Genomic DNA, 58,158 nt, shown 5'->3' with positions numbered 1-58,158 from the left:
ATATATTTAAACTTTACTTATAATTATCCCTTGAAGCTGCTTCTCTTTCACAAATACACTTGTGAGAACAGTAGAACCTGGACCTGGCTGAAGCATCGCTCACAGCTTAGTCCTCCCCAAAGACCCAGTTACCCCTCTTGTGTGAGGGATTTGCATGGTCTCTGACAGACTGGATTTTCTTATTCTCTACCTCAAGCAGTTTTTAGCACAATTCTTCTCATACAGTCCAGAGAAAACACAAAAGCTTCTCCAGCCACTCTGCAGTGCTGGAAACGCACCCGTGGACTTTGCGGTGCTGAATGTGCAGCAGAATAATTAAATAAATTTGGGCCAGCAACTGATGGCCTCTCTAATTATGCACCTGGTTTACACCAGAGAGTATCTTTTCTCTTCAGAGCACCTGGTTTACACCAGAGTTTATGCACCTGGTTTACACCAGAGAGTATCTTTTCTCTTCAGAGCTGCACCATGAAAATTCACCTTCCCAGAGAAGTTGAAGACATCCCTACTTACTGTAGGGGGGTGGACCAGATGACTTTTAAAGGTGTCTCCCAACCCAGACTATTCTATGGTTCTGTAAATTAAGGTCTATTATGGAAATAAATGACACTGAAAAACATATTTTTGTGGCATAAAATGTATTGATGGATTGCAGAGAGGATTGATTTGGTCAATAGGCTTTACAGGGCAAATACGGACCTTGTACACAAATTTCCCTTTAGTCTGAGTGGGATATATGGGGTTAAAGTCCAGAGTCAGCTTTGAAAGATCACAGAGACACAAAAAAACAGCCCAAAAAGAAGATATTAAGAGGTCATATGGTTCCTAACCATGTGTCTGGGCAGGATCAGTTGGGCAATGAGTCCTAAAAAAGGGGTTGTCTAATCTATTCTCTGAGTTTCTCAGTTGATAACAAATCAACATCCTTCCAGGGAAATCTGTATTTGACTTTCCTACTGGTAGGAACCTCGCCTTACTATACACCTTACTGCAAAAGAACTGCAAAATGTCTTGTAATCTTACTTTGCAGGCTCTGCTGTGACATTTCACAGCCTTTTATGATGCTAGAGTGGCACGTAGGAGCCAGAAGTACACCGTGCTAGGTGCTGCTCAGATGCCAGACAGAAGTGGGATGTATTTCCCAGAGAGTTACCAAACTAACAGGAAAAGAAAGAAAGAAAAAAAAAAAAAAAGGGAAATGGGAATAAGCACAAAGCAAAGGTCATGAGTTCTGGAGATTTATACCTTGACAGCACCGGCGTTTGCTGACGTACCCACTGACCACCTACACACACCTCAGCTGCACCTTTTTCTCAGGAGCAAGCCACGGATCACTGGTGTCCTTGCCAGCAGTTAAAAATACACGGGCACAATGACTGTACCCTATATTTCCAGGGAAATGTTTGGGAAAGGGCACGGTCGTGACGCAAGTCAGTGAGGTAAGTTTGACTGCACTGGTTAAAAACCCAGCACACAAGAACATTTTCCCCTCACCTCAGCACTGAACTTCAGTGCCAGAAATTAGCTTTTTATCGCTTGCAGCATCAGGATATGCAGCCTGTGCCCTTTAGATCATCTCGAAGAACAAGAACAGGTTATGTTCTTTCTAATAAGAGGCCCTGCTGCTATAGCAAGCTTCCCTCTACTTTTCCCACTCAGGGTATTGATTACATGCCAGAGCCACTGCCTCCTCCAGGTGAATCAGCTGAGAAATGGCAGCGCTGACAAGGAGTGCTTGGTGCACAGCTCATCATCCCCAAGTGCCATAGTTTTTTAGTGTGTTCTGATCCATAACCCAATTATAGGCTGCTTCCTTTTCCAGGAGTACGAGCTCACATGTGCCCACACACAGCCACGGTTCTTTTGTGAATGCAAACACCCTCAGGAGCTGCAGTGCTTTCCCAAAACACTGCCTCCTGTCCCTGTTGGCAAATAAACTGTGTCCCATCCTAGAAGTTGTTGGATTTCTGGGAAGGGTGAGATGGCCAGTTTCTCATAGAATCATGACAAGGAAAGGTTTTGAAGGGAGAAGCTGAGTCTTTTAAATTTTGACCCCTGAAGTAGAATTGACAAACCTGGAGTTCTTTGTTCAGCATGACGACTCCTTACAGATTTCCAAGGAGATGGTTCTGAAATACACTTTTATTTGAAAACCGGGGCAACTTGGAGTCGCTAGTCATAGTAAAAATAAATGGATTTACAGCTGTGAGTCACAAAGGCACAGACAATATAAGGGAAAAATAAAAATCTTTTAGAAACAAGCAAACAAACAAACAAACCAACCCCAAAATAACCAACAAAAACCAAAGCCCCAAACTATTATGGGAATCCAATTTCAGATTGGGCTCATTTCACCTGATATGAAAGGTTGAGGTCAACTGTCTCTTGCTACACGTTGTAACTAAACTCCTGACTTTTAGGAGGTGGCACTGAGGCATCTGAAAGTACAGCAATAAAACCATTTAATTTAAGATGATGCTGTAAAGATCCTGCTTTTGTTCTTGAACTGTTGGTCACCTGTCCACACAAGAATGCAGTTCAGATTTTGATTTGCTCAGTTCAGCTCCCTGCTGCCTTCCAGGCAGCTTCAAACAAGCCCCAGTCTCTACAAGGATTCCGGTGGGACTCAGAATAGAGCCAGGTTTGGGAGAAAAACTGGCACTCCAGCAACACCAAGTCAGAGTCGCTCAGATTTTGCAAAATGGTCAAAAAAGAGAAGAAAAACTGAAGCTGTTTTCCTATAGCATGTTAACATCTTTGTCCATGCCTCCCATTCTCCCGCTCTTCTCCCCAGCCACAAAGGAAGAGGCTGAGCTGGTTGCCCCTGTTTCTTTTGTGTTATCTTGTCTCATTCCAGTGGCAGGAAAAGCAGGGTTTATCTTCAGTGCCAGACACATTTTAGTTTTCCTGTCAGGAGGAGAACTGTCCTGAAGAGATACATCACACTGCCAATCCCAAAAGCAGGGAGTTAATTTTCACAGGCTCAGCTGAATGTTTTGATCCCAGCCCTGTGGTCTGTGCATAGCAGGAAGATCTAAAGTCACTCCAAAAGGGAATAGGAGAGTAGGTTTACCTTTTCCGAGCCTCTGCATGTTAAATGTCTCCTGGATAAAATGCACAACCCCTTTCTAAGGCTAAGGGTTAAGCATTGTCAAGAAATTTCTCTGATCTGTCAGAGTGCAGGGAAAAGAGCAGGGGAAATAAACTTCACAGTCAAGTAGATGCAAGTAGAATCCCTTCTACTGGCTAGGATTCATCAGGGCATGGCCTTTTAAAAAGGATGGAGCTCTAACAGCAGCTCCCAGCCAGCACAGGAGCTGCTTGAGACCAAAACCTGAACTTGCCCCTGGTTTCTTGCCTCTACACCAGCACAAGCTGCAGCTGATGGCAATTCTGTATATTCAGTGAGCAATTCTGTGAGGCATGAGCAGGGAACAGAGTGATATCCCCAAAAGCTGGATGGCAATTACACCTTCACTTAGTAATGTGCTTTGGAGCAGTGTCCACGGACACACAATGCCAGGGAGTGCCTGTGAGCACATTCCACCTTGGACTCCACATCCATGAGCCAGTGTTTGTCACACTCATGGCCCAACCTGGATTTTTGTCACACCATGGGCTGAGCCTGTTCATGAGGCTGCTGCAGTAAACTTTCCATTGGTCAGTCTTCTAACCAGCAAATTTCTGCCTCTCTGTTTGCTTTGCTTCTCCTGCTTCCACCAGGAGGAGAGATGAAAACCTTGGCTACAGAGCAAGCAAGGCCAGGCATTAAGCGTGATTAACTATTTGCCTGAGGACCAAACCCAGTCTCCATGACTGCAATGAGCCCAACGATCACCCAGAAGTAGCTCATGGAAATGATTTCCGTGATCCCTGCCTTCTTCCTGTTCACTGCTCCATTGTTTGACCTATTCAAGCCCATGATCTGGGCTTTTACTCCAGCCAATCCGTGAGACACAGAAATGTTTATGACTATTATGAGTTCAGGGTTTATAGGGTATTTTTGGTCTTTTTTTGTTGTTGTCGAGCTTTGAACTTTAACTTGTGTGTAAGAAAACTAGATGCAAAAGATCTTTAGAGAATCAAACCACAGACTACATCCTCTGAATGTACGCAAGGAATAACCTCAGCCTAGTGACACTGGGTAAGTCACTTTTTTCTTGATGCTGGCGAGTAATTTACCAGCTTTTCCAGCTCCCACATTGGATACTAATCTGATATATTGTAGATTATCCTGAGTAAACTCTCGCCATCCATATCAATACCCGCTCTGGCTGTGATTATTGATCATCCAGCAGGAAGGTGATGCGTTGCAAACACACACGGGGCTGATGCTGATGTATTCAGGAGGTGTTCACCTGGTTAATGGGGTGCATCTCCAAGTGCATCCATCTTTCAATCATTTCAATCAGGACTTCCTGCAAGGCTGCAGGTTTCCCTCAGGAGTCATCAGACCTCCTGCTTCTCCGTCTACAGGGCTGACAAGAGATCCCTTCAGCCTCCTCCACCCCGCCACGGAAGGGGAGGGCACCTCCACTCCGAAGATTTAAAAAGGGACCCCTGGACACGTAGGAAGGAGATCTTGTGACACGTCATCCCAAGGAAAGAAGACTGAAGGTTTGTCACTGAGATAAGTATGAAGGTAAGTGAGAATTCTTTTGTGAGTAGCAAACATTTGCCGTGCAATCAATGCTTTTTTTCCATGTGAGTGCAATATTTAGGGGGGCTTAAGAAATTTTCCTTAAAAATAACCTGAAAGAAATATATAGGTATATTATGTGTATTTTAAACAACTGCATTAAAAAAAACCAATAGCAAAACCTCTCAAACCCAGGATGGAATGGACCACTGTGAAACATAAAGTTAGATGCTCTGGTGCCCATCAGTGTTATCAATACATTGATAACAACGTGGTCTGTGTGAACAAGCAGAGGCACAACTTGTGCACAGAGGATTCACGCTCAGTGCTTCCATTTGCATGTGCTGCATCAGCGTACAGACTCCAAGAATCGAAAAAAAACCCCCTGTCTTGTGACTTGTGTTAATCACGATAGGATGCTAAATTTAAAACAATTTTTTTTCCTTTTTTTTGTAACCTGAGGAAGTAGCGATTTTGTCTCTTAGTCGGTTTGTTTGTCTGGAATGACAAGACCCCTACATTTGCTTGTTGTCTATGGTTATGTCAAATCAAGGTTGATTTTATACCATCTTTTATTAGTTTGTATGTGATTCTTATTTCTGGAGGATCTGATGTCCTTGTAAATAAGAGCACAAAAAGGTGCTCGCCTTGATGGCACTGTGATGGAATGGATTTGAGTAAAAACAATTAAGTTCTAGTTGACATTAATCTCAGATCAGCACTGAAACACCCCCGAGCAAGGGGAGGTTTGGCAGAAAGACAGGGACAAGGCAGCAGCTGGGAGCACCCTCACATTTAGATGTGAAGTTGGGAGGATGTGCAGATGTGAAAGACTTTTCCTGCACCTTGTGGTTCTCTGTTGTGCACAGGGGCTGCATAAACTCACAGCATCTGTCCTGGCCCTGTTCCTGGCAGCATCCTTCATCGCCTTCTCCTGGAGTGCCCCTCAGGTGAGCTCAGGCTGGAGCTCCTGAAGCTCAGAGCTCGGTGCCATTAGGTATTTGCACTAATTAGCAATCGCATGGAATCTTGATGCGTCTCTTTTCCTTTTCTTTTTTTTTTTTTTTTTTGGCACAAAGGCTCATTTCCAAAGGAGAAACTGGACTCCTCAGGCCATGCTCTATTTGAAGGGTGCACGTAAGTCCCGAGCTCTTTCCATTTTGAGGAGGTTACTTTCTCCACCCCTGGATTATTCCTCTGTTCCACACAAGTGGGAGATCTTGAGGATGCTGTGGGGGTAGAAGTTTTGAGGCTTGCAGGGAGGATGTGCTAATTGCATGTGCTAATTATGTCATGGTCACACCTTTGGTCCCAGTACAGGCCATTCACTTCAAAATTGGACCCAATGGTCCTTGTGGGTCCTTCAGAATATTCCCTGATTCTACACTTAGAGATTTTGTCCATTGATCCAAGTAATCAAATTTAATGGAAATATTAATATGAAAATTTCCATTCTGAATTGTGGATTTAAAATCAAAAAATGTCAGGGAGGGCAGGTATTAGGAGAGGAAGAAAAAAAGCTCCCTGTAAAATAGAGAAAAAAAAGAAGGTCATAATCCTGAGAGAAAGGCAAAAGGGAGACAATATAAATAATTGCAACACAAAATAAAGATGAGCTCCAAACAACTGTAAATATAACTAAAATTTATAGTGATATTAATACATTATTTCTGGCCATAAAAGTGAAGATTTTGGCTCTTTCTGTTCTTTTTTAAAAATTCTTCCAACTGAATAATGCACTGTGTTACTTCCCTAGTGAGTTTTTTATCATTCTTATTGATGCATAGGAAGCAATGTGATTTTATTTTGTTAGTTTGGGATTTGGAGTGGGATTTTTTTTTTCCCTTTGTTTAAAGAGAAATACGATTTAAAAGACAGTACTTGTAATCCAGCAAACAGATTGAAGTCTTTTGACCACATACAGAATTGAAAAGGGTCCTTTAGGGATTACAAACTAGGAATTGCATCAAGCTGGGGGGTTGTTTTCACCCTTCTCCCCCTGCTTTTGTAGAGGGACGTCGCTTCATCGCAGATGAGAGCCAGAGGAAGGACTTGCACGGCAGAGTGCAGCTGGGTGAGTCCAACACGGGGGTGTGGAGCCCATCCAGCTCCCCCAGGTTTTGGGAGAAATCCCTGGAAGCAGGAGGGGATTTCTTTTCCTGGAACCATGGCCAAGGAAACAAGCAAACTCCCCTTTTTAGTCCCTTCGTTCCAACCTGCACGTTATAAAGACTGACTTTTCTCTCTGGTGCACCTGTGTGATTTCATTTACATAATTTCCAGACTGACCTGGCTGCTAAGTGGGATTTTCATCAGTGCTTTTGACTTTCTTTTTGCACTGGAAAAGAAGATCAAGTCAAGCTATTAATAATTGCGTTGAAATGACAAATAACAGAAGCAGGCAACATCAATCCACACCAGGCAGTGTTTCTGGACGGAACAGAACGTCGTAAAAAAGTTAGGAACTTACAAAAAAAGTAAAATATTCTTTTTACCTTCTGAGGTACTTCGAAATAACCTCCCTTTAAAAAAGATTGCTAGTCTCTCATGTTAATTATCAGGCTGGTTTTGAGCAGACAGTGTTATAGAGTGAAGGAGACAATATTTTCTTGTCTTTGAGTCTATAGCAATAGCAATTATAAAAAAAGCAAAGATCAAAGTAAAGAAATGTCATAACACACAAACAAACTATGCACCTCTGATTTTTTCATTCTAGAAACACGCAGCCAAAACACAAATCCTTTACCTCTTTCTGAAGCTGCTGCACTGATCCTTACTTCTTTACAGAAAGCACAAGAAGGTAAATACACATTTTGTCTTATTCTGACTTTTTTAAAAGTAGTTTTTCAGTATTTCATTTACTAGCAATTTAGGTAATTAATCTAAAAGGTCTTTTTAATCTTAATCGAAAAGTGTTTTGGACTGAGATACTGTTCAACAGAGTGCCCTGTATTGGAGTATACACTTACACAAATCACAACATGAGCCACATAATGATAGCAGGTAAACATTTCTATATTCTGCTTTTAATTTTCTCTTCAGATGTTTTACTGGTTTGGATTCAAGGGAATGGCTATTTTTTAGTTGAATCTTTACTGGGGTTACGTTTTCTACAGAATATTGTTTGCTTGTGAAAATTTTATTCCTCCACTGGATTTTGTGCAAAGGTTTAAAAGAATCCATAAGAACCCCAGGAGAGGAGCTGTTGGTTTCACATCACCAGGCTGAGACCCTAAACCTTTGCTCTCCATGTCCTCTGTCCTTAAACCTCTCACCTCTTTAGCTATCACAGACTTTTTTTTTTTTTTTTTTTTTTTTTTTTTTTTTTTTTTTAAATGGAGCTGGGGCTCTGTGCTCTGCCCTCTCTTACTTGCCCTTGCAAAACTCTGAACATTAAAAAAAAAAAAAAAAAAAAAAAAAAAAAAAAAAAAAAAAAAAAAAAAAAAAAAAAAAAAAAAAAAAATCAGTGGCACTTTGGAGAGAGAGAAAGGCAGAATTAAAAATGAGCGAAATGCTTAGGACATGAGCACTTCTAAAGTTAAATCAATGAAAATGTCATTCGTAAGCCCACAATATCTTCTGAAGGTGGATTTTCACAAATTTTAGTGGTATTTTCCTGCCTGCTGTTGCTGTAGCAGGGGAGATGGACAGCAACTGAGGAAAAAGGGTGAAATATCTGAGAGAGATAAGCAGAACAGGCAGCTTGTTTGAAAAAAAACTATGTGGAATAATGTTTCCATCACTGTGGTAGGAAATAACCAGTTAAACCTGGGTAAGCCATGCACTTTCAGATCAGCTGATTTTAGACTTGACTGAGGGAAATGCACAAATAAAGAACAAATCCTTCATTTTCTTTAGCATGATTTTTTTTTTTTGCATTTGCTAACTTACCCCTCTGGACATGGTTTGTATTTTTGTTCTTCAGCAAACAGAAAAATTCCTACATTTAGAAATGAGAGAAGACATGATTGTTTTTAGAGATGCTGCCCCTCTTAGCTGAGCAGTCACACTGCACTTAATCTGTGCCTAAGGCACATCTGAAAGCTGAAAACTTTGGCTGGCTGAACTTTCCTTTATCTAAAACTTGTTTCTCCTCACTGTGTCTTGTCTTACAGTGGAAGAAGAGAACAATGACCACCCTGGCTTCTTGACAGACAATCTATCAAACTGGTGAAATTATTTAAAATGTCTTTAACATTTGTACAGCTTTGAGCCTGAAAGCATAACTTGTATAAGTAGAGTGTTTCATCCATTCTCACTGAAGTTCCCAAAGGGTGAAAGTACAAAATTTTGAATGCAAAGGGATTCAAAGGTACTAGTTCAGATAAGGAAAGCATCTGTAAAGTTCCTGCTTTCTTGAGAGCATTTTGTAGGTCCCATCTGAAATTAAAAATACATGGTACGATCTCACCTGAAAACATGATTAAAGCCATCTTTTTGGACAAACACTTCATTGAAAAAAATTTCAATTGTCATTGGGAAGACTTAGCTGGATATTGAAGCTTTTTAAATGTTGATAAAGACAGATTCCATTATCACTTCGCTGGTGTGCCCTGTATGCTGCTGATGGTCAATAAATTCAGTGATATATAAAAAAATTCCAGCTCTCTGTGACTGCAAAGCTGCTGATTTTTTGGTTTGGGGTTTTTTTGTTTTTGGCAGCTATCAGTCAATGTGGGCCTGATGTTTCTGGTCTAAGAGATTTTAGCCTGCTAGCAACTGCTAACTGGCTAAAATCTCTTAGGCCAGAAATATCAGGCCCACAAGTCAGCAGAGAGGATAGGCAGCAGTACTTATTGCCCCAATTCACTCTTGCAGAAATACTCTAAATAACCCTGCTGATCAAGTCCCAGAACATAAAAACAGTTTGGGGATAGATCTTGCATTATCAGGGCCTCATTGATAACTGCATTGTGGTTGCACTTTTTTTTGTTCTTTCTGAGTTGCAGAACTGGAATTATGCATAAATCTGTTATTTATCACTCTGTGCTGATAAGGATGTATTATTTATGTAGTTCTGTGGTCTTAATGGAAAGCCCTCTGTAGTTCTGATGTAATTAAAGAATATCCACATGATTTCTGTGTCCAAGCAACTGTTTTATTTTTTTAACCTTCTACTCTAGTCATGCTCTTCATCTTTTAATGTTAATTTTCCCTGATCTTTCTCATAACACTGTTAATTAAATCTGACTCACACTAACTATGATGTTGCTGCTCCTCAACACAAAGAAACACAGCTGAAGGAACAGAGGAATTAATGTGTTTCATGGGGTTAGAGGCACTTTCAGTCATTGTTTATAATCTGTATCACTTCATGGAGGAACATAACTGGTGAAATCAAAGTTTGATTTGTTCATTTTTAAGCACTAATATCTTCCAACAGCAGCATTTGTTGTATTACAGAACACATGATGAACTTCACCTCAAGACCAGTGGTATCCCTCAAAATCCTTTAATTAATTTAGTTGCTCTTTGTTTCAATAATGTTTGGAATATTTCAGATGCATCTAAGTGATTTTCCAGCATGTTTTACAGGACCATCAATCAGTGCTCAGACAAAATGTAGCACAGAATTGGAGAACATAATCCTAGAATGGTGTCGTTTAGAAGGGACCTAAAAGATCATCCTGTTCCCAATGCCCTGGTGGGAGCCAGGACACCTTCCACTAGAAAAGTGAAAAGCAGAGGGGTTATACATCCTTTGGTTTATCAGTGTCTGGAAATTTATATGCCTCTGCCTGTCCCAGTGATACAGGAACTGTCCTCACCCTATTCCCAGGTGACTGATTCTTGAGCGTGTTCCTGGTTTAAGGTCTCAAGCTTCAACAACTCACAAATACCATGCAACAGAACAAACCTTCTGCCTTGCTGGTGAGCTGTTTGTGAAACCCCAGTAATTTCCATCTGGAAGACAATCCCTTATGTAACAGACGGCTGCTACCAAGTTTGTCAGGTGTCAGTAACTCTTGGGAATGTGTGGCATTTAATTTAGGCAATCTGTTGCTGTGGCTGAATGAGAAACTTTTCCCCTGACGCTATACATTCAACAGACACTAGTGTTTTGCTGTAGATAAATTGCCTTGTTACTAATGGTTAACCCTGGAATCAAGGCAGAACAAACACGAGCCCAAGGTGTGGGGCAGAGGCCGCTTTGGCCATAGCAGGACCTGAATCTGAGGATTGGGATCGGTCCTATTTCGGAAGCTGTACACTTTCAAACACCAGGAGGGTGCTCACAGCACGTGAGCGTGCTGAAACACACACAGCTTTCCTGCTCTGTAAGACAGCTTTCAAATACAAGCAAAAATACAGATTTCTTGATTTATGAAAACATCAGCTTTCAGTCAATATGCCCTTTCTGTGTTCTTTCTTTGAGACTCTCAGCCATTACATCTTTTGACTCTAAGGGAACTCTCATCAGGAGAACTTTGTGGAAAAAACACAAAATGCATTTGTTCTCCACATAGTAAATTGTGTGAAGGAAAATATTGGCAGTATCTTTGCTTTCACCACTTTTATATGAAGAATTACTCAGTGTTTAATTTCCTTTTAAATGGCTAAAGAAATTGTGACACCTTTTAATTCCAAATAAGTTTTTACTATAAAAACCGGAACCTGACTTCCGAAAATACTCTTTCAAGTATCCGAATCAGCTCAAGAATAAAACTCCAGTTTTAAAACTGATTTCAGGTGGCCAAAAATGCAAATAGGCACATTGTCATTTTTATTCTAAGTGCCCTATAGTCAGAACCATGTCATCAAGCATTGGTTAAGAGTTTGAAAGGTAGGAGCCTAACCAAAGCTGGACATCTAGGCTCCCCCTGTGATTGACAGGAAAGGTGAACACTTCCAAAGCTTACGTTGTCCTACCTGCTGAAGGACAGGCTGAATAAAGTCCTGGAAATGTCTTTTCCTGAGCAGCATGAGAAATTTGTGGTGCACAAACTTGAAAAACAAGAGATTGATTTCCTTCCTAACATCTTCATGTCAAGAGGTGCTTCTGAAGAGACCGTTCAGGCGCTCTCTGCATCTCTAGGAGCTGAAATACTTCTGAAAGATTTCCGTAAGGCAAATGAAATGTTTAGTCCTTGATGTGAGGATCAGCTATTCCCCAAGACCTTGGAAGTATCACGTGTGTTTCAAAATTATATCTGAAAGTTTTTTAGCATTATTTGTTAGGATTAGGTCTCTTCTAGAAGAAGTGAAATAGGGCATGGACTAATGGAAATTACTGTTCCTTGAATGTTGTCACGCTGGTCTGTGGCTTCTTGTCTGCAGGGGACGGTGCTACTCAAGAAAACTTTGTCATTCACTTTAGCCAAGTTACATTAATTTCCTCCCAAACAAGTTTGTTAACAAATTTAGAATCCACAACAAGATGAAAATAAAAGAGACATACCAGAGGAATCAGAAAATAAACGGTCTGCTGTTTATTGTGGGTCTAAACGACCTCAGAAACATGACTTCATTTGTCTCTAAAATTCAAATGCCCACTGCATTTATACTGTTCCACAGGAAGTATGTTTTACCACTGGATCAAGACACTTCTGTGTGCTGTAAAAAAGTGTTTTAAATTATGTAAGCTTACAATTAACAGCATCAGGAAAAAGAAAGACCATTTTCTTTTCAGTGTATCTTTTTAAACTCTTCCAGTATTTCACCAGAGTAACACTTTTTTTTCTCTAATTTTTTGAGCTCTGGCTTAAAGTTCATGTTAATTTAGGAGAGAAAAACGGGAAACATAAATGAAGCAGGAATTCTTTTGGGATACCCTAAACGTAGCTATTTGTCTAGACTATGATTAACACAGATGATTCCATAGACAAAGGTGTGATCTGCAGTTTGTATAAGGGGATTGTCTCATTTTCTAGTTTTATTAAGCCTGAAAAATCTCTTCTACCTCAAATGGGCACAGAAAAATTCGTCATTTAAACTACTTTCAAGGTGAAATAATATTAGGCTTTCCAACAGTGTAGCTCAAGTAACATTTAAGGTTCCCCTAATTATATCACACTGTCCTTAACACAAAGCTTGCCAAGCCTACAGAAGAAACTGTTGAGTGGATGGGGAGCAGTGCCAGGGTGAGAGCAACGAGTTCAGTTCCTGTACTCTCCATGCTGCTTCTTTTTTCCTTGTGGCAAAGCTCCAATGGAAAAGGGGGACTTGATGTTCTGCCTATCCCTTTCAGCTTCCTCATCCTCGTCGTATCTCTCATCCTCATCTTCGTCCTCAGCTTCGCTGTGGTGAGGGCTGGAATGCTGGGAGACAGAGGGCGATGGCGGCACTGATGAAGGCCTGGGGTACCTGAAACCTTCCGTCTGGCAGAGAGAGAAGCAAGTGGAATGTATTAACTGTGTTCCCCGGTCGGTTTTACACAGCAGTTTAAGGCTATCATCACTTCAGAGGAAGCCGGTGATCAGATGTAAGCTAGACCTGCCCTGCACTCTAAAACTAAGCTTCCCTCAACACAGATCCCCTCAGTCCTCCACTGCCAGTAAATGCCCCCTTGTAAGGCAGAGATGTTTACCCTGTGCCATAAACAACATCCTGCCCTTCCAGCACTGCTCTTTGCAAAACGTGACTATCTTTACTGAGCCTTAAAACGATCAGCACAACACAAAATCCTTCTGTACTCTGTAGTCAGAACGTGCTTACTGAAATTCAGGCTTCAATCTGAACATTCAAAACAATTTTCTAGTTGTAATGTCAGCATCTGAAAACCAGAGCACAGCAAGGGGTTTTAGTCTGGACCTCCTCTCTCCTTACTAAAAAAATAAAAACAGTTTCTCCACAGAGGTTTGGTTTCAAGTAACCTTGCTCTGAGCAGCCTCTCTTCTCAAATTGGTGCTGATCTGGACTAGGCAAGAACTGCTGGAAGGCGTGCCTTTAAAGTGACCCCTTGCAGCTCCAGCCAACATGCCATGTTCAGATGGAGGCAATACCTTGCCTTGCTTTTCCTAGAACATCCTTTCCCAACTCCCCTCTATTTGGTTGGTGCAGAACATCTCCATGGCATTTAGCAGAAGCAAAAATTAGAAGCTGCCACTCTTTCAAGAGGCGTTTCAAGAGCCCGTTCCTCAGCTGGTCCAAAGTGGCACAGTCCCACGCAGCTCAGTCTAAATCATCTGAAGACCTGTTCCTGTGCCGCATGTGGTAACCCCTGTGTTTGGATCTGATACCAGCTGGTTGTGGTTTAACCCCAGTCAGCAACTCAGCCCCACATGGCCTCAGTCACTCCCTCCTGGAGGGGCTGAGGAGAGAACCAAAAGGGGGAAAGTTTGAAAGCTCATGGGTTACATTAAGACAGTTCAGCAGGAAAAGCAAAAGCTGTGCACACAAAGCAAAGCAAATTCAGGAATTCATTCCCATGGGCAAGCAGATGTTCAGCCATCCCCAGAAGAGCAGGGCCCCATCAAAGGTAATATTTACCTAAAAAGACAAACACCAGCACTCTGAACATTCCCCTTTCCTCCTCCTTCCCACAGCTTTACGTACTGAGCATGGCGCCATAAGGTCTGGAATGTCCCTTTAGTCAGCTGGGGTCAGCTGTCCTGGCTGTGTCCCCTCCCAACTCCCTCTGCACCCCCACACCCTCACTGGTGGGTGAGGAGCAGAAAAGTTCTTGGCTCTGTGCAAGCCCTGCTCAGCAAGAATTAAACCATCTCTGTGTTATCAGCACTGCTTTCAGCCCAAATCCAAAACATAGCCTAGCTACTGTGAGGAAGACTGGCTTTGTCCCAGCCCAAAACAGCACATTCTTGACTGGACACTGGGTCTATAACTTGTTAAGCTTTTAATTAGGAGTTCCTACTTCCCTCTAGTTAAACCCAAACTTGCTAACTCTCTTCTCCCTCACACTCTTCCTCTCCCTACTTGTAAAGCTGTTAAAATGAACTCATCTCCAAGAGCAGACTTTACCTTTGGTGGAGCACTTGGTTCCATCTCAAATTTCGCTGGGAATGTTCTGCTGAGGGCCAAGCGTCTGGCATGCATGTAATACTGCAACAAAACAGAGAAGCCAATACAAGTAATAGAAATCTTGGGTAGATTTAAACAAGGGGGGGAAAGGAACATAAAATGAGTATCTTCTAAAAGATGGTGTTGAACAAAAGCTAAATGTGTTTTCAGATAAGCAGAATCCAGCTGATATCACTGCTTGTACTGCGAAGTGATGAGCCATTCGTGACAGTTTGACACAAAAGAAGTCTGGAAGAGAAGCTGAATAAGGTGCCTGTAAGATGTATTAATATGGAAACTAGGACTTGTCTTGGTCAGTGTAGTTCCTTTTGAGTGACAGGTATTCTTTGTCCCTCAAGAAAGAACTGGGTTTTTTTTAATGAGGAAAAATTATATCTTTAATATGTATTACATGTAAGTTTTAGACTCATTCAAAGTCACTTTGTACTGCACAGAAGCATGGGTAACAGTGACAGGGAAGTAACATTTATGAGTTCACTGATGCCTGGTATTTAAGAATTTGACAAAAAATATTTTTAGATCCACTGTATTCTTGAGTTTGCAGCACATGCACAGAAAAAATAGCTTGATATATCTTATGCTGTCTTGGGAACCATATAAATACTAAGATTATCACACAGGTATCAGTGTAGGAAAGGGTCCAAAATAGTTACAAAACTCATATATGTGCATCCACTTCTTTAGTCCTGCGGACTTGGGAACAGTACTTTGCTACTGTCTTCTTGGTAGGTGGTACTGCAGTGCTTTCTGTGTCAAATTAAAAAAACACTGTATTTGCATTTAAAGCACAAAGGTAGTTAAGGAGCGTTGAGGAGCCACAGGGCCCAGCAACATTTCATGAAGGACAGGAAGGATTTTTGAAAGTGTCCAGATGACTTTGGAACACAAATCCTCCTTGCCAGCAACACCAGCCCTCTACATTGTGTTTAGCACCAGAAAGAGCTCGCTGGTGTGACTGGACTCTGCTCTAACCTATCCAGTGTCTCCTTGCCGCTGGGGCATGGAGCATCACACGGAGATGTGCGGGCTCTGCCTTTACCCCCTGTGAGAGGGGCTAGACCTACGAGCCTGGAATTTTTAATGCCTCTATGCCACGCACCCTGCCCAGGTATTTCCAGTCCAGGAGGTCGGAGAGGCGCTCGGTGCGGTTCCTCTGGATGATCCTCTGGCGCCGGTTCTGCTGGCAGAACCCGTACAGGAACTGGGTCAGCTGGTTGCACGACTCGTCCGGTGAGCGGAACCTCCTGTCCACGATGTAGATCCCTGAGGGACACGAGGAAGGCTGAGGTCAGTGGGACTGAAGATGGGATCTGACCTCCTGCACTTCCAATCTACCTCCTGTGACGTAGCCTTACAAATCTTACATGTTGTATATCCTTTTTAATGTTAAAAGGCGGCTGCAGCTGGGACATTTGTCACCATTCTGATGGAATGGGGATATGCAGAGGAACATACATTTTTTAAAAAAACTTTAATTTTCTCTACTTTTCTGGCTAACATTCAGCAAATTCTTCAGAACTCAGAGGCTTTACTGTTGCTGTGTAAAGGGCTTACAAACCCGAAAAGGGTTCAAGTTTCTGGACAAAGACCTATCTTTTTTTATCCCAAATCATTTCTAAAATACTGACTTCTTAAAGAAAACATAATCAGTCTAGTGCTTTTCTAGCTTGCTGTAAAATTCACAAGTGTGGATGGCCAGAATCAGGCTGTAGGAGAGAGGCTGAGTTTTCTGTAGAAATACAAGAAAGTATTCTCTATGTTTCCATAGAGACAGCTAACTCACATACATCATTCAACAGACAATTTTGGCAGAGAGAGGGCAGAGGTAAGCTTTGCCTCTACATTGTTGAGATTAATACTTTATTTTTGCCACCTTCCTCACACCAGGGTGTTGGGAAGAAGAGGGTACCAAACCTTGCAGCTCTCCTAATGGACGTGACAGATGCAAAGCTACCTTAATGGTAGTGCCTGGAGCCAGCACAGTAATTTATGTCAACTTACGTCTATGTTTTGGCAGAGAAGAGCAAGTGACCTGTGCTCTGTGGTCTTTCTGAAGGGTCTCAAAGACATGTCCACCCAGGTAGGTGTATCTATATTTTGTACCTGGTTCTAACCCTTGCCCCTAGGTCAGGAAAAGGTGGCAGCAGTGTGGAGCTTTCACTGCCTGATTGTGGGAACAAGACCAGGTACACGGGAAGAGGACCTAGTTTGGGAATATTCAATATTCACAGAACCACAGAATCATAGAATGGTTTGGGTTGGAAGGGACCTTGAAGATCATCCAGTTCAAACTCCCTGCCATGGGCAAGGACACCTGCCGCTATCCCGGGTTGCTCAGAGCCCCATCCAACCTGGCCTTGGACACTTCCAGGGCTGGGGCATCCAGTTAGCCCTGGCTAACCAAGGAGGAAAGGACAGGGAGGGCTGTGATTGCTCTGTACCTCGGGGAGACTGCAGCTTTAGTGACAACTGCACTAGTTGGAAAACGGGGACGATCAGCCCTAAAAGGAGGATCTACTGAGGCAGAGGACAACTCAAGACACAGAACTGTCCTTATATACCAGGCATTGGCACTCCAGTCATGAACCATTCATAAACCTTCCTGAGCAGACCATTATTTGAAGTAGATAAGTAGATTCCCTGTATTTCCAAGGGCTTTTTTTTTTTTTTTTTTTTTTTTTTTTTTCTGAAGTGTACATGGTAATTTAATGTTTGTTTGGGGAGGCTCATGTCATTGGTCTCAAAGTCCCAGACTATTAAGAGAAGCAGGCTTCCCCTACTTCTTTGGAAGGCTCAGAGTGTTATAATGCAACCAGAGGCACTAAAGGGAGGTGCTGGAGACTCTAGACTGATATGACCAGTGAGTGATGAATTTGGAAGGATACAGCAGACAAAAGGTTAAAGTGAGACAAAAAAGATAACCTGGAAAGGGTTTGGATAAATATGAAAGCTGAAATCACTTGTCCAACTTAACAAGATATTCAGAGCTCTGAATATATTCCCATAATGAATTCCCTTATCCTAGACAAACACAAAATTGAGGAGCAATGGCGTGGTTGCTGTGTTTTTTGGTTTTCTAACTCAGAGGTGATACTTTGATATGCTGTTAAAAGATTTTACCATAAGCTGCTGGGTCAGCAACATGTTCCTGCATGAAACAGCCAAATCCAGAGAGGTTTGTGGTTACACTAGGTATGCCCATCACAGTACACTCAGCTGCAGAAAGAAAAAGGCAAAAAGGGTTTCAGGGCAATACACCTGCAATGATTTCATCTTAAGAGGAAAAAAAAAAAAACAAAACAGGCAGACAGAAAGTCCCATAATACTAGAGCTGCTCTGAAAATGTCAAGTGAAAACTATAATGATGTTTTATTGTGGATTCTGGGGAAAATATTTTTAAAAAAGAAATTTTAAACACAAAATTCACCATGTGTTTGCAAACATACATTTGAGCTTCTGAGCAGCTAAACTGGGAGTGCAGTTTTGAGAGAGAACCCCAATATATGGTCAGGACTATTTGTATTTTAAATTGGAGCCTAACGTACACCTGTGTTCATTAGTTGTTCACAACTCTTCACAAAGCTGAATCATGTAGGAGCAGGAGCATATCAAACTTTGGATTTTGATGGTTTGCCAACAGGTCTCTATGGCAAGAAAAAAAACCTAACAAAACAAAATAAAAAGCCCACACCAAAACAGCAAACCCCATCATTAACTCAGGACTGCATTCACAGTAGATGTGGAGCTAGTTTTATAAAATCAGAAAATGTATGCATTTTTTGTAGTTTTTGCTGTGACAGACATGAGTAAGGATAACTGCTCTCCCTCCTTAAACAGTTTTTGCCAAGGAGCCTAAGCTGAACCTAAACCAGCATGCAGAATCTAGTCTTACAAAAGTGCAAAGATATCTACATGGCCTTCATTCATATGATAATAGAACAGGTGTCTATAAAATATTTATAAATATACCTTTAAAAAGCACTCTTTGTTTCTGGGATACATAAATGGGTATTGACAAAGAAAATATTCTAAGTCAGAATATATGTGCTCTCTGAATTTTTAGAAATTTCCAGTTAATTCAATTAGATTCACTACCACTGCATGTATTTCTGTTAAGCAGCTTAGCTATGGTGGTACATAATTCTCTCAAACTTGTTATATTGAGTTAAATCCACTGGACTATGTCAGCTGGCAGCATCAGATTTCTTCCCTAATTTTTTTAATATTTACATTCCTGCACACCTTCTTTTAAAATCCTTCAACCAAGAATTAGGTTTTAAAAATTATTTCTTTTTCTAAAGCCACAGAAAATCAAAAGATTACATGTTAGTAAGAGTCCAGTGCAGGGACAATTTTGCCAGCAGTAAGACCTTTGCATGGCAGAGGAAACAGAGTTAAAGGAATCTTTTCAGCACTCCAGAAGGGACTGGCTGCATCAGCAGAATGGGTGTTCATCTGTCCACACTAGTTAAAGGTTTTGAATTCCTACCTGGAGTGTAGCCCCAGGGTTCATAGTAAGATGGGAATACACCAAGGTGGCAGCCTCTAACAAACTCCTCGTAGTCCAAGGGCAGCAAGGGGCTCGTTGATGATAGAAACTCTGGATGTAGGATCACCTGGATATTCAAAACTTATGTTAGAGGTGAAAGAAAACCATCATTGACGTATTTCAATTATCAATACACTTAGGCAACTTATTCACCCTGGTCTTTTTCTAAATATCTGGACAACACCTCCTTTGACCTGATCTGTTATCTACCCCACCTCTCACACTGCAGTGCATCCTGCCTCTGTGCATTCTTGTTCTGGAAATAGTGCTGACAATAAACCCTGGTTTTGTTACTGGACAGGTATTTAGGTTTATCCTTCTTCATCAAGGAGGCTCACATGCATGGAGAATTAGGCCTAAGGCTGTGGCATTTAACAAGATCCGTCCTGTTGTACAAAGGTACAGAGGATTTACAAAGGTGTCCTGGAGTGACAGGACAAGGGGCAATGGCTTCACACCGACAGAGAAGATGTTTAGATTGGATATCAGGAAGTAATTCTCCCTTGTAAGGGTGGTGAGGCCCTGGCACGGGTTTCCCAGAGAAGCTGTGGCTGCCCCATTCCTGGGAGTGTCCAAAGCCAGGTTGGATGGGGCTCTCAGAAACCTGGGATGGTGGAAGGTGTTGCTGCCCATGGCAGGGGTTGGAATGAAATGACCTCTAAGATCTCTCCCAACACAAACCATTCTATGATTTTATTAGGATGTCTGATGAAGAGGAGGCCTCAGGCAAACACAGTATTTCTGAGCTTCATAGCATTCCCTGCAACAAAGGAATGTTCACTGAATTCAACAGATCTCCCAAGAATGGAAGGAATTTTGAAAGCAGACACATTATAGCCCTGTCACCACAAACCTGTGCCTAGGCCAATTAATCTTGCTGAAAGACAGCTCCAAGGACCAAGGTTAATTTTTCTGTGTGACTCTGCAGGGCTTGGGGTTGCAGCCCCACATCCACAGCTTAGTGGAGAAGTGCCTTGTGTGTGGTGCCCAGTCAGCTTCAGGAGGAAGAAACACGACAGAATGGTTTAAACTGCTCTGGGTTTATTTCCCTGCATGAACACACCACAGCCATTATTCCATGGCCAGGATATGCTTTTATCCCTTCTTAATAAGATTGTCATACTACTCACTTGCGTAAACAAATGAATGCACTCAACCAGTATATGGACTGTAAACTCATTTTGCAAGCTTAGCTGATCCCACTGATTCCACTGGAATTGCTGAGGGTATTTTTCACATGCCAGCTGTGTCTGCCTGGATATGTTATACCTCTCTCAAAATTACTTTCAATTTGAAGTTTACAGATTTTTTTTTAAATGATATTCCGCTCATTAAGTATTAAGCCTGTTCATGCAGGAGGCAATTTTTCAGTGGTAATAACAGTTTTTTACAAACTTGACATCTGCTGAGAAGCAGAAGGAGATGTCTGCTGTATTATAGCCTATCTGCTCTCTAATGCCTTCAAGCAGTAAATTTTGAGGTATTTTTTACTACATTTGTACACAACTCATCCTTCCCCTTTACTTTTTGTTACATCTTGTGCATTATCACCATATCGTGATCCCAGAATTCATTGGAATTAATGTTCATATATTAAGCCAGGAAGAAGCAACTAAGTGTAAGAAAATATTTACTCAGGTATAGCCATGAGTTTAAAAAGATACTGAGAATAAGCAATATGTCATTGTTAGAGATACCTTGGATTTGACTTTAAAGAAAAGGTTTGGAACAGGAAGGATTTTCAATTTTGGGTTCAGCTTTGACTTGACAGATGTTGAGATAGTCATAGTTAGAATGTCAGAGTTTGCCAGAAAAAAAACCAACTTTGGCAGACCTGTGAAAGCAGGAGCTGATTATTTCTGTGGTTTGACAAGGTAAACGTGGAGGTAATTAATTTCAACAGGTGATATAAGCATGAGCATAGCATGAACAGGAATTCCTTCTGCTCAGGATCAAAGCCCTTAACTTTTTACAGTAAATGCTGAGTATCAGGGTGTTGCCCTTAAGAGATGAATCAACACTCCAGGAATGCCTGTGCTCAAACCTTGGACCTCCAGTTTTAAGTGAGTGAATCTATCTGGAGTTTTCTATCTGGATGCAAATGAGCCATGGCACTTTCTTGATTTCAGGAGTAGCAGCTTCTCATTCAGAGCAGGAGGCAGCAATGAAAACAACTCCCTAACTTCAGATTTCTAACTTGAAATTAGCTTGGCTAAACAGCGCCTGAGGATCTCTGTGCAGAGAGAAGTTGTTATTCCTGGAAAGGGAGGAAGAGAGAACTACTCTAGCAGTATAATTCCACCTCTCAAGAGTTTAACTGTGCTCCCCATGCTAGCGATGCAGACTGGCAATGTTCAGAGAAATCCCATTTTGTGTCTAAAATGAGAAGGCCAGAAAGCACCTTCACGCGGTCTGTGCGGTTGTTGAACAGCCCAATGCGCCGGATGGTGTTGAGGATTGGGTCATTGCTGTCATCAATCATGTTGTGGGTGGTCACCGGAGGCAGAGTGTGTCTCTGAACACAGAAAAGGCAATCCATAAATCAGAAAAACTCTTGGCAAACAGACCTGTTGCCACTTCCTAGGGAAGAGAGTGGCAGATTTTGTTGTTGATGTGAATAAGCTTAATTTATCTCAAAATAAATAATTTTGTACTAATTTTTAGAAGGGGCCACCATTTAATTTTGAAGATTTTTAGTCAATGTAGCATCTCCTTAGAATTTGATTTCACATATTTAATAAAATTGGAAAAATCCAGGCTCAGGAACACTTCAAGGTTCACACTTAGTTCAGAATAAAAGAGTTAGGCATGCATGTGACTGAAGGAATACCCATGGACTCCCCAGAAGATTAGTTTGGGTCACACTCTCATTAATCAATCAGAGCTGATTTTAAACATTACTGATGAGAAGTATATTTGCTGAAAACTTCTTCCCAATGCACACATATCGCTATATGTCACATGCAATCCTTTTACATCATCACATTCATGATTTAGATTAGATCTTTATATAAATAACATATTCTCTGACCTGAGTTGTAAAGATTGCTCTTTTCATAATGCTTATGTCATCTCGGTCAAGAATCTTGTTCAAGTCTGGGATTTCTCCTCTGCAAAGGAAACACACAATTTTACCAAATGAGTCATTGTCCTTTTTGTAAAAAAAACGAAGAAATGGCCAACAGGGTCTGATCTGAAGTTTGCTGATATCAACATGAACCTTTCCTTTGTTTTCATGGCTCTTTTATAGTCCCTAAAGTGTTCTCTCATATACTTGCTGATCTGCCAATGAGATTTCAAAAACAGGCTAAAGAATTGGTTTATTCTGTTTTTTGGACACAGCTTGTTTTTACTGAAGTTCCAGTCATCTCACCTGTGCTTTGGGTCATTCACCTCCAGCAGTCTTCTGAAATGATGTGACCGAATCCCTAACACATTTTACATTGTCTCTTGTGCTTTTTTAAGCTGAAGTAGCTCATTTTTGACACAGGATAAGCCTTTGTGTTACTTAGACATTCCCTTTCAACTCTTTCCACCACAGGCCTCTGGTACCTTTATTTTTTTTTTCTCTATGGTTTGTCTGTTGGACAAGTATCTTGTTTATGATCCCATATCTTTCTACCATGTCCTCCTATGGATGTCAAAATTCCTTACACAAAGAGCAGCAGCACAGAAACAGCACAAGTAAAGCCACCTGAACATGAGGCTCTACAAGGCAGAGCAAAGCAACTTATTCACTCACTTCAGCAAGGAATTGTAGAGTTTCCTTCCGAACTTTTCTTTCACAGATTGTGCAGTGTCCCTAGGAAGATAAATAAATATATGCATGAAACAGGAGAATCCAGGACAAAGACAGTATAAAAGAGATTCCTGCTGTTGGAAATTAAACTGATATACTGATGGAACCAGGGATGCAGAGGCAGACAGTGGCCTGGTTCTCAAAGCTCTTTTCTCCAGCCAGCAGTGGTGCTGATGGATTCCAGCAGAGCTGAGGATTTGACCCGCACCTACAGATGAGTGCCCTGGAAAAGCCAGGGGCAGGATTTACTAGGGATTCCTTCTAACCCTCTTCTCTGAACAGTAGCCCACATGTCAGCTGTGAAAAAAAGAACATGTATATGGCTGTAGGTAGTGTAACACGATCACTAATAATGGACAGAGGCATCTCCAACTTCTCTTGACCTAGAGGACAGATGCAAGGTAAAAGAATTAAACAAATAGGTGTTTTCAAAACAAGCTTCCCCCTTAGTTTTCTGCCCTATTTCCCAACTCAAAGGCTTTTGGAAACAAGTATTAGACTAAAAGGTAGTTTGTCTTAAGTAGTTTGCAAAAAAACCCAACAACAACAAAAAACAAACCAACAAAAAACCTTCCTAAAAAGTTCAGACCAAGTTTTAAGCTATTAATGAAGCCTGTGTTAGATGAAGGTTATATTTTAGCTAAGGAAGAACTCCAGTGAACCACTGCTCTGCATGCAAAGAGTAATTTTTATTATTCTGCCTGTGGCAGAAAGTTCTATTATCAAAACAGTAAGTGCACCCTAAATTGGAGTAAATTTACTGAGTGAAGTTCCACTTCACAGGACCTTTCCTGCCTTTCTGATTTCTAATTATACTTTAGGCTAAGACAAAACTTGTTAAGTCCTAAACTTTACCAAGCTGGGAATCCACATACCTGTTTTTAGGTGCTCCCTCCCAGCTCACATAGACACAAAAGTGGATGAGTTGATTTTGGGTGAGCTGTAACGCAGCCCAAGCCACACTGATCCAAACCCCAGCAGGATAATTCCCACGTGACTGCACTCTCATAGATTGCCATGCACAATATCTATCATTTACCCGGATGGGATTGACTGCTTTTTCAGAAGCAGAGGAATAAAAGGATTTTATACCCTGAGCCCGTCATCACATATTAATCTGTAAGTGCTGTATTCCTTTATAAGTGCCAACCTCTTCTTGTCTTTAATTTCTGCGGCATCCTGAGAAACATTTGATATCATTATGAAATACTGCTAACAGATGGGTTTATCCTGGAGTTCAGATTATGACCATGATAATGCTGCATGCAGTGATGCAGAGAGTCTTTTGCTTTTCACAGAGAAGAATAGCTGAAAGCAGTCTTTTCCTATACATAATCACACAGCAGTTAAAGTGAAGGTTAATCCTTCTCCTACATCGTGGGTTTTTTTTTTTTTTTTTTTTTGTTTGTTTGTTTGTTTGTTTGTTTGGAAATTTGCAAAATGAGTAGGGCTGTGACAATTTTCCCTTTATAGCTGTAGCTGTAAGTTCCACTTCCTGGTTATGGCCACTGCTTGTTGTACTCCATACAGAAAATTATAGACAATTGTTATCAACTGCTGATCTGCTGGATCACAAAGTGCAATTTCCATATTTCTAAATTAAAAAAGGATGTGTATTTGATTTCTTTTCCCCACAGAGAAGCTCACTGTGAAAAATGAGCAGGCAGTATTTATTTTGTGGGAGCTATATGATACGTCCAAAAGGAGTACCAGAAACAGCCAGAAGACATCCAGAACGCTGGATTTTCTAGAGCATTTGACTTTGTTGCTACAAAACAAGCACTACTTGCTAATAGAATGGCAAGGCAAGTTAACTAAAAATAACTTTGGACAAAAAAAACAAAACAAAACCTAAAAGGAGAAATATTTGACCTTATTTATCTTTCCCATCTCTTTCATCCCTGAAATACATTCTAGTTACCCACAATCCTCAGTTTAGCAAAAAGAGGGAGCATTATTCTCCAGCTGAGACTTTTGCATGACTCCACATCAGACTGCACTGGGGTGGGAATGGCAGTTACCAGAGCTGCTTCCGGACTGCTTGTCCTTTCAAGGTTTCCACGTTGAAATTGTTGGTCTTTGCTGGCATAATGAAGAACACAATAACTGTAACATCAGTCTTGTGAACCTGCATGACAAGAAATAGAGAGGAATTAAAAGAAAAAAGTCATACAGGGTATCACGGCCAACTTTAAGAATTAGTCATGGGAAATGCCAAATGCACTTTGGTTTTCCAGGAAGTCTCAGATCTTGTAGCTCTTGCTACAAACAAAGTTTTGTCAAATCAGAGATCAAGACAGAGATGACACCCAGTTTCAATTTGGGCAATCAGATCTCCCTGAGCTCTCATGGTTTCGAGAAGATGGCTTTGGAAGTGCACATGAACTGCACAAAAATAAAAGTCCTACATACTTTGTCACCTGAAACACTGTGCTGGCTCAAAGGAGTGTTTGGTTTACTAGCTGAGGTATGCCTAGGCATGAGATGAGGGATTTCCTACAGCAGCAGGTGTATGGGCAGAGAGAGAGAGTAACCATTTTCTACCTGAAACCCGGGCAAAGAACCTGCCAGACATGCAAAAAAGCCACAAGTAACTTCTTGCTCATCTCTCCCATCCAGCTGCTTCAAAGGCAGAAAGCACTTGCTGTAAATTCTGACCCTTTATTATTAGATGATTTCACTTGCTAGTTTCTCCTGTGCATGAACAGGATTCAAAATACCAGGTCCATTCATTGCTGCATGAATGAGGTTTTACTCCTCTCAGCAACACTTTAATGAAAAGCTAAGGGTGAACTCTGTTCAGAGCTGTAAAAATTAAATTACTTTGAACTGCCTCCATTTCAAATTTCAGATACACAAACATGCTGCTAGCGTGCCTTCTCTCAGACATAGAGGGAAATGTATAGCATAAAATAACCTATGTGAGTCATCTATCATGTTATTTAATGTTCTTCCTTTCCCTCTCTTCAAAGCAGGTTCCAAGTCCATCATGCCACGATCCCAGTGTGCATTAACAATGTCTCCCAACATCCATATTCTATTTCCAAAATTTTAGTAAGGTTTTCAAGCAGCAGAAGAAAACATATCTATAAAATAAAACAAAACAATTCCATGCAATGGTCTTGGGTTCTTCTCCCGAGATTCAGGTAGTTTTAGAGTCTTTTTGCCTTCTGCAAAGCCCTGAGCCAGACGCAACAAAGAGACGGAGTCTTCAGGTTCTGATTTTCAAGGTTGCGTGCTTTGTTTATTGTTTCTTATTTTACAATTCTCTCAGTGCCCAACTAAGATCTGTGCAGCTGCTCAGGCATCTGACGACTCCCCCTGCACTGAGCTGTCACTCTCTCTCATACTAATTGTTACGTATTCTCTATTTATAGTTATTTGCCAATACCTACTACCTATACTAAACAGGTCATCTCTACTCTGACCCAATCTCCTTAAACTACTTTTTGCCACTGACACTACAGAAAATGGAGTGAAGGAAGAAGAAAGAAGAAGCAAGAGACAACGCCCCAAATCCTCCATCTCGCTCCCATTCACTTCCATACTAAGAAACCCAAAACTACGATTTTCCACCCTGTGATAAGCTTAACTACTATCTTTCACACTCTTGTGGCCTGTAATTCATCTTGCAGTGTAGGAAGCCTTTCCCAGGGACTGAGATCAAAGCCAGTGTCTTCCTGGGCTCTGTGCCAGGGTCCCAGACCCCCCTGTCCAGGTCTCTGACCCCTCTGCCCAGGTCTCTGACCCTCCAGAGCAACCAAAGGGATGCCCTGGACTCTGACACAATGGTATGTACTTTTTAGGTTCAGGCACACCACTGGGACTTGTTTAGGAAGTACCACCATTTCCAGATTTGTAATTAGTACAGGTAGTCTGCTGTTCCCAATGGAATTACCTCTCGAAATAATTACAGAGCAAGTGTTGTTAGAACAGCTAATCAGATGCCAGCATCCACACTGGAAAAACAATGCAATAAATCCAGGGTCAGCTTATGGGAAAAGCAACAGTACACTGTTCTGTAGAGCCTGGGAAAACTGGCCTTAATTCCCTTTAATTTCCATCAGCCTGTTTGCCATGGATGGCACCAGGAAGCATTTCTTCACAGCAAGGGTGATCGGGCAGCGGAAGGGGCTGCCCAACGAGGTGGTGGAGTCACCCTCCCTGGAAGTGTTCAATAAATAACTGGACGTGGCTCCTAGTGCCATGATCTAATTGATGTGGTGATTGGCCAGAGGTTGGACTCAATGATCTTGGAAGCCTTTTCCAACCTTAAAGATTTTATGATTCTATGCTATAAATCATTAGCTGCAAAAAGAGACTGCCGCAATAATTGCTCGGGCAATTCTTTCCCTCTTATTGCACAAGACTTTCCAAGTAATCAGCATTCACAGGTAACAGCCACATAAAAGCCATTAAAGGTGGCTGATGTTGCACAGCACTGCCAAACAACTGACTTCTGTTGTGGAAGAAATACTTCAGTTCTGTGAGGTGATCTGTGTGAATGAAGGGATTAAGAATTTCCAGAAAATCCAGAGGCTCTAAATGGCATATTAATAGAAGGTGGTGGTAGAACAAGTGTACCTAGGGCTTTGAATATTAGTGGCTCTTTCATCCCTGTTGACATTGCAGTATCATAATTTTTATCCAGATTTTCCATATCATTCAACTGATAAGAGTACAAAAGACAAGTCTAGGACAACAGCTAATTGATCCTTGCCAGATGATTGAAAATCAATTAGCATATTTTCTGGATTTAATTTTCAATATACCAGCCTTTGGACACATTTTCAGGGCCCTCATTGTAGGTGGCAAGGGCTCTGCTCTGTGATTTTTAACAAGGCCTTGCTCTTATCTTCATTGCAGTATTCCATAAAGGCATTTAGAAACATTGCACTCATCTTGTAGCTGAGGAAACACAACCATGGAGAACTGAGTGGCTTCCCATTGCTTTGCACCAGGCCACTGTCACTCTGTGAAGTTTAATGCAACATTCCCATCCAATGGGGCAGCAGTACTCAGAGATTTAAAAGATCATTATCAGGTCCTAATTAATTAAACAATTTGATTTAAAAGGATATTTTTAAAATTTTAATTTTTAAAAGTTTGCTTTTATTTCCATTTTAATATGTAAGCCATCAGGGTAAACTCTAGAATACTGTTTTCATTACTTCTCTCTAAAAACCAGGGAGGCAACCATGGATTAACTTCTTGAACTATGTTACCAATTCTTTTTAAACTGTCTGAAATCATCATATATTCTGATGGTTCAGAAAGAGAGCCCTATGAAAACTGTGAATATCCCATAATTACTTTCCTATAAACCAGAGTATTGAAAGGGAATTCTTGCAGGTGGCTTCCCCAGTATGGTCAGTTTGAGCATCAGCTCTATGCTTTCAACAGCTGTGTAAGCTTTCTTACCCTCAGCAAAAAGTTTAATCTTGATAAGGCTTCTAGAAACATATCAGCTCCCTTGTTGGAAAATTCATATCTCCCAGCAATAAAGAAAAACAATGTCTTGTCAAGATCGAAGTCAAGGTGGCTGAAAGCAAGAAAACAGACAAGAACAAAGTATTTCTCGAGATACAATCAAACAAAACACACAACAGCTTTCTTTTCTGGAGGAACTTATTATTGCAAGCGAAAAATGAAAGTGATGCTTTTCTGCTGGGCTTTAAACTATCTTAATCTGACAAACCGCATCTTGGGTAAATAACAAACAGATCGAGATCCGCTGTATGATATCACAATCTGTTAAGTAGAGTCAGATCTGGTGCTTGAAATTCCCTTAGCTTCTGACCGAGAAATCCCAGACAGATATTTGAATAAGCTGGTTTCAACATTTCTACTCCTCTATGAAGTACTTGTTAGTCCTCCTGCTTTGGTTCTTATTTAAAAAGTGTTGGACAAGCGTTGCTAATTTTTGAAAAGTAAAAGCATACCCATAGAAATGACCTCGAATGAACTCTTGGATCCTAGCCTTGTACATGGAATGCAAATTCTGAAACTCATGCATTGCTGAAAATTTCTTAATGTTCAAGCCATTTGGGGTGACAACATCTGGAAAAGCAGAGAAAAGGCAGAGGTAGACATCTTCAGAGTCAGAGAAATCTTTAAGGAAAGAACCAATGTGTCTCTCAGCTTGATGTGAAGAGGTTATGTCGTTATGTTACTCACAGGGAGGGAACAGCACTGCCTCTACAAAGCTCTTGCACATGGCTCTCCACTGCCTGCAGCATCAAAGCAGCTTTCACCTGTCCTCAGCACTAGGCAGACCCTGCCCTTTTGTCCTGCCACGACTCCAGTAGTGTCTCCACTGAGCCATATGTTTGTTGTGCAACTTGCCCTTTATCTCTTTATCCTCGATATCACTGTTGCATGCCCTATCACTACAGATTGGGAGCCCTTCAAAGCAGAAACCGTGCTGTACTATGCCCTTTTTTGCTGCAAGGCACAAGAGATATCCATTCTATCAGAGCTTCTGAGAATTTATCCAAAAAGGGAGCATGTAAGGAACCTTTATAAAACAGCCTCTTTCCAGTAGTTGGTTGCATTTCCCCTAAAAACAGCCACGGAATAGTGCGCTTTACATTCTTACCGCTGCTCTCCACCAAGATTCCAAAGGACCCTACAATTAAAATTTGTTCACTTTATCATTGCCCCCCTCCAAGATTCTAAAGGATCTTACAATTAAAATTTGTTTATTTCCAGCATTGTAAAGGTAGAGTTTTAGGATATACACAGAGGACAGGCACTGAAATTCAGTCACTCTCAGCCTTCCTGAGAAGCTGAGCGCATCACAGCATCTATTCAAAAGCTTGCCCTAAATCCAGTCCAAGTTAATGGGAAGAATGCCATTTTCTGTCCTTTGAGCTGGGTTATGAATGGAAATGAAAGGGAAGGCAGTTCCTCAGCAGATATATTTCATGGCAACACAACTGACTGAAACAGACCTATACTGATTTAAGGTACTTGCCCGACATTATGCAAATACCACAGCCTTTTTTAATTGCTTCTTTGAAAATTACAGTCTGCTTCAGCAGTGTACGTGTTACCTGCCATGCAAGTGATCTCTGATTAAACTTGTAAAAGGTCCCGAAACACTTCAGGTTAAACTGCAATGGATAAAAATATAGCTTTTAATAGTAACCATGAAATAGCAAGTCGTGATGGATCTGTTTCTGGAGTGCCACTTTTGAAACTAAAGATCAAGAAATCTTTACTTGTTAGGTACTTAAGATTTAGTTTTCAATGACAAAAAAATCTTGGTGGACCTGAGGAGAAAACCTGTGCTTTTACCTTCTCCTGCCCAGCACTTAAGAATTCTCTGAACAAAAACCCCTGGGGGGAGGCAACAGAGCAGAAACATCCTCCATTGTCTTTACCAACAACACACTTTCTTCTTTCTCTGACCTGTTTTTTTGTTCTGCATGGCAAACTGGCTCATGCAGGACAGGGCTTTGAGACTCCAGCCATCTCAAAGTTTTCCCAACACAGGAAGAATCCCTTCCCCGGCTATTTCTGGCTGGCTTCCTTCCACTCTCACATTCATTTATCAGGGAGTTTTGGAGAGCCTTACCCACCAGCAGCAGCCTGTGTATAACCTACTCCCACATCCTTTGGTTTAACTGCAGCTTCATTTACCCTTTCATGAGGAATGGGGCTCAATGCATCTCTTGTTTAAGGCCTTGAGATGCATGACACACGTAGTGGCCCAAAGAACCCAGTTCACTATTTCTGCTCAACATGCAGGAATATTTTGAACATGTGTCAGGGATGAAGTAATGAAAGAGAACTTGGTCCCTACACTAATCGGTTCGGGTTGTTTTTATTTTTGGCTTTTTTGGGGGGAGGTTGCTGTTTAATGAATTAACAATATCTTTGAAAATTCATTCCAAGTAGGTAAAATCAGAATGTTTTGACTTCTGTATTTATAGTAAAGAAACTGGCATTGATTTAAGTAATACCAGCACAGGATGAAGTTTTCTCTTAATAGATCACTAACAATCAGAGTTGACGTGTACTTTTTCAGAGTTTTCATCTATGATTTAGATCAAATATATACAGATAGGAAGCCTAGATCTAGAACTCAAGTGATACCTGAGTCTCTTGGAATTTTGATTCAAAGCCTTCTCTACTGGTAATGAGAAATATGTTCCATATCTGAGTGAAAACATTAGAAATCCCATAACACCAGTTTTCAAATCACAACAATATAACTTATGTTCACTGAGAGATTCTTGCTGGATATGTCAAAGATACTCAAGCTTTTAACAAATATGATTTGATAAATTGTTGATCACATAACAACTGCAGTAAGTGGGATCAGCATAATGCAAGCAGCCATCCGCCAGGTTTAGACTGGCAAATTGGCCTTTGTCCTGCTGCAAAAGTTCTCTATAAAATCAGGTTTATTAAATTTTAAAGGGGCTTTTTCAAGTGATGAAATTTATAATTTAAATCATAATCCAAATTTGATGTTAAAGAGGAGTAGCAGAGACAGCACAATTTAGCACATTTCTGAGTTATTTTGTTTATTAAATTTATGTCTCAATAAATGCAAATAAAAGTTAATTGTGCCAATTCAACATCCTCCTTTTAAAGGTTTATTTTTAAAGTGGATGGAGAAATGCACACATGCTTTCAGTATTCATGTTCCTTTGCAGAATTCAAGCTCAATGACCTACTGAAGGATTGCTGGACTTCCCCAAAAATCGATGTCTATGCAGATTTCACAGCTTCAGAGAGAATAAATAGTGTGAGAATAAGTTCCTTTACAGTTTATTTGTGGTTCTGAATTCAGAGAAACTATTAAAGTACTTATTCCCACCAGAACATACTTTCCACTTAAAGTCATCTCTTAGGATTTGGGCTGACAATTCCTACTGAATTTCCTTCTAGCAGCATCAACATGAAGCATGACATGTGTCAGTAGTTTCTTAACCCAAACATTAAGTATATTTACTTGGTTTCTTCAAAGTTGCAAGAAAAATCACAAAAAAGCTCAGGCCTGTGTATCTCTGTGCATGGAATTATCTTCAGCTTCAACTGATGTTTTATCTGTGAGCAGTCTGGAGATTTTCTTCCCCAAATTAAACTGGATTCAGACTCATTTCAGCCTCCTAAAATCCCAAAACACAGACTATGATTTTCAGTGGTAGCAGTGGTGGGGAGAAGCCTCATCCCTATATAAAAATGCTTCAAAATCTGATTTTCAGAGTGCTCTGCTTTACTTTGTAAAAATCAAGACCTTTCAGAGATATCCCAGTTGAAATTACTGAACTTCAGTGACTTTTAAGATGTGGCTTTCATGCTTAAAATAAAATGAAAAAGATAATCTAAGTTCACCATCCTATTGACAGCTAGTCAGGAATGAGGCAAAGGATTCCTTGAACAGCTCTTTTCTTTGGGTTCAGGAACAACAATTTGGCTTGAAGCATTGAAGTTAACCAGGATAACAATCCCAAACTATAATCAGCACTGCAAATCAACCAATAACTCTACAAAGAGTAAGCAAAAAAAAACCCCAAACAAACAAAAAAATTTAAAAAAACCCCAAAACCAAACAACAACAACAAACCCCCCAAAAACCAAAACCCCCAAACCCAAACAAAAAAAGTAATTTTAGCTCTGTTATATTTAAAATAACCAAGATACAAACACACTTGCTAAATAGTCTCCAAAGCTGTTGTTCAGTTTTCCCCTCATGCTGCTTACCTGCAGATGGAATACTGGGGCTTACCCCTATAAAGCACTGAGATGATTTAAAGAGAACTTTGATGACACGTGAAACTGGGATCATGAACTTACTCAAAATCCATGCATGGAACAGGATTAGGTTTCTAAGCTTCATATTTTATGAGACAAATATCAAGGGGAAAACCAGAGAAATTATTGGGCACGCAACGATTTTTCAAACTCTACTTCTTGGCCTAATAGAAAATATTTTATCTATATGAAGCGTATCATGGTTCAGTTCTAAAAGCATGGAAACTCTGACACAGACAAAATTCCTGAATTTGAGGCAAAAAAGGCAAAAAAAAAGCCTAACATCCATGGGAAATTGGTTAATCACTGTAGCATAGCCTGACATGCCCGTGCATGTGTTCTTTCTCTTCATGTTTGCATACCTGTCTCTATTATGTTCGTTCAGTCTAAGGAAATGCAGGCATTCAGAGGAAATACAGTAAAAAATAAATAATAATAATTTAAAAAAAAAAAAAAAATCTGTTCTTACCAGGGGTTTTTTTTAGCATATGTTCTGCTTCTGTAGCTGTGATCTGGGAGACCGTGGTGAACACATGGGCACAATGCACAGATGCCCGTTCCATACAGTACCGATGGTAAATCTGCCTCTCTCCAGCCTCCTTGTCGATGTCAAACTGTTAAATAACAAAGCAAACAAAAAAGACACCTGTGTGACATCACCATCAGACTGTCTCCCTCGGGGAAGGTTTGTCCTGCTGGGCTCCCTCTCCCCATGGAATGAGAACCACGTGATTATGCTGCTGTTTTGCCATTCTGGTTTTTGAACTATTTTATCAACTTCAAGGAGTTTGAAAGAACAGGAAAGCTCTCATATCCTGCTTGTTCCTGAAAAAATGACAGCTCTACCATGAAAGAAAACTTAGATTAATGATCCCATGAAAGGGAAGGACCTGTGGAATTTGGCCTGCTGGCTGGCAGTGTATCTTGTTGCAGCTTCCCCGGGCTTGTTGGAAAACTCAGGAGAGAAGGAAGGTTGTTGGTAGCTGAAGGGGAGAGAATGAAAAAGGAATGGGGATGAGAACAGAACCTGGAGACTTGGTAGAGTGGTGGGAATCACAGGTAGGTGAGAGAGAAATGGATCTGTGGTGGAGAGGCGGGATATAAACACTCAGTCACAAATCCCAAGGGGAAAAAAGAAAATAGAAACTGAGATACTTTCTGACACTCAGAGATGTTCTTCCTTACAATTCTACCACTGTTATTTGCTGCTTCTTATATTTTGGTTTGAACTCTCTTAATTTTTAGAGGCAGATAAGTTAAACTGCTAGATAAGACATTCCAAACACCCAAGTATTTCTAAATCACCTTTAAATCTTTCAGCTACCTTTTTTTAAACTGAGCTTATGTTATCCCAATGCAAAGAAAATGCACAATTCCTTTGAGCCCGCACTTAAAGGTTCAGAGGTTCACTAACAGCGTCCACTGCAAAATCGCTACAACGTAGTCTAAAAAAGGTGTCAATGCTTTCAATGAAATCCCAATCCTCTTAATCTTCCATGATGTTTCACTTCTGGAAACAGAAGCCTTGAGCCATGGGTGCCCAATGGGCAGTGTGAGTTTCACGGAGGGTGACAGCGACTCTCAATGAGCTCTGTCGTGACCACTGCCTAATGCTGGCTGCACAGCCTGATTTTGATTGCATTTGACTTCGTAACTTCATTGACCATAATAGATTTAACCCTTATCACAGGCAGGGCAGACAGCACTTTCTATAGTTAGGACTGTGTGACCCCTGCCACGGCCAGTTGCTTTTAGCAGCTCCAGAACTCGGACAGAAGTAAAGCTATTTAGGCTGTGACCTGTCCTGCAAAGCTCAATGCTGGTACAGAACATACTGAGAGAAAGTTGATGCAATTGGAACCATTTCAGGGAACTAGAGTGAAGCAAACGACTTCTTATTTTCACTTAGATAGGTGTAGACACAGATGTAGATATAGATATCTTATGACTGCTTTGCTGAGAAAGTTAATTGCTTTTATCCGCTTTAATTCTGCAGCTACACCACTTGTGGGAAAGTGGCTTCCACTGTGTTAGTTGGAAGTGCCAATCTAACCACCCTAGTGTGACTAAAAGAAAGGACTCTTGAAAAATCTCAGCTGAAAACTTCCAAAGAAACTAGATGCTTTATTTTGGTATTGATGAGCCTCTGTATCAAGAACTTTTCTACATTTGTCAAGCACAATTTACCATATAATGTGCTAAATATTATGATATGAATAATGATTATTTCTCAGTTTTATACTCATATATCATATTTTCCTCATTCCCCATAAGAATTTTAGAGCATGAAATACAAGGGTTGCTATTTTCTCTTGAACATTCACTTCATCTGCCATGGAACTTGGGTGGTAGAAAGCGCACACAGAAGAAAAAAATAAAGGGGAATTCATTTGGCTTCTTATGGTGCCACAGGTCTCAGCATCCTGCTTGGCTTACACTAAATTGATTCACAAGAAGCTCCTAACTGCACATTTGATTATTCAAACATGCTGTGCAAAAAAGATACAAAATGGGACAGTTCTTTAGCATGCTGGAAAAACACATGAATATGATGGGGACAACTACACAATCAGAACTACACAAGTCTTTTCAAACACACGTGGCTTCCTATTAAAAATACTTTTGAAATTGCTAGCAAGTCAAACTTCAAAGTTGTTCTCTCTTTTTTTTTTTTTTTTTCCCCTCTCTATCTCTTTTCCCTTTCTCAGTAAGAATAGGTTTTAAATTACAAAATGTGATTAAAAATTAAATTTGGGACATGGGTAGATAAACACTCTCTATAACACTGCTGGGACAAAGGTTCATAAAAAGGTTGTTAAGCACTATGACTTATTTCTAGTTAACTTTTATTTCTTTGGTCGCATGAAAAGACTTTACATATTTAACACATATTGGTGCTTATTTCTTCATTGCTATTGTTTTTTCTGTCTTTTATAAATGGGAAGTATTTTATTTTGCATATCCCAGTGGGACTTTTGGCATGTTTTTGCAAAGGTACACAATTCCACATCAATTAGGAAGTACAAACAGAGGTCATGGGGTTCTCACATTTCATTTGCTCTCACTCGCCAGCAGCTTCCAGCACCAATCAGTAAAGCAAGACCTTGACTTTTGACCACAGTGGGGAATAAGAGCTGTGCACTTCCGAGCAGGCTAGACAAACGACTTCAGAAAAGAGCCTTAGCCCAGTTGAAGGGCAGGTTAAATGAAAATTAATTGATGAGACAGTGCAGGTGACAAATTTAACCCACCTAGTCCTGTGCAAAGACAGCTGAGCCTGCTCTGACGATCTCCAGAGTTAGAGGCACTGTGGGGCACTGGACAATATGTTGAAACCAGCAGGACACCAGGGCAGATCCTCGTCCCCAACACAATGTTCCTGCTCAACATTGAGCTCTGCTCTCTGTCCAGCCCAGCTCAGGCACCTGTGAACTCTGTTCTATATCCTTTGTGTTCAGCCACAGCAAATCGAGATACCCATGAAATGCGTCACGCCTGCTTTTGTTTGCTGCTATCAGCAAATGGGAACACTAGCAAAGCCACAGATCACAGCTGCATCAAGAGGGGAAAAAAAAAAAAAAAAAAAATCTAAGTCAGATGAAGAATTTACAGGACCTTTTAGGGTAGAAGAGGTTCTTAAGATCCTTGAGTCCAAAAATTTCAGTGATATTTAAAGACCAACTTCAATATCCACTTCCCTGTAAATTTATTGGAGGATCCTCTCCCCTGACTGGTAGAAACCAAGCAGGTTATTAGATGTAGTATTTCCCCAATTTAAAAGATGGCAAGGATTAGAAGGGGAAATGACTCCTTTATAAGGCCACTCTAATTTTAAAGCGAAAGAGGAAGATGTTTCACAGGTGTAATGCTTTGGAGTAAAAGCTGCATTTGCTGCAGTGTAATTCTGAGGCAAAATTTTGGTTTGTTTCTGTCTTTTATATGGTTCCATGTAATGAGTATAACATCTCATTCATGTCTTAAAATTCAACTTTTTAGGGGGCACAGCTGGTAATCACTAAGCTTCCCAGCATGACATTCTGTTTAAGACAGCTAAGGTGAACTTTGAATGAAAAAGAAGAGAATAATAAGCAGTTACGTTTCTTCTGGAAACAGTCACTGAAGTAGTAAATCCAAATCAGCCAATCCTACTTCAAAATTATAAAGACAAATTGGAAAGTATTTCCAAAACAGACGAACCATTTGAGAGTGGAAAAGGAGGAAGGACTATGTTAGCCATCTAAATACTTGTCTGGAAGAAAGACAAATTATCTGTCACAGTCTACAAAGAATGTCGAGATAGTGATACTAGGCTATGCTTTCCCAAAAAAAAAAAAAAAAAAAAAAAAAAAAGGTGAAAACCAACAGAAGTTAAGCCAATACAAATTCAAATAGAATTAATACATGTAATTTTCCTAAATAAAACATTACGACACCTTTGCAGAAATAATGCAGACTACCCTCACCATTTAAATCTTACCTCAAGAGTGGATAATATCGCTTTGTAATTCAAATAAAATGTACAAGTTTGATGCATGAGGATTTTAAACAGAGAATGAAATAATCTCTCTTGGTCTTTTAAAACTGGTACACTTAAGTTCAAAGTGATTTTGTAGGACCAAGGAACACTCAGGACAAACCAGGAGATTGGTTTGAAGTTCAAATTCCTTACCTAACTAAAAGGTAGAATGAAAACATTTTTGCTTCCAGCATAATCTCACTGGCTGCCACTGTCTGAATTAGGTAAGAACGACTCCCTTAAAATCCAGTTTACATCAAATTTACCCCCAATTGACAGTTGTCTTGTGCAAAGAGAACTTTCATTCTGGTATAGCTCTGCCAGGCCAAAAGAGAGTGAAATTTACACTTCCTGGCTTAAATCGGATTTCCATCAGCTGCCCTGCAGACAAAGTGGATTAGCTTTGTGTAACAGTGAGCTCGGTGACAAACTGGACAGCATAGCACTAAGTGGAGTGAGATATTGTCAGCAAAAAAGCTCTTGACTATTCGTTTTCATTAGGATTTTTAGTACTTTTCCTTTTACACTTCTTGGGACAGGATTTCCACCTCTTTGCAAACCAGATTCAGCTGCACCTGCATGAGCTGAACGAAAATGTTCTGAGTTCTCAACAGAAATGTTACACACCAGCAGGGCAACCTAAGGAAAAAGGCAATGACAAAACTTTTCTTCCTTCTCCGTAGTAAGAACACTTTTCCCATTAAACTCAAAGTGTTTTTTCAGTAAGAAGCATCAGAGGCTCAAGTATAGAAACTTCTCCATGATGCTGTGGTCCCAAAAATAATTTCAGATGATGACCTCTCAGATGAAATTCCAGGTTAAATAATTTCCCAAAAGGAGCTGTCTATGCACCTTGGAACTTGTCTGGATCATCAGTGCCTCGGTCAATTTATGACAGGTGCTGGTCTATTTAAAACTTCAGAGGGGTGAAAGGATACAAAAAATCCCCACACAAAACAAACTAAAAACTAAATCAGCCCCCTTAAACAATGAGAAAAACAATAACAGATTAACATTCTCATTCTTCAGCTGGGAAGCCAATTCCTCCTGAAGAGAGAAAGGCTCAACAGATTCAGAGATTTTTTTCAATTCAGTTTATCTCAGCAACAAACAATCTCACACACTAGTGTAAAAGCTACACTGGACATGGAGACAGTGGGAAAACGCTCTGTTGGTTGGACTATCTAGAAATACAAAAGTTCTTAAACTTCTTTTGGAAATCAAATTCATAACAAACCCTGCTTGTTATTGAAATTAGAAAGTGTTGAGTTATGAAGAGTTCAAATCAGTGACGCATAGCTTTAGTGAGCAGTCCCTGGCCCAGTCATCTACCCAGGGTTCTTCAAATAATTAAAAGTAAATAAAGATAAAGACACTGCCAGTTACTGTACACATCACCCACTGTTTTGTTCTTTTGGTTTTCCCTCCCTTCCTTTCTCCAGGATAAGAGCGAATTAAATGTAAATCTAGGTACAAAAATATTCATTAAATAGTAACACGACAGTGTTTCTTCTGGTGGTCGCTGTGCTCCCGAGCACCTGCTAAGAGTTTAACACCCAAGTTCTCACTGGAGCAGAAGCAGATAAATTCCAGCCAGTCCAGATGAACTGAGTTAAAGCTGTAAGAATATAAGAATCGTATAAGCTCAAACCTCAACCACAGACTCATTAGGGTTGGAAAAGACCTCCAGGATCACCGAGTCCAACCTTTGACCAGTCACCACCTTATCAACTATCCCACAGCCCTGGGTGCCGTGTCCAGTTGCTAAGCTGTAATGCTAAGAACCAGGATCCCATCTCCGACTGAGGCAAAGAGCAGATGGCTCAGGAAGAGGTCAGGACTCACACAACATCCATGATGCACCTTCCCATTCCCAGCTCTCCTCTACTAGGCAGCCCCCTAGAAAATGTCCTCTTACAGATTACAAGCTGACACGTGCCCTCAGCTCATGAAGCAGGGAGTTTTGGAAGCCTACAGTTCAGGACTACTGATCTTGCTTCTCCTAGCCCTGCTTATCTATGGGGATGGATTGACAGTGCAGTGGGAGAGTACTGAAATCTGCAGGTGGCGTAGAATTGCCTACCAGGCGTCCTAACTCAGCATTTTGTGGACTGTGTTGAGGACTCAAAACAAAGACATGAGGTTTCCTCTTTTCTCTGTATGAGCTGTACATGCCTGATTGTGTCTAGGCACAAAAAGGCCACACGCTTTCGTTCTGCGCTGCAACCATTTTTCTGTGACGTCTGGCACAACACATCCTGCAGTTGCTGCCTCATCAGCCGCTGCCTGGTGGGAACTGTGTTCTAGCTGTGAAACACTGGTCAAATGTGAGAGCTTAATTACCCTTCAAAGGAAAACATTTATGCAATAGCACTGAAACAGGAAACCCAGCTATTTTATTTTGGGGTGGGAGGCAGTGAAATGCTCTAAAAAAATGTTGATTCCTCCAAAGATTAAACTTCAGGAAAACCTAAAGAATCTCCTTCACTGACAAATTGCTTGCTTGACCTAAATAGTTTGCTGCTAGAAGGCACCAACAAGAATATGTCTGAAGATCTAGCTCTCTGTTATTTCATTATGGTATTCGAGATCAACCTCTTGTGTTCCAACTGACTTTTGGGCCAAGGTGACCTTTTCACAGCCAAAGAAGCCCTCACTAAGATAGTTAACTTTTCCAGGAAGAGTTTTAGCATCCTATAAAAATATTAAACAAAGGTATAACAGCTTGACATAATTTCCTCTATTAGTATACCTTTAAATGTCAACCCACAGAGGGTATAAAGCATTATGGCCTAGAAATCCACAATTTTCTTCCCTTAAATATTATTTACAGCAATTTAGAACAATATTTGAAATTGATACTTATGTTTCATTCCGCATATTCTTAGAATAAAATCTGCATAGACATTTCTGTGTTTGTGACGTAGCTGATGGTTACCAATGGGATTTGTGAGGCTTTGCAGGATGGACAGTGCCTTCACACACAAAGGTGTCCATGTCATGTGTGAACAGAAAAAAAAGATAATAATACTGTGGCTAGTTTATAAATATGTTAACGTCTTCAGGTTCACTCAGATGTGAGATGATTAGCTTTTCCTTTGAGTACACAGACAAGGGTGAGGCCCCCGAAGTTACCATGAAGATAAAAAAACCAGTTGCTTTAAGGAAAAAAAGACTACTTTCCAGACTGCTTGCAGCTCACCGAACTAACCAAAATCAAAACAAACCATTCTGTATTATGCATATATACACATTAGGAGACTACGAGGGAGCAGGAATGTCTGGACTCCTACACAGCAGGACCGTGATATTCATGCTGCCATTTTAATGCACCTAACAACCACAACTGACTTAGGAGACTAGGAGAGATGATTTACAAGGGCTTGGAGTGACAGGACAAGGGACAATGACTTCAGACTGACAGAGAGGAGGAGTTTAGATTGGATATTCTGAAGAAATTGTTCCCTGTGAGGGTGGTGAGGTCCTGGCACAGGTTGCCCAGAGAAGCTGTGGCTGCCCCATCCCTGGCAGTGTCCAAGGCCAGGCTGGATGGGCTCTGAGCAACCTGGGCTAGTGGAAGGTGTCCCTGCCCATGGCAGGAGTTGGAATGAGATGACGTTTACCAAAAAACCCAAACCATTCCATGATTCTTTGTTTCTGAGTCAGGCCAGTAGCACACAACTTCTTAGGTTTTGTCTCTCTGGAAGACACGGCTCCCAATCATGTCAAGCTTCAAACATCCAACTGAAAATCACCATCCATGTAATTTTCTCCACTGATTTTAGACAAGGAAATGCATGAAGAATGTAGTTGTTTTATCTACCTCTACTTTCACTAAGTGCTGGAATGGAAAAACCTCTTGAATTCAGGTTTGTCTGTGACTACAGGAGAAATCCCAAATTGTGCAAAGTACCTCAATGAAAATGCTAAAAATATTTGGGTCCTTGAAACATTGCCTTATGTTATGCTTTGAGTGGAAAGAGAACAGTGAAAATCAAAACCAATGGACAGTTTACGTAGATTCCAAGAAACACGTGGGTCTTTTGAACTCAAAAAATTCTTCCTACATTTGCCAGTTACAAATTAGTCCTAACCTGAAATGCTTGAAATTAGGACTTATTAATGGTTTGTAAAAAATAAGAAGCAGGCTGGGGGAAAAAAAAACAACTCAAAGCAACCATCATCCACAGCAATTCAGAGGAAGTTTTTGCGAGAGGAGGGCTGTTGGTTATTTTTTCTACTGTGTTACAGTAAGAAAGTGTATTTTGAGGCTGTACCTGAAGGGTCAGATGTTGGCTAGAGCTGTTTAAGTTTCACTAGTTTCCACTGAGCTTTCAGACCTGTCAGATGATACCAAGGCACTCATGCCTAGACACCCCATGATCTTACAAATACCATTTCTCATGCTCTGAAATCAACAGCCAATTGTGGGTCAGTCATAAAGTGATCACACAAGACAGAAAATACAATAAATGATGTCACACAGTAAACAGAAAGGAAGTTAGGAGATGATTAGCTAAAAAAAAAAAAAAAAAACAGAGAAGAATGAGAAAAATATCTCTTACCTGGTCCAGATTGTTGTAAAAGTCAATACTGGCTGCACACAAGTATCTCCCAAGCAGAGTTGCATGGGTAGTAAAAATTGTGGCGACGGGAAGTTTCTGTGATCGAGACAGGATTAAACCCACTCCTGCCTGCCACTCGTGGAAGTGGGCAATTATATTTGGCTTGTCATCAAACTGACAGGAAAGCTGGAAATAGAAAGAAATGTATGAAACATACATTATCCTGTCCATCATCCCAGCCCCAGAAAACATTTTTTTTGGTAAAGCTTTCTGTGTTCTTGATTTCCTTCTTGTGACAAAACAGTACAATTTTAAGTGGTCATGTGCCTTGATTTCCATCAGCCCTAATCCTTAGCCCAAGAAAACCATGTACCTGTCTAGTGCCTCAGAAGAGACTCCTTTCTAGAGTGTCTGAGGGCTCTGGCAATCACAGTCACTCAGACTCCACACTGGGCAGCCCCAGTGCCCTTCTTCTGGATAAATATAGTTACAGGACCATTTAAGTTTTAAACACAAATGTGATCAACATTGAGATCAACTTCCTAAAAATCTGAGTTTTCAAACTGGAGAATAGGAACCATATCCCAAGGCAGTTTTGGTCTGCAAATTTCTAGATTTAAAAATTGTACCTCTTTCAAAAACCAGGCTGTTAATGATCCAAAAATCACAGCATCGTTGGCTTCTCGGTCATGAAAAGGGATCCCTATGTTGCTGGCTTCCCAAAAGTCACCTTTCCACTTGTCCAGGTTCCAAGCTGCTGATCCTATATCAAACAATAAGACATATGGGCTGCCCTCTATCAGCCATCTTCCAAAAAAGACCTATGGAAAAGAGGCAAGGATAAGAAGGACAGAAAGAGAATGTTGATGTGAATGTAAAGGCCAATGATCTCCCTCCATCAAATCCAAAGTATTTCACACAAAGGATGTGTGTTCACAGTCCTACACACCCAGGACTGTGCAGTGTTCCTTACAAAATACATGCAGTAAAAGTGAAGCAAAGGAAAATATAATCTTTAGGAACATTTTACTTTTAAGACTTTCATTTTAGATTTTCATTGCAAAATTAACTTATTTTCCATGAACGAAAAAAAAAAAAAAGGTTAGGAAGACTAAATTTGCTTGAATAATGAAGTCTTCTTATTGAAGTGTCTATGTAATTTCTGTTCTTATTTTAAAATTATTGTTTTCTTTCACTCATATTTGTCTCCAGTCTTTTGCCACTTATGGTAGATTACTGGGGAGAGGTTTTGTAGGACTGATGCTTGGTGCCTGTATCTACCATGACATTTCTTCCTTCTTCCCAAGCAGCACAAGACGGGAAGTATTCCACTTTCATTTGGAAGAGTGGAAGGATCTGTCAGAAGGTATCTCAATACCTAAAAATCACATCAGGCTAAAAATGCAGCTTTCCTGCTTTGTCTCCATTACTGTGGTTAAGCATTTCTAAGAACATTTAAAACTTCCCTGTTCTTACAGGCCTGCCCAACCCAGCTGGGCCCACACTATGGTCTGCAAAGTCAAATTATTTCACATTAAATCTGCCATCAAAACAGCTGGGACCCCAGGGGTTGAGCCCAGCCCTAACACTACAATGAGCTGAAGAAAGGTCAGGTCTTGAAAACAAATAAGAGAAAAGCTCTTGGCCTGTTTTGACAAAAAGTACAAGGTATAACAAAGACAGGTTTGCTCCTTTTCACTCCTCATGTATTTATTTCAGACTGTACAGATTTGCTAATTCAGGAAAATGTTGTTAAAAAGCAGGGAACCCAGACTTCATCTAAATACGTGGCCAGGTTGTGGCAAGGAACACACCTGCCCGGAGAAGTTTGGAAGAATTCCTAGGTCCCCTGGTTTTAAATCATCCACTGTGATGCATAAGCAAAATCCAGACATAAATGTTAATAGGATAAGTGCAGCTCCTGGAAACTAGAACGTCATTATTGGAGATCAAAGCTGTATTTGTCATCCCTGAGACAGATTTGCTGCTGTATGTATTTACTCCAGCAGCACCATGCACATGCTGGGCTTGCAGAAGTGGCTGATTAAATTGGATGCACTGCTGGAGCAACATAAATCTTTGCAATCAATCTGCTCCAGAAGTCTGTAGCTGTTTTCCAGTCAGGCCTGTTACAGAGGCAATGTGGAAAACTTGATCAATCACCTATGAAAATCTGATAAAGACAAGAAATGGCAGATTGGACCTTTCAGTCTGAGCCTGTACAACGCAAGCACACGTCAGTCTCTCCAACAGACACTCTCCCAAGCTGTGGCACATGCTCCTCCAACAAAAGACATCTGCACATCAGGGCATTAGATCCTAAGGACAGCACAACTGCTCTTCCAAAGGGAGACAACACATTGCCAGTGCTGCAGTCGGTGGCAGCCCAAAAACTTTAGGAAATTCTACACTGAAGTGTGTCAAACTCCTCAGCAGCAATAAGAATGCTTCCCTCTGCTGCCCCTCGATGCTCTCCACATCTGTTCAGCACACACTATGAGCAGATAATTTTTCCTCCTGCAAACTGGCATCTCTGAGGGACTCAACACTGAGTCAGAGCGTAGGGGAGTTCTACAACTCTGATGAGGACTTCAAGAAGGGAGGTCAAATTTAGCATGAGTTACCTTCCACCCATTTTCAGGTAACCAAATCTGCTTGCAGCTTAATAACTGCCCATCAACACAGCAGATAATCTATTTCTTTTAGCAGATAATCTTTATAGGAAGAAGTTTATTCCTACTTTATCATTGGAGAAACTGAGTCTCAGAAAGGCTATGAGATCACACCGAAAACACTGGTTAAAAATCATACTGGAAAGGGAGAAGAATGCACTTCTTGTGTCGTGGTTTAATTTCTCTTCCCAGGGAACTGACAACTGGGTGCACTGAACTGAGGAAGTGGATTCTTTGTCACCTCAGTGCATTTCTCAAGTCCTTTTCTGTTTTTCAGCTCAATATTATGTTACATTAGAAAAATTGAGAGCTAATGGAATACTCTTCTCACTCCCATGCAAGAATGTGAAATGTAAGGGCTCAGAGTAAGGTCATATTATATCTACTAGAATCTCACCGTGCTTAGAGACCAGATAAATAAGCCATTAATCCAATTAGGCAGCCTTGCAGATAAATGACTGTTAAAACCCATAATTGGATGAACTGGTTCTTCCTCAAAAATAACCTTTAATGAATTGACTCTGTTGTTCTAACAGTGGATTCCGAGCCTTTCCCGTTGTGACATTGACCAGGACTGCTGTGTCAAGTGGAACGACAAGAGCATTAGCCCACACTTTAAGCTCCTCAGAGTCAGATTTGTTGCCCTGGGAAGCAGCAGCGCATCTGATTTACCTGACACCCTTGGCTTTTCATGGTGTCCATTGCCTTCTTAACTGCAGGGTTTGGAGGTTCAGAGAATTCCACCTGAGTCTTCACGTTCTGCTCGAAATAGGGACCAATCAGGAAATAGTTTTCACCCCATTCATCTGCTGTAGTTTTGGCTTTTGTCTGGATCACAGTGTAAATGCCTCCCACTGCAAAATAAGATCACAAAGAACAAAAATTAGAAAGTGGCACAGGCCCCAGATCTCTGTACTAAGCTCCAACCCCGCCTGTGGATCAGATACACTGCTAGTTAAATCCCTTCACATATGTAGGTTTTAAGTGAAATCCAGCCTCAATCAAATAAATAGAAGTTCAGACTCTTAAATGGTATCAGAGCTTCTCTGTTCAGCTGAGAGATTAAAATCCTGGGCCTCATACTTCCACTCTCCCATGTCTGATCTTGATTCTGCCACATCCCAAGCACAGCCTCCTGCTTTTGTTTCATTGCCGCATGAAATTATAATTTCAAAATCTATTTTTCATCACATGGAAAGAACTGAGCTTTTTTGACACAAATCACTGAGAGAAGTTGAGGAACTGATGGATTTCATTGACTACTGGCTATAGAAATGGACTTAAACCAATATCCTCAAAGCATAAGGAGTCTTGTTCCATTCTCAGTCTTGAAGAGTTGTTAAAGTTGGAGGGAATGTAGTCTACACTGACAGTATAAATGTCTGTAGCATCTTCCACCAAAATATTGTCTGCTTTAAAAACAAATGCAGCATTCAAGTGTTTAAGAGAATCCACCAGCATCCCTTGCCAAGTGAATATAGATCTACCCAGTCTTGCACATGGTGTACAAGAGTCACTTAGCTGCTCCTCCTCACAGTTTTCCATAGCCAGCCCTGGAATTCACACACTGGCAGGGCAAACCTCCCTTTGCCACAGTCCCCAGGGGGCCAGGCAGTGGACATTGCACTGCCACCAAGTCAGAAGAACAACAGGGCATGCTTGAATCCAGAAAGGGGGGGGGATGGCAATAGAAAAGAAAGCCTGAAGCCAAGCTGCTGCTGCACACCAGTGACAACGAGCACAGCTCCAGCAAGGTGAGAGAGAGGGAGTTCAACAGGTACAAAGAGCAAAAGAAACACCACAGAAGGGATTGGCGCTCCCACATAAAATTTTCTTCCTCCACTGAATGTCGAAGCTTTGGAAATCTTTGGCAGCACTCTGGGGAAGGAAATGGTGCTACAGCTTCCAGCAGTGACATCCAAATTACCCATGGAGTCAGCACTGAAAGCTGCCGGAGACTGAGAGCTGGCACTCCAGGCTCACCCTTCTAAAGCTATTGGGATATTCAGAGGTGCCAGTGCACCACATCCAATTGAATTAAAAAACCCTGAGAAGTCACCTAATTCTCCTTAAAAATCTGCCACTGCTCTGTTCAACGCGGCGGCTGAAGCTGCTCAGCACTTTGGGAGATTAGTTGCCAGATTAATTCAGCTGTATCCCCTGACAACTACAGAAAGCCTTCTGCAAAGCCTGGTGTCTTGCAGCCCTGAGGAGCCAAATGACAGAGCTACAGCTTTAATTACCCCCTAGAAAAGAAATTGTTCACTTAAATGCCTTTTCTCTACAAATATCCCATTTGCTTTGAACGCTGGAAGGATCCGTAGCCTAAATATTTTCATGTCTCAGGATTCTAGGTATTTACAAAGAGAAAAGAAATGCGGTTCCAATCTACCAACTTGCTAAGTAGAATTAGTACAATAAATTATTACCCTTAATAATTCAAGACCTAAGAAGACAAGAATCTTACAGATGTCTGTTCCTGAATCAAGCTGTCAGTTCAAGGGTTTCACATCATGCAGACATGGAACTGCAGAAGGCAACTTGTGCATAAGAATGTTATTCTCCCTTTCAGCAGGACAAAAAACCATTAAGAAACTAATTTATAGTCATTATATTCTTCCGTGGCTGCTTTGAACCAGGCTTTAGAGCAATCTTAGATAAATAACACTGTATTTTCCCTCCAAGTGCCTCTGCTCACAAGCTGAAAGAGTCTATTTGAATATCTTGGATTCAGATAAACATAAAATTTTAATTATCTGAGACGAGTCAGAACATTCAACCTATAAAGCAATAGTTAGGATGATATATCTGTTTTTATGGGGCAGTAAATTCATCATAGGAGCATAAGAGGCTTCAATCCAAGATGGATAAATATGAGGCTTGGTAAAAATCTTAGTCATGAAACAGGCTGGTTTGAATTGGCAGGGATACAGAGCTTAGAATGAGGGAAGAATTTACTGCAGAGCAACCTGGTGAGCCAGGAAAAAGAGAAAAAAATGCCTTGCAAGATGAAAGACACCAAGTCCCATGATAAAGCTGTGTATGCCTAGAGAGAAGCAAACTCCATCCCCCATCCCAGGAGCGTGGATCAGCCTCTTCCACGCTACAAGGGGTTCAACACTGGGACTGGCGACGGAGCTGAGTTTCCACAGCCACGGATTTGAAGAGAAATGAGGGAGCTGCAGCTCATGGGCCTGGTAGAGCCTGGATCTTTGTTTCACACAGCCAGCATCTGAGTGTTTCTCTCCACAAGGCTATCCTTAGGATCCTCATGTGCCCTAAAAAGGTCAGAGATGTATGGAAGGACTCTTATGCGGGAAAGAATGGAGAGTGTGCTGCGCTCTGCTGTCGTATTTTGTTGCAGAGCAAGATAAAAAAACATTTCAGGGCACTGAGTTGCCTGAAATGCAACGAAAAGTACTTATGATAAAATCCAAAGACAGCATTTTACAGGCTGTTAAAACCCCTCAGAAGGTAACTGTGATAAAAGCAGTGTTACCTAGCCCCCAGACTTGCTTTTGTCTTCCCTGTTACTGTGGAAATATGACTCACAAAGCACGTCTGTGCATCAGGTTTACTTGACAGTGGAGGGAAATGCAAGTGAAACTATGCATGTAGGAAGTGTTGGATATAACTTTAAAAAGGCATCTTGAGAAGAACAGAGCAATGTCTAGAATAATGTATTGACTTTTGAAATTACACTTCTCCATAGCAGACTCAAGGAACACATATATCTTTAAGAGATAGTTTCTATATGCTCTGTGGCTTTGAATTCCCTGGGAATATCTGTGCCAGTAAGCAAAACATTACATGTCCTACTGAGTAACAAAGCAGGGGTTTACATATTCACCTCACAAAATTCCCAAATTGCTTCAACAATTTGGTAAACCTTCTTTTTTCTCCTCTAACACTATGATTGAGGTCATACTATAAACAAAAAACCTTTCCAAACAGCAGGGATGTACCAAAATGTTGCAAGTTTCTCTACGCTGCCTCTGAAGTTTTGTACTTTGAAACAGGGTTAAAACAAACAAGAAATGACAAGATGAGAAACAGATAGAGAATCAGTAGAGATCAGAACAAGAGAACTGGTTTGGAATATCACAGACAAGGGGAATTAACAGGAAAATGTTGATACAGGAATAGTTCAGTTTTCTGATGTTCAACAAAGTGCTTTATTCAAATATATTAACTTTTGGTCATTTTAAAACGTCATTGAAAGAAATATATTTTTATTATTTCTTTCTAAAACATGCTTTAAACTTTTTGACCAATAAATGAAATCGGTTTAGAAGGAAATCAACAAAAATATCTTTCCCCCATCTATCTCCTTTCCATTCTTTTTTTTTTTTAGGGAAAAAATAAACTGGCAGGCACAGAAAGGGGGGCTAAGACATTTGGGAAAGAAGGATTTTATTAATTTAAGGGAAGTCTGACTTCTTTAAAAAATAGAAGATAAAACCAAAATACTTTCTCAGAAAATAGCCCACAGAATTATTTTTAAAGTCTAAACCTTTTTATCTATGTTAATGAATGAATTTTTCTAAAGGAGTTCTCTGCCTCACTCCAGCTTTTTCTATTTTCCTTGTTTCAAGTCCTGCCACATTATTTCTCTTGTATATTTAAAGTCCAAGCAGCAGTTAGGGCTTGTCCTCCAACCCATCCCCCCTGCAGAAGGACAGAGGGAAGGAGCAGCAGAAATCAAAAATGAGGGAGACAAATAGGGAGTGAATTAGAGAATTGAGACAGAGGGAAGTGGAGATTGTCTCTGATCCTTTCCCACACACCTCTGCCGTGCAGAGACAGGACCAGGATGATCCCAGAGCTCTGCAGCTCCTTTGCTATGTCCTGACCAGGCCACTCTGAAGGCATTAAAGCTTCCCTGAGAAGCATGAGAGCCACAGGATCCATGGGAGCAGTGTGAGCCCAGGCTTGGCAGTCAAACTGATTTCACTGCCACAATCGCTCATTACATCAATTGCTTCACCCTTCTCCTCAGAACGTGTCTTTGACCTGCACAGGCATGATAAAAATTTGGATTGGACTTGTTTCTAGCATTTAATTGGAATTTGATTGATTGTCTATTGAGGTACCATTAATAAAATCAGGTTGTAAAACGTGTCAGGTGAAAGACAACCAGCATCTTCAGCCAGCAGATATTTTTCTTGTGGTTTTTGGGCTATGTTTGTGGCCAGGACTCCTCAGAAGACAGATCTCCACGTTCTTTGAAATTCTGATGCTCCAAACCTATCCTGAAACAATGTTTAACCACTGAAATTTATGACAGATGTCCACAATCGAGAAGCTATTTCTGTGTGCATCATCCCCAGTGCACAGGATTTCATTTGGAATTGATTTGACGTTGATATTCCACCCCACTCTGTAAATGCACAGAGCTCTGAGGCTGTGCTTATGCCAAGTTTATGCCAGCACATCCCCACTCCCCAAAAGGTGTCACTTCAGCTGTGTCACAAATTACAGCAGTCACCTTCTCCCAAGGAACTTTCATCATGGGAACACACAGAGGAGGTAAAATGCTGGTCCTGAATCCACTTCGGTGGATTCAGGATTTAATTTCCAAACCTCCAGTTTTTCACCAGAGAAACTGAACAAAGATCTCTGCTCCAGGGAGAGCTGGAACAAGTTTTGTTTTTAGCACAGTCTTCATTCCAATGGGGATGGAAAAAAAAAAAAAAAGAAAAATTGAGATTCATCTACCAGTGACTCTTGAGCTAAGCTGCTCACAGCTGAATGATGACACAAGCTGGCTGTTTGCCCAGCATTTTTAAGCATTCTTCTACTTTCTATGTAAAAAGCTGTGAGTGGTTCAGCAAGGGATACTAATCTAAATATCACTGGAATTATTTTCATGACATCCTTCTAGAGAAAAGAGTAGATCTTGAACATTCTCAGCCCTTCTAACCGATGTGTCAGAAAACGCACCACAGACAAACCCAACCCAGGCACAAAATCTTCATATCTTAGTAGCTGCTTCTTTTGTGCTCCTGTACTTAAAGATTTGTTGTCCTCCACGCTATGGAGGAGAGAAACCAGTCCTTTTTCCACAGCAATGTGACCAGACCTGGATTTGCTAGAGCACGATGGCCAGAAGAAAAAGGAAGAGTTAAAAATGCTGATATACCCCTGATTACCACCAGATCTGGGGCACTGCGGTGGACTGGGACCCTTCACTGGCTGCATTTCCCCCTTCTGCCACAGAAACACCGTACATCCACTTCACACAGGGTTTTACCCATCAGTGAAAAGCCAGCTGAAGTGAGGCAAATCTCACAAAACAAACTACACAGGTCTCATTTCTTTGGCAAAGGACTTTCAGTGCCAGAAGATTTCAATATTGTGTTTGGTTTAGGTGGAAAGTTCCCTCTCCTGTGGCTTGGGGGAAGGGTGAGGAAAAGCGACACTGGCAGATGAGCCTTTTTTATTTTCCATTTTCTCCTTCATCTACCTTATCTTTGCTTGCTCCAGACAGAGAAGAGTGAGAGCAGTAACTGAGTGGCCAATGTTTTCCATGTCAGAGGTTGTAACTTAGCAGATGCCGCTGCCAAGACAGAAAATACAAAAAGGAAACATGGAGAAGTAGAAACTCTGCCCTAGTAGAGCACATGTTAAATGTACTTTAAAGGAGAGACAACTTCCCTGTTCCAGCTGCTGACAAAGAAGAGATGAGACTCTGGAAATAATGGATACTTGTAGATCTCTGAGCCCTGGGCTCATACAACCATCTTGTTCTTCCCTAAATCTGCACCTCATGCCTCAGTAACAACCAGCACCATCAGGGAAATCCCAGGGAATGCTTGCTCCCGTGGGCAGCCAGGCACATGAAGACCCTCACCCTCTACAGAATCAGATATTCTTCAATTTTCAGGACTCCCTTGCCACCCTCTGGCTCTGAAGAGGTTCAGCTAAGCACCTGTGGAGGTCATTGGTTACAGTGTGTGGGGGTGGATACCCACCTGTGAGCTCTGCTGTCACCTTCCTCACAGGAAAGGGAACAATTCAGCCCGTCAGTGACACGAGAGAAATGGAGGCATGAGTGAGAAGCAGCCCTGGCCAGGGAGGACACGTGCCCAAAGCACCTGGTGACGCACACAAAGACTGGGACTCGCTCCTCCGGGCAGCAGCAGCTTCACAATACCTCAGAAACGCAAACCAACTTCAGGCTGAGCTCCTCTGACACACCTTTGCATTGCCGGAAAGGAGGAAAGAAACCTTCGTGCTAAATGCTCAAAATTAGCTTGTCAGGCAATAAATCCAGCTAATGTTTATCTTGCCCTCTGTGTTAGGGGCATAAACAGCAGCACAAACACTAAAACAAGCGGCAGAACTAAATCTGCATGGTCAGCTTATTTCATCAAACTCCTCTTGCTAAAGGAGCTAGGAAATATACAGTATAAACTAGTATTTCCTAAACCTATATATCTTCTGTGATGACTCTACCTGTATTTTGCTGTCTACTCTCTCTCACAGTGCCCCAACATTGCCCTGTCACCAGGGAACCGTTCTCACCACATGACTTAGACATTAAATTGCCTGGAAGACACAGAAAAAAAACCCAAAAAAACCAAAAAAACAAACCCTCAATATCAAGAATTTACCAGAAAAATAAGTTGAAACAGGTTTATAAAAGGGGTTTTGCAAAGGTGTTTCTAGTTGAGGTTGTTTAATGGAAACTTTGCACAAGGTCAGATTCTAACGAAGAAATTGTTTTCTATGCTATTTTCCTTCAGCCCCGACTGAATGTATGGGCTTGGAAAGTGGTGCAAGAGAAGGCACCTTATTTTTAAACACACTGAATAAAATTGACTTTATTCATTCCCTCATAAAATGTGTGAATAGTAAATTTTAGCTGTGTCAGTTGATTTGGCTCCAGTGAGTCCAGCCAGAGCTCTGTGGATGATTAAATAATTCATTGCATTTTTTTAATGTGCTCTGGGAAAATCTAATCGGGTTACCTTTCCTTAAATATATAAATATATCTTGTGTGATATCTACAACCACTGGGTCCACATGACTCAGAAAATATGCACGCTGTGGAGTTCAGAGAAGTTAGTGAGAACTCCTAAATTTCCTAGATTTCTGCTGCCATCTGCTTGCCAGAGCTTTACTTATCGTGCACGCCGCAAAAGTGAGTTTTGCGTGCTCCAAGTTGTGGATTTAGTAAATTAACTCAAAAAGCTCGGCTGAAGCTGCTGAAAAATCAACCCACAGGGATTCAAACTGCCAAATCGACTCCGTGCCACCTCTGGCTATTGATAGGGCTCACCACCCTAAAAAGGGCAATTTTAAACAGCAGAAATTATCACAGAGCAGCAATAGCAGTTTCCCCCTGGGGATAAACCCCAGCACTGCCCGTTCCTCTCTCACACATTGCCCCTTTTTAAGTTAAACTCTTAACAAATCACTGATGCGCTCTCCTGATCAATCTCTATTTATCTGCCAGGACAATAACACACACGGGGGTCAATCATTGACTCATACTAACTCACTTTAGCGGTGAAAATGGAAGCTTGCAGAACCACACCTGCCTGAAAGGGGCTGATTTGATGAGTGAATTAGAAAGAGAGGCAGGAGGATTTTTGCCCAATGAGCAGCGTGCCCTTTGCCTGACCAGCAGCAGCCAAAGGACAAATGAAGCCCCTGTCTGGCACCGCCTGTGTTTGCAAAGAGCAGTCCAGAAGAGTTCCAGCTGGCACACAAAGGCTGCTGGTCATTGACTCCTGGGTTTTGTTCAGTGGCTGTAGCACAGCTCTGTTTATTTCTGCCTCCTCTCCACACTGCTCTGGAAAGCTGAGGGGGGGCTGTTAAACTGCTCTGCATCGGATCTCTGCCGTGCAGCTCATTTCAGTGCATGACATTCCCAAGTGAATTTGCCTGGAACGCAAAACCTAAGTATGTACAAAGCCATATATATATATATATGCACACTCAGACGTTCAAACCCCCTCTCCCCAGTGCTGGAACACAAGACACAGAGACCTCCTGGCTCTGCCCATCCCACACAAGCCCAGGCAGGTGCAGCCCACGCTCAGCATGCATGATTACACACCTGCACTTCTTCCAATCCAGCAGCTCTGCAGCCCTCTCCAATCTCCCTGTGAACGCCTTTCTCCTCCAGCCCTTCAGCCCTCCCTCCACTCCTGAGAAAACAGCAATACTAACCCCCAAGTGCGGTACAGACCTTTGTTGGTAACTTCCCAAGAAATTTCAAAGAGCAACAAATCCTCCACAGGCAGGTCTTCATCCTCCCACTGAGGAAGCCCATTCAGAGATGTCATGGACAGGGATCTCGCCAGTGGCATTTTCTTCAGTCCTTGAGCGCTCACCACACAGGCCACAGCAGTCAGCAAAGGTCCAGGTCCCGTGGCAGTGCTCTGCAGTTCTGGTTAGAGCAGTCTGCCTGTGCTCTGGGATCCCAGGAGAAAATTATTCAGATAGCTGGGAGCTAATGGGTTTAAACTGTCTGACCACCAGCATTAAATTGGCTCAGTGAAATCCCCAGGGCTTGAGAAGCAGCTGCTGGGAGAGGTAAGAATTTAACACTGACCTGAGAAAGGTCTCGACTGTTTTGGGGCCAGAGCTCTTTCTTTTTCTTCTCTCAGAGGGAGGTAAAAAATGCTTTTGAGCTGCTGAGCCACAGCATTCAGTATCCACCAGCTCCTCAGGAGCAGTTGACATTGGACTGCTGTAAAGTCAGCGCCGCCCTGAGCCACCTCCAACAGGGAGGACACTTTGAGTTCACCACCTGATCTGCGTCCTGAGCCCAGCCCCTGAGTCCTCCCCTCCAGATGCACCCTCCCCTTACACCTCGGAGTTTTCCTACCTGCTGGCCATCTGCAGGAGTTAGACTCGTTTCACACGTTGTGTCTCGGGTTCCTTGCCAGGTTCAATGCTGTTCTCTCCTCTTCTTCTTCAGTTCAGCAGTCTGTAAGCCCGAGTTTACCTCATCTCCTACCTCCACAATTATCTCCAGCTCTGCTCCCAGGACTCTGCAGCAGCTGTTGGCTGCTTTAGCAGCTCTGCAGCCCTGCCAGCTTTTACAGAGCTACAAAGGCTCTACCCGTGTTTTGGCATGCACCCTGCCCCTCCTTGCAGTCCTGTCCCTGATTTTCCACCTGGTGGTTGTTTTTTCTATGCCACAGGTCTTTCCTGGCCTCTGGGCCTGTGTCCTCCGCCCAGGCAGCTTAGTGAGTGCTAAGTCAGGGCACAGCATGCCCCTGGCTTCTCCAGCACAGAGCTGGGATGCTGCAAGCAGTGAACACACATCTACAGAGATGCTGGTCCCCAACTCTCAGCCTGAGATGCTCACAGCTCCCCCGAGCAGCTGCCTGCTCGCTAGATGCTAATATTACACATCTGGTTGAGAAGCCAGTGCTTCTGGGACAGCTGTGCCAGCTGAATCTGATTCTGAGCTTAGAACCTGCCCAGAACCCAGAGGCCAGCAGGGAGCAAATCTCCAGGTGAGCTCAAGGACACCTCTGTACCGTGGAGAAGACCACTGCACCAGCAGGCACGGAGGGAAAGGCTCTGAGCTCACCTAAGGCAAAACCAGTCCAAGACAATTGGTTCAGGAGACAGGCAGCCCATCAGCACGGAAGTCTCTCAGACATAATACATAATGCATGGCACAGCTAAGCCTGCCTTAAAGACTACCTATCCCCTAAAAGACTTGCTCTTCCACTTCCACACTCCGTGCCCTCTCTGCATTCATGGCAGTCAGACCCACCCCTGAGCTGGTGGATGCAGCTAACTGTAAAAACCTAAGGGTGTAGAAAACTTTTTTTTTCAGAGTTTATAACTGGAGCTGTCTCAGAAAAGAGCCTGGTAAGAGGCCAGGGAAAGATTCAGTGGTTTATTGGCTGAGTGTCATTTTGTCTCAATGGTTTGAGTTGCCCTAATCACCAGTTTCTGGAAAAAAGACCTGGCCAAGAATCATTCTTTTTGGAGCAGCTGTGGCTTTTATTGCCTGGAGTAGGTAGGAAACCAGATCATCCTGTAGCTAAAAAAACCCCATGTTATTTAAAAGAAAAAACAGTAATACATTAAGGCTGTCTTAATTTCTGAACATCAAATCTGCCCAAGTCACACTTCCATAATTTTCCTGGGACATTCACACTGAGGGTGAGGCGTCCAGGTACCCAAAGGCCATCTCAGGTGAGGAGTGGAGAACACAGAACAAAGCAGCTGACCAGTCCATCCCCATCCCACAGGTTTCCCTCACTCTGTGTAAATGAATACACAGCAAAACTTGTCATTTTATAGGAGACAGGGGGTGCAGTGAACCCCTGACACCCCTCACTGTGAGTAAATACCAGGATCTGCAGCTTCCCTGAGGGAAACCTGACGGATTTGTGGGGGTGTGGGCTCCATCCCCGCTGCTGGCTGGGTACCACTGAGCTCTGCAGGTCTTCACACAGCTCTCAAGGTGCTGAAATCAAAACTGTTCACATCAGTTACCTCTCCAGGGACCACAGAATTACAGAATAGCCTGGGTTGGAAGAGACCTTAAAGTTCATCTCATTCCACCCCCTGCCATGGGCAAGAACACTTTCCACCATCCCAGGCTGCTCAGAGCCCATCCAGCCTGGCCTTGGACACTGCCAGGGATCCAGGGGCAGCCAGAGCTGCTCTGGGCAACCTGTGCCAGGGCCTTTCAGCTTAAAGCCATCACGCCCTTTCCTGTCACTCCAGGCCATTGTAACAAGTCCCTTTGCAGCTCTCTTGTAGCATCCCTTCAGTCCATAATAAAGTCACCCAGAGCCTCCTCCAGGCTGCACATTCCCAGTTCTCTCAGCCTTTCCTCACAGGAGACATGTTCCAGCCCTCTAAGAAAACCCTCTAATAGTGATGCCAGATAACCAGTGGCACTGGTTCACTGACATATCACTGTCCCTAAGCATTCAAAAGCCTGAAAAACATGCAAATTATTTTACAACAATGAACGAAAGTTGTAGCAGCAGATTTTTCAAGCTCCTCGCACAGTCTGTGGTTCTCGGGTTCTTGAGTGTCACGTTTTTCCAGCTCCTGTTTGTAATAAGATGATAATTCTTTTACTCTTTGAATTTGACACAAGATGATATAGTTCCTTAAGCCTTGGAGAATGAGTTAGAAGGAATGGTCAGATACCATGAGATGATTTCACAAGCGCTGGCAACGCCATCCTCGAGTGAATCTGAGAGTAACTCACCTTCGGCAGTTTGGAGATAATGGGGTTTTTAACTGAAAAAAAAGTGCTCAGTAGCACACTGAACAGCAGCACTCCTTCGTATTCTGAGGACGTTTGATTTTATGCAAACTGCACATCTTAAAGGAGAGGAGTTTTTATTACACAATGCCACCCCAAATTCCTGCTTTTCTGTTATTAGTGGGTGAGAAGTATTTGAAGTGCCCAGAAAAGGTGAGCTCCAACAGATAGGCCAGAAACTTTCATCCCTGCAAATGCTCTTCATTGCTAGAGAGCAAAGGGCCCTATTCATGATATTTATGGCCTGCAAGGATTAACTGTGGGATATCTGGGGTGCAGCTGGAGTTATCTGGGTTCAGGGCCATAAAGGAGGTCGTGTGCTGCTGTGCACGTAGAGTAAGACAAAATAAAAGCTCTTCAGAAGAAAAGCTGTGTTCTGACATTAAGAAGGGCAACCTTTAGCTGTCCTCCATGTGAAGTGCAGTGAGGTGCAAGTGCTGAAAGGGACTCTGCTGCCACCACAACAATGTGTCATTTTTGTCACAGAGGCAGGGAAAGGTTGTGACAACAATTGAGCGGTTTGCTCCCTTTTCACCAAACAGAGGCCAGCTGCTGAAGGGGGGAGTTGGAAACGCTCCAGAAAGACTAGTTTTTAAAATATAACATGGATTAAAATGCTTCCCAGAAATCTGGAAACCAGTGAGACTGGTTTTGAGTCCAGCCCAGCTTCTCATATTGTTCTTATCACAAACTACACAGATGCCCTTTGGTAACACATTATTCATTGTGTTGCAATGGTGTTCTGCCAGACACCAGTTGTTACCCCACCAAATTCTTTTTCAGCCCACAGAAGTGAAATAATTTTGTTTGAAAGAATACTGGACAATAAAAAGGCTGAGTTTGCAAGGTCTTTGAAGAGAAATATACAAAGGGTGTATTGTTTTTCCCAAATTTCCTGGAGTTCTCTGGAGAGATCAATGCAGAGATGATGCTGTGCACTCTGCCCTATCTAAATCTCATTTTGAAACTGTTACTTCTAGGGTGGTGTCTTGTCTGCACACTTGGACCCAACTCCTATTTGGGTAGAGCACAGTTTTCTGCAAAAACTAACTCAGAATATCACTCCAAGAAGTGGGTTGTGGATGCTGTCTTCATACCACAGCCCTTCCACAAGAACCACTCCATACAACCTTTTCTTCTTGGAATATCAACCTCAGTCTCCCCGGCTGCAAGTGAGAAGATGCCTGTAGGGGAAGAAACACTCTGCATGTGTGGAAGTTCAAGAGGAGATAATTGTCTAGAGCTGGCTTGCTCTGAACAGAATTGTGGTTTCCAGGTTTGCCTAAATTAACTGTGGGGGAAAAAAAATCAGATGTGGATGTCAAATTTGCTCATAGACATTGAGTCAAATTTGAGAGGAGGAAAGGACAGGGGTTTGTAGCAGTCAGTGATGGACACACACTGTACTTG

At 41.6% G+C, this 58,158-nt stretch overlaps 2 protein-coding genes across 3 annotated transcripts; one reads left to right on the top strand and one right to left on the bottom strand.

Moving 5' to 3' along the window:
• The first annotated feature begins 4,617 nt into the window (after window positions 1-4,617).
• Window positions 4,618-9,277, top strand: SPX (spexin hormone). Its single transcript, XM_040063086.2, has 6 exons — window positions 4,618-4,642; window positions 5,509-5,589; window positions 5,719-5,776; window positions 6,651-6,713; window positions 7,356-7,439; window positions 8,755-9,277. The coding sequence occupies exons 1-6, from the start codon at window positions 4,637-4,639 to the stop codon at window positions 8,811-8,813; spliced, it is 351 nt and encodes a 116-aa protein (XP_039919020.1). The 5' UTR covers window positions 4,618-4,636; the 3' UTR covers window positions 8,814-9,277.
• Window positions 9,278-12,046: 2,769 nt separating this feature from the next.
• Window positions 12,047-54,800, bottom strand: GYS2 (glycogen synthase 2). Of its 2 annotated transcripts, none has more exons than XM_040062184.2 (17): window positions 54,328-54,800; window positions 53,686-53,911; window positions 45,159-45,340; window positions 42,444-42,635; window positions 41,815-42,000; window positions 33,203-33,347; window positions 28,908-29,025; window positions 28,387-28,507; window positions 24,987-25,093; window positions 22,909-22,968; window positions 22,198-22,276; window positions 21,568-21,681; window positions 19,107-19,233; window positions 17,738-17,833; window positions 15,717-15,880; window positions 14,558-14,638; window positions 12,047-12,957 (listed from the first exon to the last, which is right to left on the bottom strand). In XM_040062184.2, exons 2-17 carry the CDS (start codon window positions 53,804-53,806, stop codon window positions 12,736-12,738), a joined length of 2,115 nt encoding a protein of 704 aa, XP_039918118.1. In that variant the 5' UTR covers window positions 53,807-53,911; window positions 54,328-54,800; the 3' UTR covers window positions 12,047-12,735. The 2 variants fall into 2 exon arrangements, with proteins under 2 accessions (XP_039918118.1, XP_039918119.1); XM_040062185.2 differs by lacking the exon at window positions 54,328-54,800 and adding an exon at window positions 54,052-54,159 and having other exon boundaries at window positions 12,135-12,957.
• Between the last annotated feature and the right edge of the window lie 3,358 nt (window positions 54,801-58,158).

This window comes from Hirundo rustica, chromosome 4, assembly GCF_015227805.2.
Source record: "Hirundo rustica isolate bHirRus1 chromosome 4, bHirRus1.pri.v3, whole genome shotgun sequence".
Classification (NCBI taxonomy): Eukaryota; Metazoa; Chordata; class Aves; order Passeriformes; family Hirundinidae; genus Hirundo; species Hirundo rustica.
The sequence above is the reverse complement of the archived record's forward strand: the minus strand, read 5'-3'. Positions and strand labels throughout refer to the sequence as shown.

Bases quoted from the DNA above. Each gene is read 5' to 3' on its own strand.
- SPX (XM_040063086.2), top strand. The intron at 5,590-5,718 runs GTGAGCTCAGGC...TTTGGCACAAAG, and splicing joins TCTCCTGGAGTGCCCCTCAG to GCTCATTTCCAAAGGAGAAA. The intron at 5,777-6,650 runs GTAAGTCCCGAG...CTGCTTTTGTAG, and splicing joins GCTCTATTTGAAGGGTGCAC to AGGGACGTCGCTTCATCGCA.
- GYS2 (XM_040062184.2), bottom strand. From the start codon at position 53,806: ATGCCACTGGCGAGATCCCTGTCCATGACATCTCTGAATGGGCTTCCT. The intron at 42,636-45,158 runs GTAAATCAGATG...TCTTTTCCATAG, and splicing joins TGAAAAGCCAAGGGTGTCAG to GTCTTTTTTGGAAGATGGCT. The intron at 22,277-22,908 runs GTGAGTGAATAA...TTTCCTTTGCAG, and splicing joins CTCTACAATTCCTTGCTGAA to AGGAGAAATCCCAGACTTGA.